The sequence below is a fragment of the Pristiophorus japonicus genome, unplaced genomic scaffold, assembly GCF_044704955.1.
Source record: "Pristiophorus japonicus isolate sPriJap1 unplaced genomic scaffold, sPriJap1.hap1 HAP1_SCAFFOLD_33, whole genome shotgun sequence".
Lineage (NCBI taxonomy): Eukaryota > Metazoa > Chordata > Chondrichthyes > Pristiophoridae > Pristiophorus > Pristiophorus japonicus.
The window spans coordinates 4,960,442-5,032,530 of NW_027253106.1; positions in this window are offsets into that span (position 1 = coordinate 4,960,442).

Below are 72,089 nucleotides of genomic sequence, written 5' to 3' on the forward strand. Positions count from 1 at the left end.
GGGAATGAGTTGTGGAATGAGATGTGAAATGATGTGTGGAATGATGTGTGGAATGAGTTGTGGAATGATGTGTGTAATGAGGTCTGGAATGATGTGTCCAATGTTGTGTGGAATGATGTGTGGAATGATGTGTGGAATAATGTGTGGTATCTTGTGTCAATGATGTGTGGAATGATGTGTGGATGATATGTGAAATGATGTGTGGAATGATATGTGGAATGAGCTGTGGACTAATGATTGGAATAATGCGTGGAATGTGTGTGGAATGAAGTGTGGAATGATGTGTGGAATGATGTGTGGAGTGATTTATGGAATTATTTGTGGAATGAGGTGAGGAATGAGGTGTTTAAATGAGGTTTGGAATGTTTTGTGCAATGATGTGTGGAATGATGTTTGGAATGATGTGTGCAATGATGTGTGGAATGATGTGTGGAATGAGCTGAGGAATGATGTTTGGAATGAGGTGTGAATTGATGTGTGGAATGATGTGTGTAATGCTATGTGGAATGATGTGTGGAATGATGTGTGGAATGATGTGTGGAATGAAGTGTGGAATGATGTATGGAATAATGCGTGGAATGACGTGCGAAATGAGGTGTGGAATGATATTTGGAATGAGGTTTGAATTGATGTGTGGAATGATGTGTGAATTGATGTGTGGAATTACGTGTGGAATGATGAGTGGAATGAGGTGTGGAATGATGTGTGGAATGATGTGTGGAATGACGTGTGGAATTATGTGTGGAATCATATGAGTAATGACGTGTGGAATGAATTTAGGAATAATGTGTGGAATGAGTTGTAGAATGAGATGTGGAATGATGTGTGGAATGATGTGTGAAATGAGGTGTGGAATGATGTGTGGAATGAAGTGTGGAATGATATGTGGAATGATGTTGTGAATTATGCGTGGAATGATGTTTGGAATTATTTGTGAAATGCGGTGTGGAATGATGTGTGGAATGAGGTCTGGAATGATGTGTGGAATGTTGTGTGGAATGACGTGTGGAATGATGTGTGGAATAATGTATGGAATGACGCGTGGAATGCTGTGTGGAATGAAGTGTGGAATGATGTGTGGAATGATGTTTGGAATGATGTGTGCAATGATGTGTGGAATGATGTTTGAAATGAGGTGTGGAATGCTGTTTGGAATGAGGTTTGAATTGATGTGTGGAATGATGTGTGAATTGATGTGTGGAATTACGAGTGGAATGATGAGTGGAAAGATGATTGGAATAATGTGTGGAATGATGTGTGGAAAGATGTGTGGAATAATGCGTGGTAAAATATGTGGAATGAGGTGTGGAATGATGATTGGAATAATGTGTGGAATGTGTGTGGAATGATGTGTGGAATGATGTGTGGAATGCTGTGTGGAGTGATGTGTGGAATGATGTGTGGAATGAGGTGTGGAATGATGTTTGGAATGAGGTGTGAATTGATGTGTGGAATGATGTGTGTAATGCTGTGTGGAATGATGTGTGGAATGATGTGTGGAAAGATGTGTGGAATGATGTGTGGAATGATGAATGGAATGAGGTTTGAATTGATGTGTGGAATGATGTGTGGAATGATGTGTGGAATGATGTGTGGAATGATGTGTGGAGTGATGTGTGGAATGATGTGTGAAATGAGGTGTGGAATGATGTTTGGAATGAAGTGTGAATTGATGTGTGGAATGATGTGTGTAATGCTGTGTGGAATGATGTGTGTAATGATGTGTGGAATGATGTGTGGAATGATGTATGGAATGACGCGTGGAATGCTGTCTGGAATGAATTGTGGTATGATGTGTGAAATGATGTTTCGAATGATATGTGGAATGAGGTGTGGAATGATGTGTGGAATGAGGTCTGGAATGATATGTGGAACGTTGTGTGTAATGATGTGTGGAATGATGTGTGGTATGTTGTGTGAAATGATGTGTAGAATGATGTGTGGAATGATATGTGGAATGATGTGTGGAATGATGTGTGGAATAATGCGTGGTATAATATGTGGAATGAGGTGTGGAATGATGATTGGAATAATGTGTGGAATGTGTGTGGAATGATGTGTGGAATGATGTGTGGAATGAGGTGTGGAATTATCTTTGGAATGAGGTGTGAATTGATGTGTGGAATGATGTCTGTAATGCTGTGTGGAATGAAGTGTGGAATGATGTGTGGAATGATGTGTGGAATGATGTATGGAATGACGCGTTGAATGCTGTCTGGAATGAAGTGTGGAATGTTGTGTGGAATGATGTTTGTAATGATGTGTGCAATGATGTGTGGAATGACGTTTGAAATGAGGTTTGGAATGATGTTTGGAATGAGGTTTGAATTGATGTGTGAAATGATGTGTGAATTGATGTGTGGAATGAGGTGTGGAATGACGTTGGAATAATGTGTGGAATGTGTGTGGAATGATGTGTGGAATGATGTTTAGAATGAAGTGTGGAATGATGTGTGGAATGATGTGTGGAATGAGGTGTGGAATGATGTTAGGAATGAGGTTTGAATTGATGTGTGGAATGATGTGTGTAATGCCGTGTGGAATGATGTGTGGAATGATGTGTGGAATGACGTGTGGAATGATGTGTGGAATGATGTATGGAATGACGCGTGGAATGCTGTGTGGAATGAAATGTGGAATGATGTGTGGAATGATGTTTGGAATGATTTATGCAATGATGTGTGGAATGATGTTTCGAATGATGTGTGGAATGATGTGTGGAATGATGTGTGGAATGATGTGTGGAATAATGTATGGAATGACGCGGGGAATGCTGTGTGGAATGAAGTGTGGAATGATGTGTGGAATGATGTTTGGAATGATGTGTGCAATGATGTGTGGAATGATGTTTGAAATGAGGTGTGGAATGCTGTTTGGAATGAGGTTTGAATTGATGTGTGGAATGATGTGTGAATTGATGTGTGGAATTACGTGTGGAATGATGAGTGGAATGATGATTGGAATAATGTGTGGAATGTGTGTGGAATGATGTGTGGAATGATGTGTGGAATGATGTGTGGAGTGATGTGTGGAATGATGTATGGAATGACGCGTGGAATGCTGTGTGGAATGACGTGTGGAGTGATGTGTGGAATGATGTTTGGAATGATGTGTGGAATGATGTTTGGAATGATGTGTGCACTGATATGTGGAATGATGTGTGGAATGAGGTGTGGAATTATGTTTGGAATGAGGTGTGAATTGATGTGTGGAATGATGTGTGTAATGCTGTGTGAAATGATGTGTGGAATGATGTGTGGAATGATGTGTGGAATGATGTATGGAATGACGCGTGGAATGCTGTGTGGAATGACGTGTGGAATGATGTGTGGAATGATGTTTGGAATGATGTGTGCAATGATGAGTGGAATGATGTGTGAAATGAGCTGTGGAATGATGTTTGGAATGAGGTTTGAATTGATGTGTGGAATAATGTGTGAATTGATGTGTGGATATACGTGTGGAATGATGTGTGGAATGGGGTGTGGAATGATGTGTGGAATGATGTGTTGAATGACGTATGGAATGATGTATGGAATGAGGTGTGGAATGATGTTTGGAATGATATGTGGAATGAATGTGGAAAGATGCGTGGAATGATATGTGGAATGATCAGTGGATGATATTTGGAATGTTGTGTGGAATGATGTGTGGAATGAGCTGTGGAATCAGGTGTGAAATGATATGTGGAATGATGTATTGAATGCTGTGTGGAATGATGAGTGGAATGCGGTGAGGAATGATGTGTGGAATGAAGTGTGGAATGATGTGTGGAATGATGTGTGGAATGATGAGCGGAATGATGTTTGGAATGAGGTGTGGAATGAGGTGTGGAATGATGTGCGGAATGATATTTGGAATAAGGTATTGAATGAGGTGTTGAATGATGTGTCCAATGATGTGTGGAATGATGTGTGCAATGAGGTTTGGAATGAGGTGTGGAATGATGTGTGCAATGATGTGTGGAATGATGTGTGGAATGATATGTGGAATTATGTATTGAATGATGTGTGGAATGATGAGTGGAATGAGGTGAGGAATGTTGTGTGGTATGAAGTGTGGAATGATGTGTGGAATGATGTGTCGAATGAATTCTGGAATGATGTGTGGAATGATGTGCGTAATGATGTTTGGAATGATGTGTGGAATGTTGTGTGGAATGATGTGTGCAATGATGTGTGGAATGACTTGTGGAATGAGGTGTGGAATGAGATAAGGACTGATGTGTGGAATGATGTGTGGATTGATGTGTGGAATGAAGTGTGGAATGTTGTGGAATGATGTGTGGTTTGAGGTGTGGAATGACGTGTAGAATAATGTGTGGAAAGATGTGGGCAATGATGTGTGGAATGGTGCGTGGAATTTTATGTTGAATGAGCAGTGGAATGATGTTTAGAATGATGTGTTGAATGTTGTGTGGAATGATGTGTGGAAAGATGTGTGGAATGATGTGTGGAATGAGGTATGGAATGAGGTATGGACTGATGTGTGGAATGATGTGTGGAATGATGTGTGGATTGATGTGTGGAATGTTGTGGATTGAAGTGTGGAATGATGTGTGGAATAAGGAGTGGAATGATGTCTGGTATGAGATGTGGAATGAGGTGTGGAATGATATTTGGAATGCTTGGGAATGATGTGTGGTATGATGTGTTGAATGAGGTGTGGATTTATGTGTGGAAGGATGAATGCAATGATGTGTTGCATTTTGTGTGGAATGATGCGTGGAATGATGTGAGGAATGATGTTTGGAATGATGTGTGCAATGATGTGTGGAATGATGTTTGAAATGAGGTGTGGAATGCTGTTTGGAATGAGGTTTGAATTGATGTGTGGAATGATGTGTGAATTGATGTGTGGAATTACGAGTGGAATGATGAGTGGAAAGATGATTGGAATAATGTGTGGAATGATGTGTGGAAAGATGTGTGGAATAATGCGTGGTAAAATATGTGGAATGAGGTGTGGAATGATGATTGGAATAATGTGTGGAATGTGTGTGGAATGATGTGTGGAATGATGTGTGGAATGCTGTGTGGAGTGATGTGTGGAATGATGTGTGGAATGAGGTGTGGAATGATGTTTGGAATGAGGTGTGAATTGATGTGTGGAATGATGTGTGTAATGCTGTGTGGAATGATGTGTGGAATGATGTGTGGAAAGATGTGTGGAATGATGTGTGGAATGATGAATGGAATGAGGTTTGAATTGATGTGTGGAATGATGTGTGGAATGATGTGTGGAATGATGTGTGGAATGATGTGTGGAGTGATGTGTGGAATGATGTGTGAAATGAGGTGTGGAATGATGTTTGGAATGAAGTGTGAATTGATGTGTGGAATGATGTGTGTAATGCTGTGTGGAATGATGTGTGTAATGATGTGTGGAATGATGTGTGGAATGATGTATGGAATGACGCGTGGAATGCTGTCTGGAATGAATTGTGGTATGATGTGTGAAATGATGTTTCGAATGATATGTGGAATGAGGTGTGGAATGATGTGTGGAATGAGGTCTGGAATGATATGTGGAACGTTGTGTGTAATGATGTGTGGAATGATGTGTGGTATGTTGTGTGAAATGATGTGTAGAATGATGTGTGGAATGATATGTGGAATGATGTGTGGAATGATGTGTGGAATAATGCGTGGTATAATATGTGGAATGAGGTGTGGAATGATGATTGGAATAATGTGTGGAATGTGTGTGGAATGATGTGTGGAATGATGTGTGGAATGAGGTGTGGAATTATCTTTGGAATGAGGTGTGAATTGATGTGTGGAATGATGTCTGTAATGCTGTGTGGAATGAAGTATGGAATGATGTGTGGAATGATGTGTGGAATGATGTATGGAATGACGCGTTGAATGCTGTCTGGAATGAAGTGTGGAATGTTGTGTGGAATGATGTTTGTAATGATGTGTGCAATGATGTGTGGAATGACGTTTGAAATGAGGTTTGGAATGATGTTTGGAATGAGGTTTGAATTGATGTGTGAAATGATGTGTGAATTGATGTGTGGAATGAGGTGTGGAATGACGTTGGAATAATGTGTGGAATGTGTGTGGAATGATGTGTGGAATGATGTTTAGAATGAAGTGTGGAATGATGTGTGGAATGATGTGTGGAATGAGGTGTGGAATGATGTTAGGAATGAGGTTTGAATTGATGTGTGGAATGATGTGTGTAATGCCGTGTGGAATGATGTGTGGAATGATGTGTGGAATGACGTGTGGAATGATGTGTGGAATGATGTATGGAATGACGCGTGGAATGCTGTGTGGAATGAAATGTGGAATGATGTGTGGAATGATGTTTGGAATGATTTATGCAATGATGTGTGGAATGATGTTTCGAATGATGTGTGGAATGATGTGTGGAATGATGTGTGGAATGATGTGTGGAATAATGTATGGAATGACGCGGGGAATGCTGTGTGGAATGAAGTGTGGAATGATGTGTGGAATGATGTTTGGAATGATGTGTGCAATGATGTGTGGAATGATGTTTGAAATGAGGTGTGGAATGCTGTTTGGAATGAGGTTTGAATTGATGTGTGGAATGATGTGTGAATTGATGTGTGGAATTACGTGTGGAATGATGAGTGGAATGATGATTGGAATAATGTGTGGAATGTGTGTGGAATGATGTGTGGAATGATGTGTGGAATGATGTGTGGAGTGATGTGTGGAATGATGTATGGAATGACGCGTGGAATGCTGTGTGGAATGACGTGTGGAGTGATGTGTGGAATGATGTTTGGAATGATGTGTGGAATGATGTTTGGAATGATGTGTGCACTGATATGTGGAATGATGTGTGGAATGAGGTGTGGAATTATGTTTGGAATGAGGTGTGAATTGATGTGTGGAATGATGTGTGTAATGCTGTGTGAAATGATGTGTGGAATGATGTGTGGAATGATGTGTGGAATGATGTATGGAATGACGCGTGGAATGCTGTGTGGAATGACGTGTGGAATGATGTGTGGAATGATGTTTGGAATGATGTGTGCAATGATGAGTGGAATGATGTGTGAAATGAGCTGTGGAATGATGTTTGGAATGAGGTTTGAATTGATGTGTGGAATAATGTGTGAATTGATGTGTGGATATACGTGTGGAATGATGTGTGGAATGGGGTGTGGAATGATGTGTGGAATGATGTGTTGAATGACGTATGGAATGATGTATGGAATGAGGTGTGGAATGATGTTTGGAATGATATGTGGAATGAATGTGGAAAGATGCGTGGAATGATATGTGGAATGATCAGTGGATGATATTTGGAATGTTGTGTGGAATGATGTGTGGAATGAGCTGTGGAATCAGGTGTGAAATGATATGTGGAATGATGTATTGAATGCTGTGTGGAATGATGAGTGGAATGCGGTGAGGAATGATGTGTGGAATGAAGTGTGGAATGATGTGTGGAATGATGTGTGGAATGATGAGCGGAATGATGTTTGGAATGAGGTGTGGAATGAGGTGTGGAATGATGTGCGGAATGATATTTGGAATAAGGTATTGAATGAGGTGTTGAATGATGTGTCCAATGATGTGTGGAATGATGTGTGCAATGAGGTTTGGAATGAGGTGTGGAATGATGTGTGCAATGATGTGTGGAATGATGTGTGGAATGATATGTGGAATTATGTATTGAATGATGTGTGGAATGATGAGTGGAATGAGGTGAGGAATGTTGTGTGGTATGAAGTGTGGAATGATGTGTGGAATGATGTGTCGAATGAATTCTGGAATGATGTGTGGAATGATGTGCGTAATGATGTTTGGAATGATGTGTGGAATGTTGTGTGGAATGATGTGTGCAATGATGTGTGGAATGACTTGTGGAATGAGGTGTGGAATGAGATAAGGACTGATGTGTGGAATGATGTGTGGATTGATGTGTGGAATGAAGTGTGGAATGTTGTGGAATGATGTGTGGTTTGAGGTGTGGAATGACGTGTAGAATAATGTGTGGAAAGATGTGGGCAATGATGTGTGGAATGGTGCGTGGAATTTTATGTTGAATGAGCAGTGGAATGATGTTTAGAATGATGTGTTGAATGTTGTGTGGAATGATGTGTGGAAAGATGTGTGGAATGATGTGTGGAATGAGGTATGGAATGAGGTATGGACTGATGTGTGGAATGATGTGTGGAATGATGTGTGGATTGATGTGTGGAATGTTGTGGATTGAAGTGTGGAATGATGTGTGGAATAAGGAGTGGAATGATGTCTGGTATGAGATGTGGAATGAGGTGTGGAATGATATTTGGAATGCTTGGGAATGATGTGTGGTATGATGTGTTGAATGAGGTGTGGATTTATGTGTGGAAGGATGAATGCAATGATGTGTTGCATTTTGTGTGGAATGATGCGTGGAATGATGTGAGGAATGATTTGTGGATTTATATTTGGAATGATGTCTTGAATGATGTGTGCAATGATGTGTGGAATGAGGTGAGGAATGGTGTTTGGAATGATGTGTTGTATGATGTGTGGAATCATATTGGGAATGATGTGTGGATTGATGTGTGGAATGATGTGTGAATGAGTTGTGGAATGAGGTGTGGAATGATGTGTGGAATGAGGTGTGGAATGATGTTTGGAATGATGTTTGGAATGATGTGTAGAATGAAGTGTGGAATGATGTGTTGAATGATGTTTGGAATGTTGTGTGGAATGAGTTGTGGAATGAGGTGCGGAATGTGGAGCAGAATGATGGTGGAATGATGAATGGAATGATGTGTGCAATGATTTGTGGAATGATGTGTGGAATGATATGTGGAATGAGGTGTGGAATGAGATGTGGAATGAGGTATGGAATGATGTGTGGAATTATGTGTGGAATGGTGTGTGGAATAAAGTGTGGAATGATGTGTGGATTGATGTGTGGAATGATGTATGGAATGAAGTGTGCGAAGATGTGTGGAATGATGCGTGGAATGATGTGTGGAATGATGGCTGGAATGTTGTGTGGAAAGATGTGTGAATGATGTGTGGAATGATATGAGGAATGATGTATTGAATGAAGGGTGGAATGATGTGTGGAATGAGGTGAGGAATGATGTGTGGAATGAAGTGTGGATATGATGTGTGGAATGATGTGTGGAATGTTATGTGGTCTGAGCTGTGGAATGATGTTTGGAATGATGAGTGGAATGATGTGTGGAATGATATGTGGAATGAGGTGTCGAACGAGGTATGGACTGATGTGTGGAATGATGTGTGGAATGAAGTGTGGAATGTTGTGGAATGATATGTGGAATGATGTGTGGAATGATGTGTCCAATGATGTGTCGAATGATATGTGGAATGATGTGTGGAATGATGTGAGGAATGAGGTGTGGAATGAGGACTGGAATGGTGTGTGGTATGAGATGTGGAATGAGGTGTGGAATGATATTTGGAATACTGTGTGGAATGATGAGTGGTATGATGTGTTGAATGAGGTGTGGAATGATGTATGCAATGATGAGTTGTATGCTGTTTGGAATGGTGCATGGAATGATGTGTGGAATAATGAGTGGAATGGTGTGTGGTATGAGATGTGGAATGAGGTGTGGAATGATATTTGGAATGCTGTGTGGAATAATGAGTGGTATGATATATTGAATGAGATGTGGAATGATGTATGCAATGATGTGTTGCATGCCGTTTGGATTGATGCGTGGAATGATGTGTGGAATGATTTGTGGATTTATATTTGGAATGATGTATTGAATGATGTGTGGAATGATGTGTGGAATGAGGTGAGGAATGATGTGTGGAATGATGTGTGGAATGAGGTGTGGAATGAAGTTTGGAATGATGTGTAGAATGAAGTGTGGAATGATGTGTTGAATGATGTTTGGAATGTTGTGTGGAATGAGTTGTGGAATGAGGTGCGGAATGTTTTCTAGAATGATGTGTGGAATGATGTGTGGAATGATGTGTCAATGATTTGTGGAATGAGGTGTGGAATGATGTGTGGAATGATGTGTGGAATGAGGTGTGGAATGAAGTTTGGAATGATGTGTAGAATGAAGTGTGGAATGATGTGTTGAATGATGTTTGGAATGTTGTGTGGAATGAGTTGTGGAATGAGGTGCGGAATGTTTTCTAGAATGATGTGTGGAATGATGTGTGTAATGATGTGTGGAATGTTATGGAATGATGTGTGGAATGAGGTTTGGAATGAGATGTGGATTGATGTGTGGAATGTTGTGTGGAATAATGTGTGGAATGATATGTGGAATGATGTATTGAATGATGTTTGCAATGATTTGTGGAATGATGGATGGAATGATATGTGGAATGAGTTATGGAAGGCGATGTGAAATGAGCTGTGGAATGAAGTGTGGAATGATGTGTGGAATGGTGGCTGGAATGTTGTCTGGCAAGATGTGTGGAATGATGTGTGGAACGACGTGTGGAATGAGGTGTGGAATGATATGTGGAATGATGTGTGGAATGAGTGGTGGAATGATGCGTGGAATGATGTGTGGAATGATATGAGGAATGATGTCTTCAATGATGTGTGGAATGATGTGTGGAATGAGGTGAGGACTGATGTGTGGAATGAAGTGTGGTAAGATGTGTGGAAAGATGTGTGGAATGATGTGTGGAAGGATATGTGGAATGAGGATAGGATGATATTTGGAAAGTTGTTTGGAATGATGTGTGGATTGATGTGTGTAATGATGTGTGGAATGTTATGTGGAATGATGTATTGTTTGATGTTTGGAATTTTGTGTGGAATGAGGTGAGGAACGATGTGTGGAATGAAGTGTGGAATGATGTGTGGAATGCTGTGTGGAATGATGTGTAAAATGATGTGTGGAATGATGTGTGGAATGATATGTAGAATGATGTTTTGAATGATGTGTGGAATGAAGTGTGGAATGATGAGTGGAATGCTGTGTGGAATGATGTGTGGAATGATGTGTGGAATGATGTGTGGAAAGTTATGTGGAATGATGTATTGAATGATGTGTGGAATGATGTGTGGAATGAGGTGAGGAATGATGTGTGGAATGATGTGTGGAATGTTATGTGGAATGTGATGTGGAATGATGTTTGGAATGATGTGTAGAATGATGTGTCGAATGATATCTGGATAGATGTTTGGAATGATGTGTGGAATGACGTGTGGAATGATGTGTGGATTGAGATGTGGAATGCGGTATGGACTGGTGTGTGGAATGATGTGTGGAATGATGTGTGGAATGTTGTGGAATGATGTGTGGAATGATGCGTGGAATGATGTGATGAATGTTGTTTGGAATGATGTTTGGAATGATGTTTGGAATGAGTTGTGGAATGATGTGTGGAATAATTTGTAGAATGACGTGTGGAATGATGTGTGGAATGAGGTGTAAAATGATGTGTGGAATGATGTGTGGAATGATATATAGAATGATGTTTTGAATGATGTGTGGAATGATGTGTGGATTGATGTGTGGAATGATGTATGGAATGAAGTGTGCGAAGATGTGTGGAATGATGCGTGGAATGATGTGTGGAATGATGGCTGGAATGTTGTGTGGAAAGATGTGTGAATGATGTGTGGAATGATATGAGGAATGATGTATTGAATGAAGGGTGGAATGATGTGTGGAATGAGGTGAGGAATGATGTGTGGAATGAAGTGTGGATATGATGTGTGGAATGATGTGTGGAATGTTATGTGGTCTGAGCTGTGGAATGATGTTTGGAATGATGAGTGGAATGATGTGTGGAATGATATGTGGAATGAGGTGTCGAACGAGGTATGGACTGATGTGTGGAATGATGTGTGGAATGAAGTGTGGAATGTTGTGGAATGATATGTGGAATGATGTGTGGAATGATGTGTCCAATGATGTGTCGAATGATATGTGGAATGATGTGTGGAATGATGTGAGGAATGAGGTGTGGAATGAGGACTGGAATGGTGTGTGGTATGAGATGTGGAATGAGGTGTGGAATGATATTTGGAATACTGTGTGGAATGATGAGTGGTATGATGTGTTGAATGAGGTGTGGAATGATGTATGCAATGATGAGTTGTATGCTGTTTGGAATGGTGCATGGAATGATGTGTGGAATAATGAGTGGAATGGTGTGTGGTATGAGATGTGGAATGAGGTGTGGAATGATATTTGGAATGCTGTGTGGAATAATGAGTGGTATGATATATTGAATGAGATGTGGAATGATGTATGCAATGATGTGTTGCATGCCGTTTGGATTGATGCGTGGAATGATGTGTGGAATGATTTGTGGATTTATATTTGGAATGATGTATTGAATGATGTGTGGAATGATGTGTGGAATGAGGTGAGGAATGATGTGTGGAATGATGTGTGGAATGAGGTGTGGAATGAAGTTTGGAATGATGTGTAGAATGAAGTGTGGAATGATGTGTTGAATGATGTTTGGAATGTTGTGTGGAATGAGTTGTGGAATGAGGTGCGGAATGTTTTCTAGAATGATGTGTGGAATGATGTGTGGAATGATGTGTCAATGATTTGTGGAATGAGGTGTGGAATGATGTGTGGAATGATGTGTGGAATGAGGTGTGGAATGAAGTTTGGAATGATGTGTAGAATGAAGTGTGGAATGATGTGTTGAATGATGTTTGGAATGTTGTGTGGAATGAGTTGTGGAATGAGGTGCGGAATGTTTTCTAGAATGATGTGTGGAATGATGTGTGTAATGATGTGTGGAATGTTATGGAATGATGTGTGGAATGAGGTTTGGAATGAGATGTGGAATGATGTGTGGAATGTTGTGTGGAATAATGTGTGGAATGATATGTGGAATGATGTATTGAATGATGTTTGCAATGATTTGTGGAATGATGGATGGAATGATATGTGGAATGAGTTATGGAAGGCGATGTGAAATGAGCTGTGGAATGAAGTGTGGAATGATGTGTGGAATGGTGGCTGGAATGTTGTCTGGCAAGATGTGTGGAATGATGTGTGGAACGACGTGTGGAATGAGGTGTGGAATGATATGTGGAATGATGTGTGGAATGAGTGGTGGAATGATGCGTGGAATGATGTGTGGAATGATATGAGGAATGATGTCTTCAATGATGTGTGGAATGATGTGTGGAATGAGGTGAGGACTGATGTGTGGAATGAAGTGTGGTAAGATGTGTGGAAAGATGTGTGGAATGATGTGTGGAAGGATATGTGGAATGAGGATAGGATGATATTTGGAAAGTTGTTTGGAATGATGTGTGGATTGATGTGTGTAATGATGTGTGGAATGTTATGTGGAATGATGTATTGTTTGATGTTTGGAATTTTGTGTGGAATGAGGTGAGGAACGATGTGTGGAATGAAGTGTGGAATGATGTGTGGAATGCTGTGTGGAATGATGTGTAAAATGATGTGTGGAATGATGTGTGGAATGATATGTAGAATGATGTTTTGAATGATGTGTGGAATGATGTGTGGAATGAGGTGAGGAACGATGTGTGGAATGAAGTGTGGAATGATGAGTGGAATGCTGTGTGGAATGATGTGTGGAATGATGTGTGGAATGATGTGTGGAAAGTTATGTGGAATGATGTATTGAATGATGTGTGGAATGATGTGTGGAATGAGGTGAGGAATGATGTGTGGAATGATGTGTGGAATGTTATGTGGAATGTGATGTGGAATGATGTTTGGAATGATGTGTAGAATGATGTGTCGAATGATATCTGGATAGATGTTTGGAATGATGTGTGGAATGACGTGTGGAATGATGTGTGGATTGAGATGTGGAATGCGGTATGGACTGGTGTGTGGAATGATGTGTGGAATGATGTGTGGAATGTTGTGGAATGATGTGTGGAATGATGCGTGGAATGATGTGATGAATGTTGTTTGGAATGATGTTTGGAATGATGTTTGGAATGAGTTGTGGAATGATGTGTGGAATAATTTGTAGAATGACGTGTGGAATGATGTGTGGAATGAGGTGTAAAATGATGTGTGGAATGATGTGTGGAATGATATATAGAATGATGTTTTGAATGATGTGTGGAATGATGTGTGGAATGATATATAGAATGATGTTTTGAATGATGTGAGGAATGATGTGTGGAATGAGGTGAGGAACGATGTGTGGAATGAAGTGTGGAATGATGAGTGGAATGCTGTGTGGAATGATGTGTGGAATGATGTGTGGAATGATGCGTTGAAAGTTATGTGGAATGATATATTGAATGATGTGTGGAATGATGTGTGGAATGAGGTGAGGAATGATGTGTGGAATGATGTGTGGAATGTTATGTGGAATGTGATGTGGAATGATGTTTGGAATGATGTGTAGAATAATGTGTCGAATGATATCTGGATAGATATTTGGAATGATGTGTGGAAAGACGTGTGGAATGATGTGTGGAATAAGATGTGGAATGCGGTATGGACTGGTGTGTGGAATGATGTGTGGAATGATGTGTGGAATGTTGTGAAATGATGTGTGGAATGATGCGTGGAATGATGTGTTGAATGTTGTTTGGAATGATGTTTGGAATGATGTTTGGAATGAGTTGTGGAATGATGTGTGGAATGAGGTGAGGAACGATGTGTGGAATGAAGTGTGGAATGATGAGTGGAATGTTGTGTGGAATGATGTGTGGAATGATGTGTGGAATGGTGTGTGGAAAGTTATGTGGAATGATGTATTGAATGATGTGTGGAATGATGTGTGGAATGAGGTGAGGAATGATGTGTGGAATGATGTGTGGAATGTTATGTGGAATGTGATGTGGAATGATGTTTGGAATGATGTGTAGAATGATGTGTCGAATGATATCTGGATAGATGTTTGGAATGATGTGTGGAATGACGTGTGGAATGATGTGTGGAATGAGATGTGGAATGCAGTATGGACTGGTGTGTGGAATGATGTGTGGAATGATGTGTGGAATGTTGTGGAATGATGTGTGTAATGATGCGTGGAATGATGTGTTGAATGTTGTTTGGAATGATGTTTGGAATGATGTTTGGAATGAGTTGTGGAATGATGTGTGGAATAATTTGTAGAATGACGTGTGGAATGATGTCTGGAATGAGGTGTAAAATGATGTGTGGAATGATGTGTGGAATGATATATAGAATGATGTTTTGAATGATGTGTGGAATGATGTGTGGAATGAGGTGAGGAACGATGTGTGGAATGAAGTGTGGAATGATGAGTGGAATGCTGTGTGGAATGATGTGTGGAATGATGTGTGGAATGATGCGTTGAAAGTTATGTGGAATGATTTATTGAATGATGTGTTGAATGATGTGTGGAATGAGGTGAGGAATGATGTGTGGAATGATGTGTGGAATGTTATGTGGAATGTGATGTGGAATGATGTTTGGAATGATGTGTAGAATGATGTGTCGAATGATATCTGGATAGATATTTGGAATGATGTGTGGAAAGACGTGTGGAATGATGTGTGGAATAAGATGTGGAATGCGGTATGGACTGGTGTGTGGAATGATGTGTGGAATGATGTGTGGAATGTTGTGAAATGATGTGTGGAATGATGCGTGGAATGATGTGTTGAATGTTGTTTGGAATGATGTTTGGAATGATGTTTGGAATGAGTTGTGGAATGATGTGTGGAATAATTTGTAGAATGACGTGTGGAATGATGTGTGGAATGAGATGTGGAATGACATGTGGAATGACGTGTAGAATGACGTGTGGAATGATGTGTGGAATGATGTGTGGAATGAGGTTTGGAATGATCTGTGGAATGATGTGTGGAATGATGTATGCAATGATGTTTTGAATTATGTGTGGAATAAGGTGTGGAATGTGGTGTGGAATGATGTGTGGAATGATGTGTGGAATGCTGTGTGGAATGCTGTGTGGAATGCTGTGTGGAATGCTGTGTGGAATGATGTGTCGAATGATGTATGGAATGAAGCGGTAAATGAAATGTGGAATGGCGTGTGGAATGATGTGTCGAATGATGTGTGGAATGTTGTGTGGAAAGATCTGTTTAATGATGTGTGGAACGAGGTGTGAAATGAGTTGTGGAATGATGTGTGGAACGATGTGTGGAATGAGATGTGGAATGAGGTGTGGAATGATGTGTGGAATGCTATGTAGAATGATGTGTGGAATGAGGTGTGGAATGAGTTGTTGAATGATCTGTGGTATGAGATATGGAATGAGGTGTGGAATGATATTTGGAATGCTTTGTGGAATGATGTGTGGTAAGATGTGTTGAATGAGGTGTGGCTTGATGTGTGGAATGATGTATGCAATACTGTGTTGCATGCTGTGTGGAATGATGCATTGAATGACGTGTGGAATGATGTGTAGAATTAAGTGTGGAATGATGTGTGGTATCATACGAGGAATAATGTGTGGATTGATGTGTGGAATGATGTGCGAATGAGTTGTGGAATGAGGTGTGGAATGATGTGTGAAATGATGTGCGGAATGATGTGTAGAATGAAGTGTGGAATGATGTGTTGAATGATGTTTGGAATGTTGTGTGGAATTAGTTGTGGAATGAGGTGCGTAATGTGGTGAAGAATGATGTGTGGAATGATGTCTGGAATGATGTTTGCAATGATTTGTGGAATGATGTGTGGAATGATATGTGGAATGAGGTGTGGAAGGCGATGTGGAATGAGGTGTGGAATGATGTGTGGAATGATGTGTGGAATGTTGTGGAATGATGTGTGGAATGATGCGTTTTATGATGTGTTGAATGTTGTTTGGAATGATGTTTGGAATGATGTTTGGAATGAGTTATGGAATGATGTGTGGAATAATTTGTAGAATGACGTGTGGAATGATGTGTGGAATGAGGTGTGGAATGACATGTGGAATGACGTGTAGAATGACGTGTGGAATGATGTGTGGAATGACGTGTGGAATGAGGTTTGGAATAATGTGTAGAATGATGTGTGGAATGATGTGTGGAATGATGTGTGGAATGATGTATGCAATGATGTTTTGAATTCTGTGTGGAATGAGGTGTAGAATGTGGTGTGGAATGATGCGTGGAATGATGTGTGGAATGATCTGTGGAATGATGTGTGGAATGTTGTGTGGAATGTCTTGTGGAATGATATATGGAATGATGTGTGAAATGTTATGTGGAATGATGTGTGGAATGATGTGTGGAATGATGCGTGGAATGATATGTTGAATGAGGTGTGGATTGATGTTTGGAATGATGCGTAGAATGATGTGTGGAATGAGGTGTGAAATGACGTGTGGAATGATGTGTCGAATGATGTGTGGAATGAGACGTGCAATGATGCGTGGAATGATATGTAGAATGAGGAGTGGATGATATTTGGAATGTTGTTTGGAATGTCGTTTGGAATGATGTGTGGAATGATGTGTGGAATTATTTGCGGAATGAGGTGTGAAATGACGTGTGCAATGATGCGTGGAATGTTATGTGGAATGAGGTGTGGAATGATGTTTGGAATGATGTGTGGAATGATGTGTGGAATGATGTGTGGATTGATGTGTGGAATGATGTGTGAATGAGTTGTGGAATGAGGTGTGGAATGATGTGTGGAATGATGTTTGGAATGAGGTGTGGAATGATGTTTGGAATGATGTGTTGAATGAAGTGTGGAATGTTTTGTGGAATGATGAGTGCAATGAGTTGTGGAATGAGGTGTGGAATGTTATGTGGAATGAGGTTTGGAATGATCTTTGGAATGATAGTGGAATGATGTGTGGAATGATGCGTGGAATCATATGTGGAATGAGATGTGGAATGACCTTTGGAATGATGTGTGGAATGATGTGTGGAATGCTGTGTGGAATGCTGTGTGGAATGCTGTGTGGAATGATGTGTGGAATGATGTGTCGAATGATGTATGGAATGAAGCGGTAAATGAAATGTGGAATGATGTGTGGAATGATGTGTCGAATGATGTGTGGAATGTTGTGTGGAAAGATCGGATTAATGATGTGTGGAACGAGGTGTGAAATGAGTTGTGGAATGATGTGTGGAACGATGTGTGGAATGAGATGTGGAATGAGGTGTGGAATGATGTGTGGAATGCTATGTAGAATGATGTGTGGAACGATGTGTGGAATGAGTTATTGAATGATGTGTGGTATGAGATATGGAATGAGGTGTGGAATGATATTTGCCATGCTTTGTGAAATGATGTGTCGTATGATGTGTTGAATGAGGTGTGGCTTGATGTGTGGAATGATGTATGCAATGATGTGTTGCATGCTGTGTGGAATGATGCGTGGAATGATGTGCGGAATGCGTTGTGGATTTATATTTGGATTGATGCATTGAATGACGTGTGGAATGATGTGTAGAATTAAGTGTGGAAAGATGTGTGGAATCATACGAGGAATGATGTGTGGATTGATGTGTGGAATGATGTGCGAATGAGTTGTGGAATGAGGTGCGGAATGATGTGTAGAATGAAGTGTGGAATGATGTGTTGAATGATGTTTGGAATGTTGTGTGGAATTAGTTGTGGAATGAGGTGCGTAATGTGGTGTAGAATGATGTGTGGAATGATGTGTGGAATGATGTTTGCAATGATTTGTGGAATGTTGTGTGGAATGATATGTGGAATGAGGTGTGGAAGGCGATGTGGAATGAGGTGTTGAATGAAGTGTGGAAAGATGTGTGGAATGATCGCTGGAATGTTGTATAGCAAGATGTGTGGAATGATGTGTGGAATGAGGTGTGGAATGATATGTGGAATGATGTGTGCAATGAGTGGTGGAATGATGCGTGGAATGATGTGTGGAATGATATGAGGAATGATGTCTTCAGTGATGTGTGAATGAGTTGTGGAATGAGGTGTGGAATGATGTGTGGAATGATGTGTGGAATGAGGTGTGGAATGATGTTTGGAATGATGTGTAGAATGAAGTGTGGAATGATGTGTTGAATGATGTTTGGAATGTTGTGTGGAATGAGTTGTGGAATGAGGTGCGGAATGTGGTGCAGAATGATGTGTGGAATGATGAGTGGAATGATATGTGCAATGATTTGTGGAATGATGTGTGGAATGATATGTGGAATGAGGTGTGGAATGATATGTGGAATGAGGTGTGGAATGAAATGTGGAATGGTGTATGTAATGCTGTGTGGAATGATGTGTGGAATGAAGTGTGGGAAGATGTGTGGAATGAGGTGAGGAATGATGTGTGGAATAAAGTGTGAAATGATGTGTGGAATGATGTGTGGAATGTTATGTGGTATGAGGTTTGGAATGATGTTTGGAATGATGTGTGGAATGATGTGTGGAATGATGTGTGGAATGATGTGTGGAATGAGGTGTCGAATGAGATATCGACTGATTTGTGGAATGATGTGTGGAATGAAGTGTGGAATGTTGTGGAATGAGTTGTGGAATGATCTGTCGAATTATGTGTCGAATGATATCTGGAATGATGTATGGAATGATCTGACGAATGATATCTGGAATGATGTGTGGAATGATGTGTGGAGTGCTGTGTGGAATGTTATGTGGTATGAGGTGTGGAATGATGTGTGGAATGATGTGTGGAATGAGTTGTGGAATGATGCGTGGAATTATATGTGGAATGAGGAGTGGATGATATTTGGAATGTTGTGTGGAATGATATGTGGAATGATGTATTGAATGCTGTGTGGAATGATGAGTGGAATGAGGTGAAGAATGATGTGTGGAATGATGTGTGCAATGGTGTGTGGAAAGCTGTGTGGAATGATATGTGGAATGATGTATTGAATGCTATGTGGAATGATGAGTGGAATGAGGTGAGGAATGATGTGTGGAATGAAGTGTGGAATGATGTGTGGAATGATGTGTGGAATGTTATGTGGAATTATCTATTGAATGATGTGTGGAATGATGAGTGGAATTCGGTGAGGAATGTTGCGTGGAATGAAGTGTTGAATGATGTGCGGAATGATGTTTGGAATGATGTGTGGAATGATGTGTGGAATGCTGTATGGAATGATGTGTGGAATGAGGTGTGCAATGAGGTGTGGAATGAGATATGGACTCATGTGTGGAATGATGTGTGGATTGATGTTGGAATGGTGTGTGCAAAGATGTGTGGAATGATGTGTGGAATGAGGTGTGGAATGAGGTGTGGAATGAGGCTTGGAATGATGTTTGGAATGATGTGTGCAATTTAGGTGTGGAATGATGTGTTATTGAGTTGTGGAATGGATGTGGAATGATGCATGGAATGATGCGTGGAATGAGGTGTGGAATGATGTGTGGAATGATGTGCGGTAATGACGTGTGGAATGTTGTGTTGAATGATGTATGCAATAATCTTTGGAATGATGTGTGGAATGTTGCGTGAAATTTTATGAGGAATGAGGGGTGGAATGAGGTATGGACTGATGAGTGGAATGATGTGCGGAATGATGTGTAGAATTAAGTGTGGAATGATGTGTTGAATGATGTTTGGAATGTTGTGTGGAATTAGTTTTGGAATGAGGTGCGTAATGTGGTTTAGAATGATGTGTGGAATGATGTTTGCAATGATTTGTGGAATGATTTGTGGAATGATATGTGGAATGAGTTGTGGAAGTCGATGTGGAATGAGCTGTGGAATGAAGTGTGGAATGATGTGTGGAATGATGGCTGGAATGTTGTCTGGCAAGATGTGTGGAATGAAGTTTGGAACGAGGTGTGGAATGAGGTGTGGAATGATATGTGGAATGATGTGTGGAATGAGTGGTGGAATGATGCGTGGAATGATGTGTGAAATGATGTGAGGAATGATGTCTTCAATGATGTGTGGATTGATGAGTGGAATGAGGTGAGGACTGATGTGTGGAATGAAGTGTGGTAAGATGTGTGGAAATATGTGTGGAATGATGTGTGGAATGATATGTGGAATGAGGAGTGGATAATATTAGGAATGTTGTTTGAATGATGTGTGGATTGATGTGTGTAATGATGTGTGGAATGTTATGTGGAATGATGTATTGAATGATGTTTGGAATGATGTGTGGAATGAGGTGAGGAACGATGTTTGGAATGAAGTGTGGAATGATTTGTGGAATGCTGTGTGGAAAGCTGTGTGGAATGATGTGTGAAATGATGTGTGGAATGATGTGTGGAATGATATGTAGAATGATGTATTGAATGATGTGTGGAATGATGTGTGGAATGAGCTGACGAACGATGTGTGGAATGAAGTGTGGAATGATGTGTGGAATGCTGTGTGGAATGATGTGTGAAATAATGTGTGGAATGATGTGTGGAAAGATATGTGGAATGATATATTAAATGATGTGTGGAATGGTGTGTGGAATGAGGTGAGGAATGATGTGTGGAATGATGTATGGAATGTAATGTGGAATGAGATGTGGAATGATGTTTGGAATGATGTGTGGAATGATGTGTCGAATGATATCTGGATAGATGTTTGGAATGATGTGTGGAATGACGTTTGGAATGATGTGTGGAATGATGTGTGGAATGAGATGTGGAATGCGGTATGGACTGGTGTGTGGAATGATGTGTGGAATGATGTGTGGAATGATGTGTGGAATGAGGTTTGGAATGATGTGTGGAATGATGTGTGGAATGTTGTATGGAAAGATGTTTTGAATTATGTGTGGAATGAGGTGTGGAATGTGGTGTGGAATGATGCGTGGAATGATGTGTGGAATGATCTGTGGAATGTTGTGTGGAATGTCTTGTGGAATGATGTATGGAATGATGTGTGGAATGATATGTTGAATTAGGTGTGGAATGATGTTTGGAATGATGCGTAGAATGATATGTGGAATGAGGTGTGGAATGATGTGTGGAGACAGGTGTTGAATGATGTGTGGAATGACGTGTGAAATGCTATATGGAATGATGTGTGGAATGAGGTGTGAAATGACGTGTGGAATGATGTGTCGAATGATGTGTGGAATGAGACGTGCAATGATGCGTGGAATGATATGTAGAATGAGGAGTGGATGATATTTGGAATGTTGTTTGGAATGACGTTTGGAATGATGTGTGGAATGATGTGTGGAATGATGTGTGGATTGATGTGTGGAATGATGCGTGAATGCGTTGTGGAATGAGGTTTGGAATGATGTGTGGAATGATGTTTGGAATGAGGTGTGGAATGATGGTGGAATGATGTGTTGAATGAAATGTGGAATGTTTTGTGGAATGATGTGTGCAATGAGTTGTGGAATGAGGTGTGGAATGTTATGTGGAATGAGGTGTGGAATGATCTTTGGAATGATAGTGGAATGATGTGTGGAATGATGCTTGGAATCATATGTGGAATGAGATGTGGAATGAGCTTTGGAATGATGTGTGGAATGATGTGCGGAATGCTGTGTGGAATGCTGTGTGGAATGCTGTGTGGAATGATGTGTGGAATGATGTGTCGAATGATGTGTGGAATGACGCGGTAAATGAAATGTGGAATGGTGTGTGGAATGATGTGCCGAATGATGTGTGGAATGTTGTGTGGAAAGATCTGTTTAATGATGTGTGGAACGAGGTGTGAAATGAGTTGTGGAATGATGTGTGGAATGATGTGTGGAATGAGATGTGGAATGATGCGTGAAATGATGTGTGGAATGATATGTGGAATGTTGTATTGAAGGATTTGTGGAATGATGTGTGGATTGATGTGTAGAATGATGTGTGGAATGTTGTTGAATGATGTGTGGAATGAGGTGTGGAATGATTTGTGGAATGCTATGTAGAATGATGTGTGGAATGATGTGTGGAATGAGTTGTTGAATGATGTGTGGTATGAGATATGGAATGAGGTGTGGAATGATATTTGGAATGCTTTGTGGAATGATGTGTGGTATGATGTGTTGAATGAGGTGTGGATTGATGTGTGGAATGATGTGTGGAATGAGTTGTGGATTTATATTTGGAATGATGCATTGAATTAAGTGTGGAATGATGTGTTGAATGATGTTTGGAATGTTGTGTGGAATTAGTTGTGGAATGAGGTGCGTAATGTGGTGTAGAATGATGTGTGGAATGATGTGTGGAATGATGTTTGCAATGATTTGTGGAATGATGTGTGGAATGATATGTGGAATGGGGTGTGGAAGGCGATGTGGAATGAGGTGTGGAATGAAGTGTGGAAAGATGTGTGGAATGTTCGCTGGAATGTTGTATGGCAAGATGTGTGGAATGATGTGTGGAACGAGGTGTGGAATGAGGTGAGGAATGATATGTGGAATCAGGTGTGGAATGAGTGGTGGAATGATGCGTGGAATGATGTGTGGAATGATATGAGAAATGATGTCTTCAATGATGTGTGAATGAGTTGTGGAATGAGGTGTGGAATGATGTGTGGAATGATGTGTGGAATGATGTGTGGAATGAGGTGTGGAATGATGTTTGGAATGATGTGTAGAATGAAGTGTGGAATGAAGTATGGAATGATGTGTTGAATGATGTATGTAATGTTGTGTGGAATGAGTTGTGGAATGAGGTGCGGAATGTGGTGCAGAATGATGTGTGGAATGATGAGTGGAAGGATGCGTGCAATGATTTATGGAATGATGTGTGGAATGAGGTGTGGAATGAGATGTGGAATGAGGTGTGGAATGATGTGTGGAATGATGTGTGGAATGGTGTGTGGAATAAAGTGTGGAATGATGAGTGGATTGATGTGTGGAATGAAGTATGGAATGACGCGTGGAATGAAATGTGGAATGGTGTATGTAATGCTGTGTGGAATGATGTGTGGAATGAAGTGTGGGAAGATGTGTGGAATGAGATGAGGAACGATGTGTGGAATAAAGTTTGGAATGAAGTGTGGAATGATGTGTGGAATGTTATGTGGTATGAGGTGTGGAATGATGTTTGGAATGATGTGTGGAATGAGGTGTCGAATGAGGTATGGAGTGATTTGTGGAATGATGTGTGGAATGAAGTGTGGAATGTTGTGGAATAATGTGTGGAATGATCTGTCGAATTTTGTGTCGAATGATATCTGGAATGATGTATGGAATGATCTGACGAAATATATCTGGAATGATGTGTGGAATGATGTGTGGAGTGATGTCTGGAATGATGTGTGAAATGACGAGTGGAATGATGCGTGGAATGAGGTTTGTAATGATGTGTGGAATGTTGTCTGGAATGAGGTGTGGAATATCGTGTAGAATGAGTTGTGCAATGATGGTGGAATGAGGTTTGGAATGATCTGTGGAATGAGGTGTGGAATGAGGTGTGGAATGATGTGTGGAATGATTTGTGGAATGATGTGAGGAATGATCAGTGGAATGATGTGTGGAGTGATATGTGGAATGAGGTGTGGAATGATGTGTGGATTGATGTGTGGAATGATATGTGGAATGATGTGTGGAATGAGGTGTGCAATGATGTGTGGAAGGATGTGTGGAATGAGGTTTGTGATGACATGTTGAATGAAGTTTGGGATGATGTGTGGAATGAGGTTTGGAATGATGTGTGGAATTATGTGTGGAATGATGTGTGGAATGATGTGGAGAAATGTTATGTGGAATGAAGTTTGTAATGGGGTTTGGAATGATGTGTGGAATGATGTGTGGAATGATGTGTGGAATGAGGTGAGGACTGAGGTGTGGAATGAAGTGTGGTAAGATGTGTGGAAATATGTGTGGAATGATGTGTGGAATGAAATGTGGAAAAAGGAGAGGATAATATTAGGAATGTTGTTTGGAATGATGTGTGGATTGATGTGTGTAATGATGTGTGGAATGTTATGTGGAATGATGTATTGAATGATGTGTGGAATGATGTGTGGAATGATTTGTGGAATGCTGTGTGGAATGCTGTGTGGAATGTTATGTGGAATGTGATGTGGAATGATGTTTGGAATGATGTGAAATGATGTGTCGAATGATATCTGGATAGATGTTTGGAATGATGTGTGGAATGACGTTTGGAATGATGTGTGGAATGATGTATGGAATGAGATGTGGAATGCGGTATGGACTGGTGTGTGGAATGATGTGTGGAATGATGTGTTGAACGTTGTTTGGAATGATGTGTGGAATGATGTATGGAATGAGTTGTGGAATCAAGTGTGGAATGATTTGTAGAATGACGTGTGGAATGATGTGTGGAATGAGGTGTGGAATGACATGTGGAATGACGTGTAGAATGACGTGTGGAATGATGTGTGGAATGATGTGTGGAATGAGGTTTGCAATGATGTGTGGAATGATGTGTGGAATGATGTATGGAAAGATGTTTTGAATTATGTGTGGAATGAGGTGTGGAATGTGGTGTGGAATGATGCGTGGAATGATGTGTGGAATGATCTGTGGAATGTTGTGTGGAATGTCTTGAGGAATGATGTATGGAATGATGTGTGGAATGATATGTTGAATGAGGTGTGGAATGATGTTTGGAATGATGCGTAGAATGACATGTGGAATGAGGTGTAGAATGATGTGTGGAGAGAGGTGTTGAATGATGTGTGGAATGATGTGTGAAATGCTATATGGAATGATGTGTGGAATGAGGTGTGAAATGACGGGTGGAATGATGTGTCGAATGATGTGTGGAATGAGATGTGCAATGATGCGTGGAATGATATGTAGAATGAGGAGTGGATGATTTTTGGAATGTTGTTTGGAATGACGTTTGGAATGATGTGTGGAATGATGTGTGGAATGATGTGTGGATTGATGTGTGGAATGATGTGTGAATGCGTTGTGGAATGAGGTTTGGAAAGATGTGTGGAATGATGTTTGGAATGAGGTGTGGAATGATGGTGGAATGATGTGTGGAATAATGCTTGGAATCATATGTGGAATGAGATGTGGAATGATCTTTGGAATGATGTGTGGAATGATGTGTGGAAAGCTGTGTGGAATGCTGTGTGGAATGCTGTGTGGAATGATGTGTGGAATGATGTGTCGAATGATGTGTGGAATGACGCGGTAAATGAAATGTGGAATGGTGTGTGGAATGATGTGTCGAATGATGTGTGGAATGTTGTGTGGAAAGATCTGTTTAATGATGTGTGGAACGAGGTGTGAAATGAGTTGTGGAATGATGTGTGGAATGATGTGTGGAATGATGTGTGGAATGTTGTGTGGAAAGATCTGTTTAATGATGTGTGGAACGAGGTGTGAAATGAGTTGTGGAATGATGTGTGGAATGATGTGTGGAATGAGATGTGGAATGATGCGTGGAATGATGTGTGGAATGATACGTGGAATGTTGTATTGAAGGATTTGTGGAATGATGTGTGGAAAGATGTGTGGAATGATGTGTGGAATGTTGTTGAATGATGTGTGGAATGAGGTGTGGAATGATTTGTGGAATGATATTTGGAATGCTTTGTGGAATGATGTGTGGTATGATGTGTTGAATAAGGTGTGAATTGATGTGTGGAATGATGTATGCAACGATGTGTTGCATGCTGTGTGGAAAGATGTGTGGAATGATGTGTGGAATGAGTTGTGGATATATATTTGGAATGATGCATTGAATTAAGTGTGGAATGATGTGTTGAATGATGTTTGGAATGTTGTGTGGAATTAGTTGTGGAATGAGGTGCGTAATGTGGTGTAGAATGATGTGTGGAATGATGTGTGGAATGATGTTTGCAATGATTTGTGGAATGATTTGTGGAATGATATGTGGAATGGGGTGTGGAAGGCGATGTGGAATGAGGTGTGGAATGAAGTGTGGAAAGATGTGTGGAATGTTCGCTGGAATGTTGTATGGCAAGATGTGTGGAATGATGTGTGGAACGAGGTGTGGAATGAGGTGAGGAATGATATGTGGAAACATGTGTGGAATGAGTGGTGGAATGATGCGTGGAATGATGTGTGGAATGATATGAGAAATGATGTCTTCAATGATGTGTGAATGAGTTGTGGAATGAGGTGTGGAATGATGTGTGGAATGATGTGTGGAATGAGGTGTGGAATGATGTTTGGAATGATGTGTAGAATGAAGTGTGGAATGAAGTGTGGAATGATGTGTTGAATGATGTATGTAATGTTGTGTGGAATGAGTTGTGGAATGAGGTGCGGAATGTGGTGCAGAATGATGTGTGGAATGATGAGTGGATTGATGTGTGGAATGAAGTATGGAATGACGCGTGGAATGAAATGTGGAATGGTGTATGTAATGCTGTGTGGAATGATGTGTGGAATGAAGTGTGGGAAGATGTGTGGAATGAGATGAGGAACGATGTGTGGAATAAAGTTTGGAATGAAGTGTGGAATGATGTGTGGAATGTTATGTGGTATGAGGTGTGGAATGATGTTTGGAATGATGTGTGGAATGAGGTGTCGAATGAGGTATGGAGTGATTTGTGGAATGATGTGTGGAATGAAGTGTGGAATGTTGTGGAATAATGTGTGGAATGATCATTCGAATTTTGTGTCGAATGATATCTGGAATGATGTATGGAATGATCTGACGAAATATATCTGGAATGATGTGTGGAATGATGTGTGGAGTGATGTCTGGAATGATGTGTGAAATGACGAGTGGAATGATGCGTGGAATGAGGTTTGTAATGATGTGTGGAATGTTGTCTGGAATGAGGTGTGGAATATCGTGTAGAAGAGTTGTGCAATGATGGTGGAATTAGGTTTGGAATGATCTGTGGAATGAGGTGTGGAATGAGGTGTGGAATGATGTGTGGAATGATTTGTGGAATGATGTGAGGAATGATCAGTGGAATGATGTGTGGAGTGATATGTGGAATGAGGTGTGGAATGATGTGTGGATTGATGTGTGGAATGATATGTGGAATGATGTGTGGAATGAGGTGTGCAATGATGTGTGGAAGGATGTGTGGAATGAGGTTTGTGATGACATGTTGAATGACGTTTGGGATGATGTGTGGAATGAGGTTTGGAATGATGTGTGGAATTATGTGTGGAATGATGTGTGGAATGATGTGGAGAAATGTTATGTGGAATGAAGTTTGTAATGGGGTTTGGAATGATGTGTGGAATGATGTGTGGAATGATGTGTGGAATGAGGTGAGGACTGAGGTGTGGAATGAAGTGTGGTAAGATGTGTGGAAATATGTGTGGAATGATGTGTGGAATGATATGTGGAAAAAGGAGAGGATAATATTAGGAATGTTGTTTGGAATGATGTGTGGATTGATGTGTGTAATGATGTGTGGAATGTTATGTGGAATGATGTATTGAATGATGTGTGGAATGATGTGTGGAATGATTTGTGGAATGCTGTGTGGAATGCTGTGTGGAATGTTATGTGGAATGTGATGTGGAATGATGTTTGGAATGATGTGAAATGATGTGTCGAATGATATCTGGATAGATGTTTGGAATGATGTGTGGAATGACGTTTGGAATGATGTGTGGAATGATGTATGGAATGAGATGTGGAATGCGGTATGGACTGGTGTGTGGAATGATGTGTGGAATGATGTGTTGAACGTTGTTTGGAATGATGTGTGGAATGATGTATGGAATGAGTTGTGGAATCAAGTGTGGAATGATTTGTAGAATGACGTGTGGAATGATGTGTGGAATGAGGTGTGGAATGACATGTGGAATGACGTGTAGAATGACGTGTGGAATGATGTGTGGAATGATGTGTGGAATGAGGTTTGCAATGATGTGTGGAATGATGTGTGGAATGATGTATGGAAAGATGTTTTGAATTATGTGTGGAATGAGGTGTGGAATGTGGTGTGGAATGATGCGTGGAATGATGTGTGGAATGATCTGTGGAATGTTGTGTGGAATGTCTTGAGGAATGATGTATGGAATGATGTGTGGAATGATATGTTGAATGAGGTGTGGAATGATGTTTGGAATGATGCGTAGAATGACATGTGGAATGAGGTGTAGAATGATGTGTGGAGAGAGGTGTTGAATGATGTGTGGAATGATGTGTGAAATGCTATATGGAATGATGTGTGGAATGAGGTGTGAAATGACGGGTGGAATGATGTGTCGAATGATGTGTGGAATTAGACGTGCAATGATGCGTGGAATGATATGTAGAATGAGGAGTGGATGATTTTTGGAATGTTGTTTGGAATGACGTTTGGAATGATGTGTGGAATGATGTGTGGAATGATGTGTGGATTGATGTGTGGAATGATGTGTGAATGCGTTGTGGAATGATGTTTGGAATGAGGTGTGGAATGATGGTGGAATGATGTGTGGAATAATGCTTGGAATCATATGTGGAATGAGATGTGGAATGAGCTTTGGAATGATGTGTGGAATGATGTGTGGAAAGCTGTGTGGAATGCTGTGTGGAATGCTGTGTGGAATGATGTGTGGAATGATGTGTCGAATGATGTGTGGAATGACGCGGTAAATGAAATGTGGAATGGTGTGTGGAATGATGTGTCGAATGATGTGTGGAATGTTGTGTGGAAAGATCTGTTTAATGATGTGTGGAACGAGGTGTGAAATGAGTTGTGGAATGATGTGTGGAATGATGTGTGGAATGATGTGTGGAATGTTGTGTGGAAAGATCTGTTTAATGATGTGTGGAACGAGGTGTGAAATGAGTTGTGGAATGATGTGTGGAATGATGTGTGGAATGAGATGTGGAATGATGCGTGGAATGATGTGTGGAATGATACGTGGAATGTTGTATTGAAGGATTTGTGGAATGATGTGTGGAAAGATGTGTGGAATGATGTGTGGAATGTTGTTGAATGATGTGTGGAATGAGGTGTGGAATGATTTGTGGAATGATATTTGGAATGCTTTGTGGAATGATGTGTGGTATGATGTGTTGAATAAGGTGTGAATTGATGTGTGGAATGATGTATGCAACGATGTGTTGCATGCTGTGTGGAAAGATGTGTGGAATGATGTGTGGAATGAGTTGTGGATATATATTTGGAATGATGCATTGAATTAAGTGTGGAATGATGTGTTGAATGATGTTTGGAATGTTGTGTGGAATTAGTTGTGGAATGAGGTGCGTAATGTGGTGTAGAATGATGTGTGGAATGATGTGTGGAATGATGTTTGCAATGATTTGTGGAATGATTTGTGGAATGATATGTGGAATGGGGTGTGGAAGGCGATGTGGAATGAGGTGTGGAATGAAGTGTGGAAAGATGTGTGGAATGTTCGCTGGAATGTTGTATGGCAAGATGTGTGGAATGATGTGTGGAACGAGGTGTGGAATGAGGTGAGGAATGATATGTGGAAACATGTGTGGAATGAGTGGTGGAATGATGCGTGGAATGATGTGTGGAATGATATGAGAAATGATGTCTTCAATGATGTGTGAATGAGTTGTGGAATGAGGTGTGGAATGATGTGTGGAATGATGTGTGGAATGAGGTGTGGAATGATGTTTGGAATGATGTGTAGAATGAAGTGTGGAATGAAGTGTGGAATGATGTGTTGAATGATGTATGTAATGTTGTGTGGAATGAGTTGTGGAATGAGGTGCGGAATGTGGTGCAGAATGATGTGTGGAATGATGAGTGGAAGGATGCGTGCAATGATTTGTGGAATGATGTGTGGAATGAGGTGTGGAATGAGATGTGGAATGAGGTGTGGAATGATGTGTGGAATGATGTGTGGAATGGTGTGTGGAATAAAGTGTGGAATGATGAGTGGATTGATGTGTGGAATGAAGTATGGAATGACGCGTGGAATGAAATGTGGAATGGTGTATGTAATGCTGTGTGGAATGATGTGTGGAATGAAGTGTGGGAAGATGTGTGGAATGAGGTGAGAAATGATGTGTGGAATGTTATGTGGTATGAGGTGTGGAATGATGTGTGGAATGATGTGTGGAATGATGTGTAGAATGAGGTGTAGAATGAGGTATGGACTGATTTGTGAAATGATGTGTGGAATGAAGTGTGGAATGTTGTGGAATGATGTGTGGAATGATCTGTCGAATTATGTGTCGAATGATATCTGGAATGATGTATGGAATGATCTGACGAATGATATCTGGAATGATGTGTGGAATGATGTGTGGAGTGATGTGTGGAATGTTATGTGGAATGAGGTGTGGAATGATGTTTGGAATGATGTGTGGAATGAGATGTGGAATGATGCGTGGAATTATATGTGGAATGAGGAGTGGATGATATTTGGAATGTTGTGTGGAATGATATGTGGAATGATGTATTGAATGCTGTGTGGAATGATGAGTGGAATGAGGTGAAGAATGATGTGTGGAATGATGTGTGCAATGGTGTGTGTAAAGCTGCGTGGAATGATATGTGGAATGATGTATTGAATGCTATGTGGAATGATGAGTGGAATGAGGTGAGGAATGATGTGTAGAATGAAGTGTGGAATGATGTGTGGATTGATGTGTGGAATGTTATGTGGAATTATGTATTGAATGATGTGTGGAATGATGAGTGGAATTCGGTGAGGAATGTTGCGTGGAATGAAGTGTGGAATGATGTGTGGAATGATGTGCCGAATGATATCTGGAATGAAGTATGGAATGATGTGCGGACTGATGTTTGGAATGATGTGTGGAATGATGTGTGGAATGCTGTATGGAATGATGTGTGGAATGAGGTGTGCAATGAGGTGTGGAATGAGCTATGGACTGATGTGTGGAATGATGTGTGGAATGATGCGTGAAATTTTATGAGGAATGCGGAGTGGAATGAAGTATGGACTGATAAGTGGAATGATGTGTGGAATGATATCTGGAATGATGTGTGGAATGATGTGTGGAATGTTTTGGAATGATGTGTGGAATGAGGTGTCGAATGTTATGTGGATGATGTGTGGAATGATGTGAGGAATGAGGTGTGGAATGCGGACTGGAATGGTGTGTGGTATGAGATGTGGAATGAGGTGTGGAATGATATTTGGAATACTGTGTGGAATGATGAGTGGTATGATGTGTTGAATGAGGTGTGGAATGATGTATGCAATGATGTGTTGCATGCTGTTTGGAATGATGCGTGGAATGATGTGTGGAATGAGGAGTGGAATGGTGTGTGGTATGAGATGTGGAATGAGGTGTGGAATGATATTTGGAATGCTGTGTGGAATAATGAGTGGTATGATATGTTGAATGAAGTGTGGAATGATGTATGCAATGATGTGTTGCATGCTGTTTGGAATGATGCGTGGAATGATGTGTGGAATGATATGTGGAATGAGTTGTGGAAGGCGATGTGGAATGAGCTGTGGAATGAAGTGTGGAATGATGTGTGGAATGATGGCTGGAATGTTGTCTGGCAAGATGTGTGGAATGATGTGTGGAACGGGGTGTGGAATGAGGTGTGGAATGATATGTGGAATGATGTGTGGAATGAGTGGTGGAATGATGCGTGGAATGATGTGTGGAATGATGTGAGGAACGATGTCTTCAATGATGTGTGGAATGATGTGTGGAATGAGGTGAGGACTGATGTGTGGAATGAATTGTGGTAAAATGTGTGGAAAGATGTGTGGAGTGATGTGTGGAATGATATGTGGAATGAGGAGTGGATGATATTTGGAATGTTGTTTGCAATGATGTGTGGATTGATGTGTGTAATGATGTGTGGAATGTTATGTGGAATGATGTATTGAATGATGTTTGGAATGATGTGTGGAATGAGGTGAGGAACGATATGTGGAATGAAGTGTGGAATGATGTGTGGAATGCTGTGTGGAATTATGTGTGAAATGATGTGTGGAATGATGTGTGGAATGATATGTAGAATGATGTATTGAATGATGTGTGGAATGATGTGTGGAATGAGGTGAGGAGGAACGATGTGTGGAATGAAGTGTGGAATGATGTGTGGAATTCTGTGTGGAATGATGTGTGAAATGATGTGTGGAATGATGTGTGGAAAGATATGTGGAATGATATATTGAATGATGTGTGGAATGATGTGTGGAATGAGGTGAGGAATGATGTGTGGAATGATGTGTGGAATTTTATGTGGAATGTGATGTGGAATGATGTTTGGAATGATGTGTGGAATGATGTGTCGAATGATATCTGGATAGATGTTTGGAATGATGTGTGGAATGACGTGTGGAATGATGTGTGGAATGATGTGTGGAATGAGATGTGGAATGCGGTATGGACTGGTGTGTGGACTGATGTGTGGAATGAAGTGTGGAATGTAGTAGAATGATGTGTGGAATGATGCGTGGAATGATGTGTTGAATGTTGTTTGGAATGATGTGTGGAATGATGTGTGGAATGTGTTGTGGAATCATGTGTGGAATGATTTGTAGAATGACGTTTGGAATGATGTGTGGAATGATGTGTGGAATGAGGTTTGGAATGATGTGTGGAATGATGTATGGAATGATGTATGCAAAGATGATTTGAATTATGTGTGGAATGCGGTGTGGAATGTGGTGTGGAATGATGCGTGGAATGATGTGTGGAATGATGTGAGGAATGATGTCTTCAACGATGTGTGGAATGATGTGTGGAATGAGGTGATGACTGATGTGTGGAATGAAGTGTGGTAAGATGTGTGGAAAGAGGTGTGGAATGATGTGTGGAATGATGTGTGGAATGAGGTGAGGAATGATGTGAGGAATGATGTGTGAAATGTTATGTGGAATGTGATGTGGAATGATGTTTGGAATGATGTGTGGAATGATGTGCGGACTGATGTTTGGAATGATGTGTGGAATGATGTGTGGAATGCTGTATGGAATGATGTGTGGAATGAGGTGTGCAATGAGGTGTGGAATGAGCTATGGACTGATGTGTGGAATGATGTGTGGATTGATGTGTGGAATGGTGTGTGCAATGATGTGTGGAATGATGTGTGGAATGAGGTGTGGAATGAGGTGTGGAATGAGGCTTGGAATGATGTTTGGAATGACGTGTGCAATTTAGGTGTGGAATGATGTGTTATTGAGTTGTGGAATGGATATGGAATGATGCATGGAATGATGCGTGGAATGAGGTGTGGAATGATGTGTGGAATGAGGTGTGGGATGATATGTGGAATGAATTGCGGTATTGACGTCTGGAATGTTGTGCTGAATGTTGTATGTAATGATGCTTGGAATGATGTGTGGAATGATGCGTGAAATTTTATGAGGAATGCGGAGTGGAATGAAGTATGGACTGATAAGTGGAATGATGTGTGGAATGATATCTGGAATGATGTGTGGAATGATGTGTGAAATGTTTTGGAATGATGTGTGGAATGAGGTGTCGAATGTTATATGGATGATGTGTGGAATGATGTGAGGAATCAGGTGTGGAATGCGGACTGGAATGGTGTGTGGTATGAGATGTGGAATGAGGTGTGGAATGATATTTGGAATACTGTGTGGAATGATGAGTGGTATGATGTGTTGAATGAGGTGTGGAATGATGTATGCAATGATGTGTTGCATGCTGTTTGGAATGATGCGTGGAATGATGTGTGGAATGAGGAGTGGAATGGTGTGTGGTATGAGATGTGGAATGAGGTGTGGAATGATATTTGGAATGCTGTGTGGAATAATGAGTGGTATGATATGTTGAATGAGGTGTGGAATGATGTATGCAATGATGTGTTGCATGCTGTTTGGAATGAAGCGTGGAATGATGTGTGGAATGATTTGTGGATTTATATTTGGAATGATGTATTGAATGATGTGTGGAATGATGTTGGAAATGAGGTGAGGAATGATGTGTGGAATGATACGTGGAATGATATGTGGAATGAGTTGTGGAAGGCGATGTGGAATGAGCTGTGGAATGAAGTGTGGAATGATGTGTGGAATGATGGATGGAATGTTGTCTGGCAAGATGTGTGGAATGATGTGTGGAACGAGGTGTGGAATGAGGTGTGGAATGATATGTGGAATGATGTGCAGAATGTGTGGTGCTTTGAAGCGTGGAATGATGTGTGGAATGATGTGAGGAACGATGTCTTCAATGATTTGTGGAATGATGTGTGGAATGAGATGAGTACTGATGTGTGGAATGAATTGTGGTAAGGTGTGTGGAAAGATGTGTGGAGTGATGTGTGGCATAATATGTGGAATGAGGAGTGGATGATATTTGGAATGTTGTTTGCAATGATGTGTGGATTGATGTGTGTAATGATGTGTGGAATGTTATGTGGAATGATGTATTGAATGATGTTTGGAATGATGTGTGGAATGAGGTGAGGAACGATATGTGGAATGAAGTTTGGAATGATGTGTGTAATGCTGTGTGGAATTATGTGTGAAATGATGTGTGGAATGATGTGTGGAATGATATGTAGAATGATGTATTGAATGATGTGTGGAATGATGTGTGGAATGAGGTGAGGAACGATGTGTGGAATGAAGTGTGGAATGATGTGTGGAATGCTGTGTGGAATGATGTGTGAAATGATGTGTGGAATGATGTGTGGAAAGATATGTGGAATGATATATTGAATGATGTGTGGAATGATGTGTGGAATGAGTTGAGGAATGATGTGTGGAATGATGTGTGGAATGATATCTGGATAGATGTTTGGAATGATGTGTGGAATGACGTGTGAAATGATGTGTGGAATGATGTGTGGAATGAGATGTGGAATGTGGTATGGACTGGTGTGTGGACTGATGTGTGGAATGATGTGTGGAATGTAGTAGAATGATGTGTGGAATGATGCGTGGAATGATGTGTTGAATGTTGTTTGGAATTATGTTTGGAATGATGTCTGGAATGAGTTGTGGAATCATGTGTGGAATGATTTGTAGAATGACGTGTGGAATGATGTGTGGAATGAGGTGTGGAATGACATGTGGAATGATGTGTAGAATGACGTGTGGAATGATGTGTGGAATGATGTGTGGAATGAGGTTTGAAATGATGTGTGGAATGATGTATGGAATGATGTATGCAAAGATGTTTTGAATTATGTGTGGAATGCGGTGTGGAATGTGGTGTGGAATGATGCGTGGAATGATGTGTGGAATGATGTGAGGAATGATGTCTTCAACGATGTGTGGAATGATGTGTGGAATGAGGTGAGGACTGATGTGTGGAATGAAGTGTGGTAAGATGTGTGGAATGATGTGTGGAATGATGTGTGGAATGAGGTGAGGAATGATGTGAGGAATGATGTGTGGAATGTTATGTGGAATGTGATGTGGAATGATGTTTGGAATGATGTAAGGAATGATGTGCGGACTGATGTTTGGAATGATGTGTGGAATGATGTGTGGAATGCTGTATGGAATGATGTGTGGAATGAGGTGTGCAATGATGTGTGGAATGAGCTATGGACTGATGTGTGGAATGATGTGTGGATTGATGTGTGGAATGGTGTGTACAATGATGTGTGGAATGATGTGTGGAATGAGGTGAGGAACGATGTGTGGAATGAAGTGTGGAATGATGTGTGGAATGCTGTGTGGAATGATGTGTGGAATGATGTGTGGAATGAGGTGAGGAATGATGTGTGGAATGATGTGTGGAATGTTATGTGGAATATGATGTGGAATGATGTTTGGAATGATGTGTGGAATGATATGTGGAATGAGGTGTGGAATGACATGTGGAATGAAGTGTAGAATTATGTGTGGAATGATGTGTGGAATGATGTGTGGAATGAGGTTTGGAATGAAGTGTGGAATGATGTGTGAAATGATGTATGCAATGATGTTTTGAATTATGTGTGGAATGAGGTGTGGAATGTGGTGTGGAATGATGCGTGGAAGGTTGTGTGGAATGATCTGTGGAATGATGTGTGTAATGATTTGTGGAATGAGGTGAGGAATGATGTATGGAATGATGTGTGGAATGAGGTGTGGAACGATGTGTGGAATTTTGTGTGGAATGTCTTGTGGAATGATGTATGGAATGATGTGTGAAATGTTATGTGGAATGATGTGTAGAATGATGTGTGGAATGATATGTGGAATGATGTGTGGAATGATGTGTGGAATGATGCGTGGAATGATATGTTGAATGAGGTGTGGAATGATGTTTGGAATGATGTGTAGAATGATGTGTGGAATGAGGTGTTGAATGATGTGTGGAATGATGTGTGAAATGCTATGTGGAATGATGTGTGGAATGTGGTGTGAAATGACGTGTGGAATGAGGTGTCGAATGATGTGTGGAATGAGATGTGCAATGATGCGTGGAATGATATGTGGAATGAGGAGTGGATGATATTTGGAATGTTGTGTGGAATGACGTTTGGAATGATGTGTGGAATGATGTGTGGAATGATGTGCGGAATGAGGTGTGAAATGATGTGTGTAATGATGCGTGAATGAGTTGTGGAATGAGGTGTGGCATGATGTGTGGAATGATGTTTGGAATGAGGTGTGGAATGATGTTTGGAATGATGTGTTGAATGAAGTGTGGAATGTTTTGTGGAATGATGTGTGGAATGAGTTGTGGAATGAGGTGTGGAATGTTAAGTGGAATGTGGTGTGGAATGATCTTTGGAATGAGAGTGGAATGATGCGTGGAATCATATGTGGAATGAGATGTGGAATGAGCTTTGGAATGATGTGTGGAATGATGTGTGGAATGCTGTGTGGAATGCTGTGTGGAATGCTGTGTGGAATGATGTGTGGAATGATGTGTGGAATGATGTATGGAATGACGCGGTAAATTAAATGTGGAATGGTGTGTGGAATGATGTGTGGTATGATGTGTGGAATGTTGTGTGGAAAGATCTGTTTAATGATGTGTGGCATGATGTGTGAAATGCTATGTGGAATGATGTGTGGAATGAGGTGTGAAATGACGTGTGGAATGAGGTGTCGAATGATGTGTGGAATGAGATGTGCAATGATGCGTGGAATGATATGTGGAATGAGGAGTGGATGATATTTGGAATGTTGTGTGGAATGACGTTTGGAATGATGTGTGGAATGATGTGTGGTATGATGTGCGGAATAAGGTGTGAAATGATGTGTGTAATGATGCGTGAATGTGTTGTGGAATGAGCTGTGAAATGATGTGTGGAATGATGTTTGGAATGATGTGTTGAATGAAGTGTGGAATGTTTTGTGGAATGATGTGTGGAATGAGTTGTGGAATGAGGTGCGGAATGTTATGTTGAATGTGGTGTGGAATGATCTTTGGAATGAGAGTGGAATGATGTGTGGAATGATGCGTGGAATGATGTGTGGAATGATGTGTGGAATGCTGTGTGGAATGCTGTGTGGAATGATGTGTGGAATGATGTGTGGAATGATGTATGGAATGACGCGGTAAATGAAATGTGGAATGGTGTGTGGAATGATGTGTCGAATGATGTGTGGAATGATGTGTGGATTGATGTGTGGAATGTTGTGTGGAAAGATCTCTTTAATGATGTGTGGAACGAGGTGTGAAATGAGTTGAGGAATGATGTGTGGAATGATGTGTGGAATGAGATGTGGAATGATGCGTGGAATGATGTGTGGAATGATATGTGGAATGTTGTATTGAATGATGTGTGGAATGATGTGTGGAAAGATGTGTGGAATGATATGTGGAACGAGGTGTGGAATGAGATGTGGAATGATGCGTGGAATGATATGTGAAATGAGGTGTGAATGATATATGGAATGTTGTTTGGAATGATGTGTGGATTGATGTGTGTAATGATCTGTAGAATGTTATGGAATGTTGTGTGGAATGAGGAGTGGAACGATGTTTGGAATGATGTGTGGAATGATGTGTGGAATGATGTATGTAATGATGTTTTGAATTATGTATGGAATGAGGTGCTGAATGTGGTGTGGATTGATGTGTGCAAAGATGTGTGCAATGATGTGAGGAATGTTTTGTGGAATGATGTGTGCAATGATCTTTGGAATGAGGTTTGGAATGATTTGTGGAATGATGTGTGGAATGATGCGTGGAATCATATGTGGAATGAGGTGTGGAATGAGATGTGAAATGAGGTTTGGAATGATGTGTGGAATGAAGTGTGGAATGTTGTGTAAATGATGTGTGGAATGATGTGAGGAATGATGTGTGGAATAATGTATGCAATGACACGGTAAATGAAATGTGGAATGGTGTGTGGAATGATGTGTGGAATGATGTGTGGAATGAGGTGAGGAATGATGTGTGGAATGAAGTGTGGAAAGATGTGTGGAATGATATTTGGAACGAGGTGTGGAATGAGATGAGGAATGATGCGTGGAATGATATGTGGAATGAGGTGTGAATGATGTGTGGAATGTTGTTTGGAATGATGTGTGGAATGATGTATGTAATGATGTTTTGAAATATGTGTGGAATGAGGTGCTGATTGTGGTGTGGAATGATGTGTGCAAAGATGTGTGCAATGACGTGTGGAATGTTTTGTGGAATGATGTGTGGAATGATATTTGGAATGAGGTTGGAATGATTTGTGGAATGTTGAGTGGAATGATGCGTGGAATCATATGTGGAATGACGTGTGGAATGATGTGTGGAATGATGTGTGAAATGATGTGTGGAATGATGTATGGAATGACACAGTAAATGAAATGTGGAAAGGTGTGTGGAATGATGTGTGGAATGATGTGTGGAATGAAGTGTGGAAAGATGTGTGAAATTTGCTGTGGAATGATGTATGAAATGATGTGTGGAATGAGATGTGGAATGATGCGTGGAATTTTGTGTGGAATGATGTGTGGAATGATGTGTGGAATTTTGTGTGGAAAGATGTGTTTAATGATGTGTGGAACGAGGTGTGAAATGAGTTGTGGAATGTTGTGTGGAATGATTTGTGGAATGAGATGTGGAATGATGCGTGGAATGATGTGTGAAATGATATGTGGAATGTTGTATTGATTGATGTGTGGAATGAAGTTTGGAAAGATGTGTGGAATGATATGTGGAACGAGGTGTGGAATAAGATGTGGAATGCTGCGTGGAATGTTATGTGGAATGAGGAGTGGATAATATTTGGAATCCTGTTTGGAATGATGTGTGGATTGACGTGTGTAATGATGTGAGGAATGTTATGCCATGATGTGTGGAATGAGGTGTGGAATGATGTGTGGCATGATGTGAGGAACGATATGTGGAATGATGTATTGAATGATGTGTGGAATGATGTGAGGAATGATGTTTGGAATGATGTGTGGAATGATGTGTAGAATGATGTATTAAATGATGTGTGGAATGATGTACCGAATGATATCTGGAATGATGTGTGGAATGATGTATGGAATGATGTTTGGAATGATATGTGGAATGATGTGTGGAATGATGTGTGGATTGATGTGTGTAATGTTGTGTGGAATGTTATGGAATGATGTGTGGATAGAGTTATGGAATGATCTGTCAATGATGTGTGGAAAGATGTGTGGAATGATGTGTGTAATAATGTGTGGAATGATGTATGGAATGATGTTTGGAATGATGTGTGGAATGATGTGTGGAATGATGTGTGGATTGATGTGTGTAATGATGCGTGAATGGGTTGTGGAATGAGGTGTGGAATGATGTGTGGAATGATGTTTGGAATGAGCTGTGAAATGATGTTTGGAATGATGTGTAGAATGAAGTGTGGAATGATGTGTGGAATGTTGTGTAGAATGATCTTTGGAATGAGGTTTGGAATGATAGTGGAATGATGTGTGGAATGCTGCGTGGAATCATATGTGGAAGGAGGTGTGGAATGAGATGTGGAATGCTGTGTGGAATGCTGTGTGGAATGATGTGTGGAATGATGTGTGGAATGATGTATGCAATGACGCGGTAAATGAAATGTGGAATGGTGTGTGGAATGATGTGTGGAATGTTGTGCAGAATGATGTGTGGAATGAGATGTGGAATGATGCGTGGAATGATGTGTGAAATGATATGTGGAATGTTGTATTGATTGATGTGTGGAATGATGTGTGGAATGAGGTAAGGAATGATGTGTGGAATGAAGTGTGGAAAGATGTGTGGAATGATGTGTGGAATGATGTGTGGAATGATGTATGTAATGATGTTTTGAATTATGTGTGGAATGAGGTGCTGATTGTGGTGTGGAATGATGTGTGCAAGGATGTGTGCAATGATGTGTGGAATGTTTTGTGGAATGATGTGTGGAATAATATTTGGAATGAGGTGTGGAATGATTTGTGCAATGTTGACTGGAATGATGCGTGGAATCATATGTGGAATAAGGTGAGGAATGAGTTGTGGAATGAGGTTTGGAATGATGTGTGGAATGATGTGTGGAATGAAGTGTGTTAAGATGTGTGAAATGTGGTGTGGAATGATGTGTGAAATGATGTGTGGAATGAGATGTGCAATGATGCGTGGAATGATGTGTGGAATGATATGTGGAATGATGTGTTGAATGATGAGTGGAATAATGTTGGAATGAGCTGAGGAATGAAGTGTGGAAAGTTGTGTTCAATGATGTGTAGGAATGTTTTGTGGAATGATGTGTGCAATGAGTTGTGGAATGAGGTGTGGAATGTTATGTGGAATGAGATGTGGAATGAGCTTTGGAATGAGGTTTGGAATGATGTGTGGAATGATGTGTGGAATGATGCGTGGAATGAAGTGTGGAATGAAGTGTGGAAAAATGTGTGGAATGATGTGTGGAATGATGGCTTGAATGATGTGTGGAATGTTGTTTGGAATGATGCGTTTAATGATGTGTGGAACGAGGTGTGAAATGAGGTGTAGAAAGCTGTGTGGAATGATGTGTGGAATGAGATGTGGAATGATGTGTGAAATGATGAGTGAATGATGTGTGGAATGAGATGTGGAATGAGGTATGGACTGATGTGTGGTATGAGATGTGGAATGATGTGTTGAAAGATGAGTGGAATGATGTGTGGAATGAGTTGGGAATGAGGTTTGGAATGATGTGTTGGATGAGGTGTTTAATAATGTGTGGAATGATGTGTGGAATGATGTTTGCAATAATGTATGTAATGATGTTTGGAATTATGAGTGGAATGAGGTACTGAATGTGGTTTGAAATGATGTGTGCAAAGATGTGTGCAATGATGTGTGGAATGTTTTGTGGAATGATGTGTGCAATGAGTTGTGGAATGCGGTGTGGAATGTTATGTGGAATGAGGTGTGGAATGATCTTTGGAATGAGGTTTGGAATGATAGTGGAATGATGTGTGGAATGCTGCATGGAATCATATGTGGAAGGAGGTGTGGAATGAGATGTGGAATGAGCTTTGGAATGATGTGTGGAATGATGTGTGGAATGCTGTGTGGAATGCTGTGTGGAATGATGTGTGGAATGATGTGCGGAATGATGTATGGAATGACGCGGTAAATGAAATGTGGAATGATGTGTGGAATGATTTGTGGATTGATGTGTGGAATGATATGTGGAATGATGTGTGGAATGATTTGTGGAATGATGTGTGGAATGATATGTGGAATGATGTGTGGAATGTGATGTGGAATGATATGTGGAATGATGTGTTGAATGATGTGTGGAATAATGTGTGGAATGAGGTGAGGAATGAAGTGTGGAAAGATGTGTTCAATGATGTGTAGGAATGTTTTGTGGAATGATGTGTGCAATCAGTTGTGGAATGAGGTGTGGAATGTTATGTGGAATGAGGTGTGGAATGAGCTTTGGAATGAGGTTTGGTATGATGTGTGGAATGCTGTGTGGAATGATGCGTGGAATGATGTGTGGAATGATGTGTGGAATATTGAATGGAATGATGCGGTAAATGAAAGTTGGAATGGTGCGTTGAATGATGTGTAGAATGATGTGTGGAATGAAGTGTGGAACGAAGTGTGGAAAGATGTGTGGAATGATGTGTGGAATGATGTGTGGAATGATGTGTGGAATGTTGTGTGGAAAGATGTGTTTAATGATGTGTGGAACGAGGTGTGAAATGAGGTGTGGAATGCTGTGTGGAATTTAGTGTGGAATGAGATGTGGAATGATGCGTGGAATGATGTGTGGAATGATATGTGGAATGATGTTTTGAATGATGTGTGGAATGATGTTTGGAATGAATTGAGGAATGATGTGTGGCATGAAGTGTGGAAAGATGCGTGGAATGATGTGTGGAACGAGGTGTGGAATGAGATGTGGAATGATGTGTGGAATGATGTGTGGAATGAGATGTGGAATGATGCGTGGAATGATGTGCGAAATGATATGTGGAATGTTGTATTGATTGATGTGTGGAATGATGTGTGGAATGAGGTGAGGAATGATGTGTGGAATGAAGTGTGGAAAGATGTGTGGAATGATATGTGGAACGAGGTGTGGAATAAGATGTGGAATGCTGCGTGGAATGATATGTGGAATCAGGAGTGGATAATATTTGGAATCTTGTTTGGAATGATGTGTGGATTGACGTGTGTAATGATGTGAGGAATGTTATGCCATGATGTGTGGAATGAGATGTGGAATGATGTGTGGCATGATGTGAGGAACGATATGTGGAATGACGTATTGAATGATGTGTGGAATGATGTGAGAAATGATGTTTGGAATGATGTGTGGAATGATGTGTAGAATGATGTACAGAATGATATCTGGAATGATGTGTGAAATGATGTGTGGAATGATGTTTGGAATGATATATGGAATGATGTGTGGAATGATGTGTGGATTGATGTGTGTAATGATGTGTGGAATGTTATGGAATGATGTGTGGAATGAGGTATGGAATGATCTTTTAATGATGTGTGGAAAGATGTGTGGAATGATGTGTGTAATAATGTGTGGAATGATGTATGAAATGATGTTTGGAATGATGTGTGGAATGCTGTATGGAATGATGTGTGGATTGATGTGTGTAATGATGCGTGAATGGGTTGTGGAATGAGGTGTGGAATGATGTGTGGAATGATGTTTGGGATGAGCTGTGGAATGATGTTTGGAAAGATGTGTAGAATGAAGTGTGGAATGATGCGTGGAATGATGTATGGAATGATCTTGGGAATGAGGTTTGGAATGATTTGTGGAATGATGCGTGGAATCATATGTGGAATGAGGTGTGGAATGAGATGTGGAATGAGGTTTGGAATGATGTGTGGAAGGATGTGTGGAATGCTGTGTGGAATGATGTGTGGAATGATGTGTGGAATGATGCATGGAATGACACGGTAAATGAAATGTGGAATGATGCGTGGAATGATGTGTGGAATGATGTGTGGAATGATGTGTGGAATGATGTAGTAATGATGGTTTGAATTATGTGTGGAATGAGGTGCTGATTGTGGTGTGGAATGATATGTGCAAAGATGTGTGCAATGATGTGTGGAATGATTTGTGGAATGTTGAGTGGAATGATGCGTGGAATCTTATGTGGAATGAGGTGTGAAATGAGATGTGGAATGAGGTTTGGAATGATGTGTGGAATGATGTGTGAAATTATGTGTGGAATGATGTGTGGAATGACGTGTGGAATGATGTGTGGAATGATGTATGGAATGACACAGTAAATGAAATGTGGAAAGGTGTGTGGAATGATGTGTGGAATGATGTGTGGAATGAAGTGTCGAAAGATGTGTGAAATGTGGTGTGGAATGATGTGTGAAATGATGTGTGGAATGAGATGTGGAATGATGCGTGGAATGTTGTGTGGAGTGATGTGTGGAATGATTTGTGGAATTTTGTGTGGAAAGATGTGTTTAATGATGTGTGGAACGAGGTGTGAAATGAGTTGTGGAATGATGTGTGGAATGATGTGTGGAATGAGATGTGGAATGATGCGTGGAATGATGTGTGAAATGATATGTGGAATGTTGTATTGATTGATGTGTGGAATGATGTGTGGAATGAAGTGTGGAAAGATGTGTGGAATGATATGTGGAACGAGGTGTGGAATAAGATGTGGAATGCTGCGTGGAATGATATGTGGAATGATGAGTGGATAATATTTGGAATCTTGTTTGGAATGATGTGTGGATTGACGTGTGTAATGATGTGAGGAATGTTATGCCATGATGTGTGGAATGAGGTGTGGAATGATGTGTGGCATGATGTGAGGAACGATATGTGGAATGATGTATTGAATGATGTGTGGATTGATGTGAGGAATGATGTTTGGAATGATGTGTGGAATGATGTGTAGAATGATGTATTAAATGATGTGTGGAATGATGTACCGAATGATATCTGGAATGATGTGTGGAATGATGTGTGAAATGATGTTTGGAATGATATGTGGAATGATGTGTGGAATGATGTGTGGATTGATGTGTGTAATGATGTGTGGAATGTTACGGAATGATGTGTGGAATGAGGTATGGAATGATCTCTCAATGCTTTGTGGAAAGATGTGTGGAATGATGTGTGTAATAATGTGTGGAATGATGTATGGAATGATGTTTGGAATGATGTGTGGAATGATGTGTGGAATGATGTGTGGATTGATGTGTGTAATGATGCGTGAATGGGTTGTGGAATGAGGTGTGGAATGATGTGTGGAATGATGTTTGGAATGAGATGTGGAATGATGTTTGGAATGATGTGTAGAATGAAGTGTGGAATGATGTGTGGAATGATTTATGGAATGATCTTGAGAATGAGGTTTGGAATGATTTGTGGAATGATGAGTGGAATGATGCGTGGAATCATATGTGGAATGAGGTGTGGAATGAGATGTGGAATGATGTTTGGAATGATGTGTGGAATGATTCGTGGAATGCTGTGTTGAATGATGTGTGGTATGATGTGTGGAATGATGTATGGAATGATGCATGGAATGACACGGAAAATGAAATGTGCAATGATGTGTGGAATGACGTGTGGAATGATGTGTGGAATGATGTGTGGAATGATATATGTAATGATGTTTTGAATTTTGTGTGGAATGAGGTGCTGATTGTGGTGTGGAATGATGTGTGCAAAGATGTGTGCAATGATGTGTGGAATGTTTTGTGGAATGATGTGTGGAATGATATTTGGAATGAGGTGTGGAATGATTTGTGGAATGTTGAGTGGAATGATGCGTGGAATCTTATGTGGAATGAGGTGTGGAATGAGATGTGGAATGAGGTTTGGAATGATGTGTGGAATGATGTGTGAAATTATGTGTGGAATGATGTGTGGAATGACGTGTGGAATGATGTGTGGAATGATGTATGGAATGACACAGTAAATGAAATGTGGAAAGGTGTGTGGAATGATGTGTGGAATGAAGTGTGGAATGAAGTGTCGAAAGATGTGTGAAATGTGGTGTGGAATGATGTGTGAAATGATGTGTGGAATGAGATGTGGAATGATGCGTGGAATGTTGTGTGGAATGATGTGTGGAATGATGTGTGGAATTTTGTGTGGAAAGATGTGTGGAATGAGATGTGGAATGATGCGTGGAATGATGTGTGAAATGATATGTGGAATGTTGTATTGGTTGTTGTGTGGAATGATATGTGGAATGAAGTGTGGAAAGATGTGTGGAATGATATGTGGAACGAGGTGTGGAATAAGATGTGGAATGCTGCGTGGAATGATATGTGGAATGAGGAGTGGATAATATTTGGAATCTTGTTTGGAATGATGTGTGGATTGACGTGTGTAATGATGTGAGGAATGTTATGCCATGATGTGTGGAATGAGGTGTGGAATGATGTGTGGCATGATGTGAGGAACGATATGTGGAATGATGTATTGAATGATGTGTGGAATGATGTGAGGAATGATGTTTGGAATGATGTGTGGAATGATGTGTAGAATGATGTATTAAATGATGTGTGGAATGATGTACCGAATGATATCTGGAATGATGTGTGGTATGATGTGTGGAATGATGTTTGGAATGATATGTGGAATGATGTGTGGAATGATGTGTGGATTGATGTGTGTAATGATGTGCGGAATGTTATGGAATGATGTGTGGAATGAGGTATGGAATGATCTCTCAATGATGTGTGGAAAGATGTGTGGAATGATGTGTGTAATAATGTGTGGAATGATGTATGGAATGATGTTTGGAATGATGTCTGGAATGATGTGTGGAATGATGTGTGGATTGATGTGTGTAATGATGCGTGAATGGATTGTGGAATGAGGTGTGGAATGATGTGTGGAATGATGTTTGGAATGAGCTGTGGAAAGATGTTTGGAATGATGTGTAGAATGAATTGTGGAATGATGTGTGGAATGATGTATGGAATGATCTTGAGAATGAGGTTTGGAATGATTTGTGGAATGATGTGTGGAATGATGCGTGGAATCATATGTGGAATGAGGTGTGGAATGAGATGTGGAATGAGGTTTGGAATGATGTGTGCAATGATGTGTGGAATGCTGTGTGGAATGATGTGTGGAATCATGTGTGGAATGATGTGTGGAATGATGCATGGAATGACACGGAAAATGAAATGTGGAATGATGTGTGGAATGACGTGTGGAATGATGTGTGGAATGATGTGTGGAATGATGTATGTAATGATGTTTTGAATTTTGTGTGGAATGAGGTGCTGATTGTGGTGTGGAATGATGTGTGCAAAGATGCGTGCAATGATGTGTGGAATGTTTTGAGGAATGATGTGTGGAATGATATTTGGAATGAGGTGTGGAATGATTTGTGGAATGTTGACTGGAATGATGCGTGGAATCATATGCGGAATACGGTGAAGAATGAGATGTGGAATGAGGTTTGGAATGATTTGTGGAATGATGTGTGAAATGATGTGTGGAATGATGTGTGGAATGACGTGTGGAATGATGTGTGGAATGATGTATGGAATGACACGGTAAATGAAATGTGGAAAGGTGTGTGGAATGATGTGGGGAATAATGTGCGGAATGAAGTATGGAAAGATGTGTGATATGTGGTGTGGAATGATGTGTGAAATGATGTTTGGAATGAGATGTGGAATGATGCGTGGAATGATGTGAGGAATGATATGTGGAATGATGTGTTGAATGATGAGTGGAATAATGTTGGAATGAGCTGAGGAAGGAAGTGTGGAAAGATGTGTTCAATGATGTGTAGGAATGTTTTTGGAATGATGTGTGCAATGAGTTGTGGAATGAGGTGTGGAATGTTATGTGGAATGAGATGTGGAATGAGCTTTGGAATGAGGTTTGGAATGATGTGTGGAATGATGTGTGGAATGATGCGTGGAATGATGTGTGGAATGATGTGTTGAATGATGAATGGAATGACGCTGTAAATAAAATGTGTAATGTTGCGTGGAATGATGTGTGGAATGATGTGTGGAATAAAGTGTGGAATGAAGTGTTGAAAAATGTGTGGAATGATGTGTGGAATAATGTGTGGAATAAAGTGTGGAATGAAGTGTGGAAAAATGTGTGGAATGCTGCGTGGAATCATATGTGGAAGGAGGTGTGGAATGAGATGTGGAATGAGCTTTGGAATGATGTGTGGAATGATGTGTGGAATGCTGTGTGGAATGCTGTGTGGAATGATGTGTGGAATGACGCGGTAAATGAAATGTGGAATGATGTGTGGAATGATTTGTGTAATGATGTGTGGAATGATATGTGGAATTATGTGTGGAATGTGGTGTGGAATGATGTGTGAAATGATGTGTGGAATGAGATGTGGAATGATGCGTGGAATGATGTGTGGAATGATATGTGGAATGATGTGTTGAACGATGTGTGGAATAACGTGTGGAATGAGGTGAGGAATGAAGTGTGGAAAGATGTGTTCAATGATGTGTAGGAATATATTGGGGAATGATGTGTGCAATGAGTTGTGGAATGAGGTGTGGAATGAGCTTTGGAATGAGATTTGGAATGATGTGTGGAATGATGTGTGGAATGATGCGTGGAATGACATGTGGAATGATGTGTGGAATGATGAATGGAATGATGCGGTAAATGAAATGTGGAATGGTGCGTGGAATGATGTGTAGAATGATGTGTGGAATGAAGTGTGGAACGAAGTGAGGAATGATGTGTGGCATGAAGTGTGGAAAGATGCGTGGAATGATGAGTGGAACGAGGTGTGGAATGAGATTTGGAATGATGCGAGGAATGATATGTCGAATGAGGAGTGGATGATATTTGGACACTTTTTTGGAATGATGTGTGGATTGATGTGTGTAATGACTGTGGAATGTTATGGAATGATGTTTGGAATGAGGTGTGGAATGATGTTTGGAATGATGTGTGGAATGATGTGTGGCATGATGTGTGGATTGACGTGTGTAATGATGTGTGGAATGTTATGGAATGATGTGTGGAATGAGATGTGCAATGATGTGTGGCATGATGTGTGGAATGATATGTGGAATGATGTATTGAATGATGTGTGGAATGAAGTGTGGAATAATGTTTGGAACGATGTGTGGATGATGTGTGGAATGATGTATTGAATGATTTGCGGAATGATGTGTCAAATGGTATCTGGAATGATGTGTGGAATGAAGTATGGAATGATGTATGGAATGATGTGGGGAATGATTTTTGGATTGATGTTTGGAATGATGTCTGGAATGATTTGTGGAATGATGTGTGGATTGATGTGTGTAATGATGTGTGGAATGTTATGGAATGTTATGTGGAATGAGATATGGAATGATGTGTCAATAATGTGTGGTAAGATGCGTGGAATGATGTGTGTAATAATGTGTGTAATGATGTGCGAAATGATGTTTGGAATGACGTGTGGAATGATTTGTGGAATGATCTGTGTGGATTGATGTGTGTAATGATGTGTTGAATGTTTTGGAATGATGTGTGGAATGAGGTGTAGAATGATGTGTCAATGACGTGTGGAATGATGTGTGGAATGACGTGTGGAATGATGTGTCGAATGTGTTTTGGATTGAGGTGTGGAATGATGTGTGGAATGATGTGTAGAATGAGGTATGGAATGATGTGTGGAATGATGTGTAGAATGATCTGTGGAATGATGTGTTGAATGATTTGTGGAAAGATGTGTGGAATGATGTGTGGAATGAGATGTGGAATGATGTGTGGAATGAGGTGTGGAATGTTGTATGGAATGTTGTGTGCAAAGATGTGTGGAATGCTGTGTGGAATTATGTGTGGAATGAGGTTTGGAATGATGTTTGGAATGATGTGTGGAATGAAGTGTGGAATTATATTTGGAATGCTGTGTGGAATGATGTGTTGAATGATATGTTTAATGAGGTGTGGATTGATGTTAGGAATGATGTGTGCAATGATGTGTGGAATGCTCTATGTAATGAGGTGTGGAATGTTGAGTGGAACGATGTGTGGAATGATATGTGGAATGATGTATTGAATGATGTGCGGAATGAGGTGAGGAATGATGTGTGGAATGTTATTGAATGTTATGTGGAATGAGATGTGGAATGATGTGTCCATGATGTGTGATAAGATGTGAGGAATGATGTGTGTAATAATGTGTGTAATGATGTGTGGAATGATGTTTGGAATGATGAGTGGTATGATTTGTGGAATAATTCGTGGAATGATGTGAGTAATGATGTGTGGAATGTTTTGGAATGATTTATGGAATGAGGTGTTGAATGATGTGTCAATGACGTGTGGAATGATGTGTGGAATGATGTGTCGAATGTGTGTTGGATTGAGGTGTGGAATGATGTGTGGAATGATGTGTAGAATGAGGTGTGGAATGATGTGTGGAACGATGTGTAGAATGATCTGTGGAATGATGTGTGGAATGAGGTGTGGAATGAGGTGTGGAATGATGTGTGGAATGATGTGTGCAAAGATGTGTGGAATGCTGTGTGGAATTATGCGTGGAATGAGGTTTGGAATGATGTTTGGAATGATGCGTGGAATGAAGTTTGGAATGATGTGTGCAATGATGTTTCGAATGATATCTGGAATGATTAGCGGAATAATGTATGGAATGATGTTTGGAATGATGTGTGGAATGATGCGTGGAATGTTCTGTGGAATGAGGTATGGATTGATGTTTGGAATGATGTGTGGAATGATGTGTGGAATGATGTGTGGAATGATGTGTGTAATGAGGGATTGAATGAGGTTTGTACTGATGTGTGGAATGATGTGTGGATTGTTGTGTGGAATGATGTGATGAATGTTTTGGAATGATGTGTTGAATGAGGTGTGTAATGATGTGTGGAATGCTGTGTGGAATGATGTGTCGAATTATGTGTAGAATGAGGTGTGGCATGAGGAGTGGAATGATGTTGTGGAATGATGTTTGGAATGACGTGTGGGATTATGTGTGGAAACTTATGAGGAATGATGTGTGGATTGATGTGTGGAATGATGCATGAAGGAGTTGTGGAATGATGCGTGGAATGTTCTGTGGAATGATGTTTGGAATGAGGTGTGGAATGATGTTTGGAATGATGTGTAGAATGAAATGTGGAATGATGCTTTGAAAGATGAGTGGAATGATGTGTGGAATGAGTTGTGGAATGATGTGTGGATTGATGTGTGCAATGAGGTGTGGAATGATGTGTGGAATGATGTATGTAAAGATGTTTGGAATTATGTGTGGAATGATGTGTGGAATGATGTGTGAAATAATGTGTGCAATGATGTGTGGAATGTTTTGTGGAATGATGTGTGGTATGAGTTGTGGAATGAGGTGTGGAATGTTATGTGGAATGAGGTGTGGAATGATCTTTGGAATGAGGTTTGGAATGATGTGTGTAATGATGTGTCGAATGCTTTGTGGAATGATGTGTGGAATGATGTGTGGAATGATGTGTGGAATGTTGTGTGGAAAGATGTGTTTAATGATTTGTGGAACGAGGTGGGAATTTAGGTGTGGAATGATGTGTGGAATGATGTGTGGAATGATATGTGGAATGATGCGTGGAATGATGTGTGGAATGATATGTGGAATGATGTCTTGAATAAGGTGTGGAATGATGTGTGGAATGAGGTGTGGAACGAGGTGAGGAATGATGTTTGGAATGAAGTGTGGAAAGATGTGTGGAATGATGTGTGAACGAGTTGTGGATTAAGATGTGGAATGATGCGTGGAATGACATGTGGAATGATGATTGGATGATATTTGGAATGTTGTTTGGAACGATGTGTGGATTGATGTGTGTAATGATGTGTGGAATGTTATGGAATGATGTGTGGAATGAGGTGTGGAATGATGTTTGGAATGATGTGTGGAATGATGTGCGGCATGATGTGTGGATTGACGTGCGTAATGATGTTTGGAATGCTATGGAATGATGTGTGGAATGAGGTGAGGAATGATGTGTGGCATGATGTGTGGAAAGATGTGTGGAATGATGTGTGGAACGAGGTGTGGAATGAGATGTGGAATGATGCGTGGAATGATATGTCGAATGAGATGTGGAATGAGGTTTGGAATGATGTGTGGACTGCTGTGTGGAATGATGTGTGGAATGATGTGTGGAATGATGTGTTGAATGATGTATGAAATGACGCAGTAAATAAAATGTGGAATGGTGTGTGGAATGATGTGTTGAATAATATGTGGAATGAAGTTTGGAATGAGGTGTGGAATGATATGTAGAATGATGTATTGAATGATGTGTGGAATGATGTCTGGAATGAGGTGAGGAATGATGTGTGGAATGAAGTGTGGAAATATGTGTGGATTGATGTGTGGAATGAGGTGTGGAATGAGGTGTGGAATGATGTGTGGAATGATGTATGGAATGAAGTTTGGAATGAGGTTTGGAATGATTTGTGGAATGATGTGTGGAATGATGCGTGGAATCATAGGTGTAATGAGGTGTGGAATGAGATGTGGAATGAGGTTTGGAATGATGTGTGGAAGGATGTGTGGAATGCTGTGTGGAATGATGTGTGGAATGATATGTGGAATGATGTGTGGAATGATGTATGAAATGACGCGGTAAATGAAATGTGGAATGATGTGTGGAATGACGTGTGTTATGATGTGTGGAATGAAGTGTGGAAAGATGTGTGGAATGATGTGTGGAATGATGTGTGGAATGATGTGTGGAATGTTGTGTGGTAAGATGTGTTTAATTATGTGTGGAACGAGGTGTGAATTGAGGTTTGGAATGATGTGTGGAATGATGTGTGGAATGATGCGTGGAATGATGTGTGGAATGATATGGGGAATGATGTATTGAATGATGTGTGGAATATTGTGTGAAATTAGGTGAGGAATGATGTTTGGAATGTGGTTTGAATTGATCTGTGAAATGATGTATGAATTGATGTGTGGAATTACGTGTGGAATGATGTGTGTAATGAGATAGAAACATAGAAACATAGAAAATAGGTGCAGGAGCAGGCCATTCAGCCCTTCTAGCCTGCACCGCCATTCAATGAGTTCATGGCTGAACATGAAACTTCAGTACCCCCTTCCTGCTTTCTCGCCATAACCCTTGATCCCCCGAGTAGTAAGGACTTCATCTAACTCCCTTTTGAATATATTTAGTGAATTGGCCTCAACTACTTTCTGTGGTAGAGAATTCCACAGGTTCACCACTCTCTGGGTGAAGAAGTTTCTCCTCATCTCGGTCCTAAATGGCTTACCCCTTATCCTCAGACTGTGACCCCTGGTTCTGGACTTCCCCAACATTGGGAACATTCTTTCTGCATCTAACCTGTCTAAACCCGTCAGAATTTTAAACGTTTCTATGAGGTCCCCTCTCATTCTTCTGAACTCCAGTGAATGCAATCCCAATTGATCCAATCTTTCTTGATAGGTCAGTCCCGCCATCCCGGGAATCAGTCTGGTGAACCTTCGCTGCACTCCCTCAATAGCAAGAATGTCCTTCCTCAAGTTAGGAGACCAAACTGTACACAATACTCCAGGTGTGGCCTCACCAAGGCCCTGTACAACTGTAGCAACACTTCCCTGCCCCTGTATTCAAATCCCCTCGCTATGAAGGCCAACATGCCATTTGCTTTCTTGACCGCCTGCTGTACCTGCATGCCAACCTTCAATGACTGATGTACCATGACACCCAGGTCTCGTTGCACCTTCCCTTTTCCTAATCTGTCACCATTCAGATAATAGTCTGTCTCTCTGTTTTTACCACCAAAGTGGATAACCTCACATTTATCCACATTATACTTCATCTGCCATGCATTTGCCCACTCACCTAACCTATCCAAGTCACTCTGCAGCCTAATAGCATCCTCCTCGCAGCTCACACTGCCACCCAACTTAGTATCATCCGCAAATTTGGAGATACTGCATTTAATCCCCTCGTCTAAATCATTAATGTACAATGTAAACAGCTGGGGCCCCAGCACAGAACCTTGCGGCACTCCACTAGTCACTGCCTGCCATTCTGAAAAGTACCCGTTTACTCCTACTCTTTGCTTCCTGTCTGACAACCAGTTCTCAATCCACGTCAGCACACTACCCCCAATCCCATGTGCTTTAACTTTGCACATTAATCTCTTGTGTGGGACCTTGTCGAAAGCCTTCTGAAAGTCCAAATATACCACATCAACTGGTTCTCCCTTGTCCACTTTACTGGAAACATCCTCAAAAAATTCCAGAAGATTTGTCAAGCATGATTTCCCTTTCACAAATCCATGCTGACTTGGACCTATCATGTCACCATTTTCCAGATGCACTGCTATGACATCCTTAATAATTGATTCCATCACTTTACCCACTACTGAGATCAGGCTGACCGGTCTATAATTCCCTGTTTTCTCTCTCCCTCCTTTTTTAAAAAGTGGGGTTACATTGGCTACCCTCCACTCCATAGGAACTGATCCAGAATCAATGGAATGTTGGAAAATGACTGTCAATGCATCCGCTTTTTCCAAGGCCACCTCCTTAAGTACTCTAGGATGCAGTCCATCAGGCCCTGGGGATTTATCGGCCTTCAATCCCATCAATTTCCCCAACACAATTTCCCGACTAATAAAGATTTCCCTCAGTTCCTCTTCCTTACTAGACCCTCTGACCCCTTTTATATCCGGAAGGTTGTTTGTATCCTCCTTAGTGAATACCGAACCAAAGTACTTGTTCAATTGATCCGCCATTTCTTTGTTCCCCGTTATGACTTCCCCTGATTCTGACTGCAGGGCACCTACGTTTGTCTTCACCAACCTTTTTCTCTTTACATATCTATAGAAACTTTTGCAATCCGCCTTAATGTTCCCTGCAAGCTTCTTCTCGTACTCCATTTTCCCTGTCCTAATCAAACCCTTTGTCCTCCTCTGCTGAGTTCTAAATTTCTCCCAGTCCCCAGGTTCGCTGCTATTTCTGGCCAATTTGTATGCCACTTCCTTGGCTTTAATACTATCCCTGATTTCCCTAGATAGCCACGGTTGAGCCACCTTCCCCTTTTTATTTTTACGCCAGACAGGAATGTACAATTGTTGTACTTCATCCATGCGGTCTCTAAATGTCTGCCATTGCCCATCCACAGTCAACCCCTTAAGTATCATTCGCCAATCTATCCTAGCCAATTCACGCCTCATACCTTCAAAGTTACCCTTCTTTAAGTTCTGGACCATGGTCTCTGAAATTACTGTTTCATTCTCCATCCTAATGCAGAATTCCACCATATTATGGTCACTCTTCCCCAAGGGGCCTCGCACAATGAGATTGCTAATTAATCCTCTCTCATTACACAACACCCAGTCTAAGATGGCCTCCCCCCTAGTTGGTTCCTCAACATATTGGTCTAGAAAACCATCCCTTATGCACTCCAGGAAATCCTCCTCCACCGTATTGCTTCCAGTTTGGTTAGCCCAATCTATGTGCATATTAAAGTCACCCATTATAACTGCTGCACCTTTATTGCATGCACCCCTAATTTCCTGTTTGATGCCCTCCCCAACATCCCTATTACTGTTTGGAGGTCTGTACACAACTCCTACTAACGTTTTTTGCCCTTTGGTGTTCTGCAGCTCTACCCATATAGATTCCACATCATCCAAGCTAATGTCTTTCCTAACTATTGCATTAATCTCCTCTTTAACCAGCAATGCTACCCCACCTCCTTTTCCTTTTATTCTATCCTTCCTGAATGTTGAATACCCCTGAATGTTGAGTTCCCAGCCCTGATCATCCTGGAGCCACGTCTCCGTAATCCCAATCACATCATATTTGTTAACATCTATTTGCACAATTAATTCATCCACCTTATTGCGGATACTCCTTGCATTAAGACACAAAGCCTTCAGGCTTGTTTTATTAACACCCTTTGTCCTTTTAGAATTTTGCTGTACAGTGGCCCTTTTTGTTCTTTGCCTTGGGTTTCTCTGCCCTCCACTTTTCCTCATCTCCTTTCTGTCTTTTGCTTTTGGCTCCTTTTTGTTTCCCTCTGTCTCCCTGCATTGGTTCCCATCCCCCTGCCATATTAGTTTAAATCCTGCCCAACAGCACTAGCAAACACTCCCCCTAGGACATTGGTTCCAGTCCTGCCCAGGTGCAGACCGTCCGGTTTGTACTGGTCCCACCTCCCACAGAACCGGTCCCAATGCCCCAGGAATTTGAATCCCTCCCTGCTGCACCACTGCTCAAGCCACGTATTCATCTGCGCTATCCTGCGATTCCTACTCTGACTATCACGTGGCACTGGTAGCAATCCCGAGATTACTACTTTTGAGGTCCTACTTTTTAATTTAGCTCCTAGCTCTTTAAATTCGTTTCGTCGGACCTCATCCCTTTTTTTGCCTATGTCGTTGGTACCAATGTGCACCACGACAACTGGCTGTTCTCCCTCCCATTTCAGAATGTCCTGCACCCGCTCCGAGACATCCTTGACCCTTGCACCAGGGAGGCAACATACCATCCTGGAGTCTCGGTTGCGGCCACAGAAACGCCTATCTATTCCCCTCACAATTGAATCCCCTATCACGATCGCTCTCCCACTCTTTTTCTTGCCCTCCTGTGCAGCAGAGCCAGCCACGGTGCCATGAACTTGGCTGCTGCTGCCCTCCCCTGATGAGTCATTCCCCTCAACAGTACCCAAAGCGGTGTATCTGTTTTGCAGGGGGATGACCGCAGGGGACCCCTGCACTACCTTCCTTGCTCTACTCTTCCTGCTGGTCTTCCATTCCCTATCTGGCTGTGGACCCTTTCCCTGCGGTAAGACCAACTCACTACACGTGATACTCACGTCATTCTCAGCATCGTGGATGCTCCAGAGTAAATCCACCCTCAGCTCCAATTCCGTAACGCGGGCCGTCAGGAGCTGGAGGCGGATACACTTCCCGCACACGTAGTCGTCAGGGACACCGGAAGTGTCCCTGAGTTCCCACATGGTACAGGAGGAGCATAACACCCGACCGAGCTCTCCTGCCATGTCTTAACATTTAGATACACTTAACCTGGTAATAACAATGTTAAAAGTTACTGACCAATATAAGAAGAAAAAGAAAAACTACTCACCAATCACCAGCCAATCACTTACCCCCTAGGCTGTGACGTCACCTTTGTATCTTTGCCTTCTCCCTGTCGCTGCACCGGTACGCCTCTCGCCGACCCCGGACTCGCGCTGCTCCGAGCTCCCGCCTCCTCGACTGACTGCTCGAACTGCCCGACTCCCGCTGGCCTTTATAGGCCTCTCGCCGACCCCGGACTCACGCTGCTCCGAGCTCCCGCTTCCTCGACTGACTGACTGTGGAATGACGTGTGGAATGATGTGTGGAATGATGTGTGGAATGATGTGTGGTATAACGTGTGGAATGATGTGTGGAATGATGTGTGGTATAACGTGTGGAATGATGTGTGGAATGATGTGTGGTATAACGTGTGGAATGATGTGTGGAATGATGTGTGGTATAACGTGTGGAATGATGTGTGGAATGATGTGTGGAATGATGTAGTGTGCAATGATGTGTGGAATGATGTGTCGAATGTTATACGGAATGATGTGTGGAATGATGTGCGGAATTATGTTTGGAATGATGTGTGGAATGATGTGTGGAATGATGTGTGGAATGATGTGTTTAATTATGTGTGGAATGATATTTGGAATTATGTGTGGAATGAGGTGTGGAATGATATGTGGAATGATGTGTGGAATGATGTGTGGAATGATGTGTGGAATGATGTGTGGAATGATGTGTGGAATGATGTGTGGTATATTGTGTGGAATGATGTGTGGAATGATGTGTGGAATTATATGTGGAATGATGTGTGGAATGATGTGTGGAATGATGTGTGGTATATTGTGTGGAATGATGTGTGGAATGATGTGTGGAATTATATGTGGAATGATGTGTGGATTGATGTGTGGAATGATGCGTGGAATGATATGTGGAATGAGGTGTGGAATGATGTTTGGAATAATGTGTGGAATTATGTGTGGAATGATGTGTGGAATGATGTGTGGAATGATGTGTGGAATTAGTTGTGGAATGCTGTGTGGAATGATGTGTGGAATGATGTGTGGAATGATGTGTGGTATATTGTGTGGAATGATGTGTGGAAAGATGTGTGGAATTATATGTGGAATGATGTGTGGAATGATGTGTGGAATTAATTGTGGAATGACGTTAGGAATGCGGTGTTTAAATGAGGTGTGAAATGTTTTGTGGAATGATGTGTGGAATGATATTTGGAATGATGTGTGCAATGATGTTGAAATAATCTGTGTAATGAGGTGTGGAACGATTTTTGGAATGAGGTGTGAATTGATATGTGGAATGATGTGTGTAATGCTTTGTGAAATGACGTGTGGAATGATGTGTGGAATGATGTGTGGGTTGATGTGTGGAATGATATATGTAATGACGCGTGGAATGCTGTGTGGAATGACGTGTGGTATGATGTATGGAATGATGTTTGGAATGATGTGTGCAATGATGTGTGGAATTATGTGTGGAATGAGGTGTGGAATAATGTGTGGAATGATGTATTGAATGCTGTGTGGAATGATGAGTGGAATGATGTGTAGGATGATGCTTGGAATGAGATGTGGAATGAGGTGTGGAATGATGTTTGGAATGATGTGTGGAATGAGGTGTGGAATGATGTGTTGAATGATGTGCGGGATGATGTGTGGAATCATATGAGGAATGACGTGTAGAATGATGTTAGGAATAACGTGGGAATGAGTTGTGAAATGAGGTGTGGAATGATGTGTGGAATGATGTGTGGAATGAACTGTGGAATGATATGTGGAATGATGTGTTGAATTATGTGTGGAATGATGTTCGGAATTATGTGTGGAATGAGGTGTGGAATGAGGTGTGCAATGAGGTCTGGAATGATGTGTGGAACGTTGTGTGGAATGACGTGTGGAATGATGTGTGGAATGATGTGTGGTATCTTGTGTGGAATGATGTATGGAATGAAGTGTGGAATGATATGTGGAATGATATGTGGAATGAGGTGTGGAATGATAATTGGAATAACGTGTGGAATGTGTGTGGAATGACGTGTGGAATGATGTGTGGAATGATGTGTGGGGAGTTGTGTGGAATTAGTTGTGGAATGAGGTGAGGAATGAGGTGCTTAAATGAGGTGTGGAATGCTTTGTGGAATGATGTGTGGAATGATGTTTGGAATGATGTGTGCAATGACGTTTGGAATGATGTGTGGAATGAGGTGTGGAATGATGTTTGGAATGAGTTATGAATTGATGTGTTGAAGGATGTGTGTAATGCTGTATGGAATGATGTGTGGAATGTCGCGTGGAATGCTGTGTGGAATGATGTGTGGAATGATGTGTGGAATGATGTGTGGAATGATGTGTGAAATGAGGTGTGGAATGATGTTTGGAATGATGTTTGAATTGATGTGTGGAATGATGTGTTAATTGATGTGTGGAATTACGTGTGGAATGCTGTGTGGAATGTGGTATGGAATGATGTGTGAAATGATGTGTCGAAAGACGTTTGGAATGATGTGTGGAATGACGTGTGGAATGAGGTGTGGAATGGTGTGTGGAATGATGTGTTGAATGAGATGTGGAATGATGCGTGGAATGATGTGTGCAATGATGTGTGGTATGCTGTGTGGAATTATATGTTGCATGTTGTATTGAATGCTGTGTAGAATGATGAGTGGAATGCGGTGAGGAATGATGTGTGGAATGAGGTCTGGAATGATGTGTGGAATGTTGTGTGGAATAATGTGTGGAATGATGTGTGGTATCTTGTGTGGAATGATGTGTGGAATGATGTGTGGAATGAAGTGTGTAAAGTTTTTTGGAATGATGTGTGGAATGATTTGTGGAGTGATGTGTGGAATTAGTTGTGGAATGAGGTGAGGAATGAGGTGTTTAATTGAGGTGTGGAATGTTTTTTGGAATGATGTGTGGAATGATCTTTGGAATGATTTGTGCAATGGTGTGTGGAATGATGTGTGGAATGAGGTGTGGAATGATGTTTGGAATGAGGTGTGAATTGGTGTGTGGGAGGATGTGTGCAATGCTGTGTGGAATGATGTGTGGAATGATGTGTGGAATGATGTATGGAATGACGCGTGGAATGCTGTAATGAATGACGTGTGGAATGATGTTTGGAATGATGTGTAAATGATGTGTGGAATGATGTGTGAAATGAGGTGCGGAATGATGTTTGGAATGAGGTTTGAATTGATGTGTGGAATGATGTGTGAATTGTTGTGTGGAATTACGTGTGGAATGATGTGTGGAATGTAGTGTGGAATGATGTGTGGAATGATGTTTGGAATGACGTGAGGAATGATGTGTGGAATGACGTGTGGAATGAGGTGTGGAATGAGGTGTGGAATGATGTGTGGAATGATGTGTTGAATGAGATGTGGAATGTTGCGTGGAATGATGTGTGCAATGATGTGTGGTATGCTGTGTGGAATGATATGTGGAATGATGTATTGAATGCTGTGTGGAATGATGAGTGGAATGAGGTGACGAATGATGTTTGGAATGAGGGCTGGAAAGATGTGTGGAATGTTGTGTGGAATAATGTGTGGAATGATGTGTGGTATCTTGTGTGGAATGATGTGTGGAATGATGTGTGGAATGATACGTGGAATGATGTGTGGAATGAGGTCTGGAATGATGTGTGGAATGTTGTGTGGAATGATGTGTGGAATGATGTGTGGAATGATGTGTGGTATCTTGTGTGGATTGAAGTGTGGAATGATATGTGGAATGATGTGTGGAATGATGTTTTGAATAATGTGTGGAATGATGTGTGGAATGATGTGTGGAATGATGTGTGGAATGATGTGTGAACTGATGTTTGGAATTATTTGTGGAATGAGGTGAGGAATGAGGTGTTGAAATGAGGTGTGGAATGTTTTGTGGAATGATGCGAAGAATGTTGTTTGGAATGATGTGTGCAATGATGTGTGGTATGATGTGTGGAATGAGGTGCGAAATGATGTTTCGAATGAGGTGTGAATTGATGTGTGGAATGAAGTGTGTAATGCTGTGTGGGATGATTTGTGGAATGATGTATGGAATGATGTGTGGAATGATGTGTGGAATGATGTATGGAATGGCACTTGGAATGCTGTGTTGAATGACTTGTGGAATGATGTGTGGAATGTAGTTTGGAATGATGTGTGCAATGATGTGTGGAATGATGTGTGAAATGAGTTGTGGAATGATGTTTGGAATGAGGTTTGAATTGAAGTATGGAATGATGTGTGAATTGATGTGTGGAATTACGTGTGGAATGATGTGTGGCATGAGGTGTGGAATGATGTGTGGCATGATATGTGGAATGACGTGTGAAATGTTGTGTTGAATGACGTGTGGAATGAGGTGTGGAATGAGGTTTGGAATGACGTGTGGAATGATGTGTGGAATGATGTTTGGAATTAAATGTGGAATAAGGTGTGGAATGCTGTGTGGAATGAGGTCTGGAATGATGTGTGGAATGATGTGTGGAATGATATGTGGAATGATGTGTGGAATGATGTGTGGAATGATACGTGGAATGATGTGTGGAATGAGTTGTGAAATGAGGTGTGGAATGAAGTATGGAATGATGTGTTGAATTTGTGTGGAATGATGTTTGGAATTACATGTGGAATAAGGTGTGGAATGATGTGTGGAATGAGGTCTGGATTGATGTGTGGAATGATGTGTGGAATGATATGTGGAATGATGTATGGAATGATGTATGGAATGAGGTGTGGAATGATGATTGGAATAATGTGTCGAATGTGTGTGGAATGATATGTGGAATGATGTGTGGAATGAAGTGTGGAGTGATGTGTGGAATTAGTTGTGAATGAGGGTGAGGAATGAGGTGTTTAAATGAGGTGTGGAATGTTTTGTGGAATGATGTGTGGAATGATGTTTGGAACGATGTGTGCAATGATGTTTGGAATGATGTGTGAAATGAGGTGTGGAATGATGTTTGGAATGAGGTTTGAATTGATGTGTGGAATGATGTGTGAATTGATGTGTGGAATTACGTGTGGAATCATGGAAGGAATGACATGTGGAATGAAGTTAGGAATAATGTGGGAATAAGTTGTGTAATGAGGTGTGGAATGATGTTTGGAATGAGGTATGAATTGATGTGTGGAATGATGTGTGAATTGATGTGTGGAATTACGTGTGGAATGATGTGTGGAATGAGGTGTGGAATGATGTGTGGAGTGATGTGTGGAATGATGTTTGGAATAAGGTTTGGAATGATTTGTGGAATGAGGTGTGGAATGATGTGTGGAAAGAGGTCTGGAATGATGTATGGAATGTTGTGTGGAATGATGTGTGGAATGATGTGTGGAATGATGTGTGGTATCTTGTGTGGAATGATGTGTGGAATGATGTATGGAACGATGTGCGGAATGCTATGTGGAATTACGTTTGGAATGATGTGTGGAATGATATGTGAAAATATTTATTGAATGATGTGTGGAATGATGAGTGGAATTAAGTGAGGAATGTTGAGTGGAATGATATGTGGAATGATGTGTGGAAGGATGTGTGGAATGAGGTGTTGAATGATATGTCGAATGATGTGTGGGATGATGTGTGGAATCATATGAGGAATAACGTGTGGAATGATTTTAGGAATAATGTGGGAATGAGTTTTGGAATGAGGTGTGGAATGTTGTGTGGAATGATGTGTGGATTGAGGTATGGAATGATGTGTGGAATGAAGTGTGGAATGATATGTGGAATGATGTGTTGAATTATGTGTGGAATGATGTTTGTAATTAAGTTTGGAATGCGGTGTGGAATGATGTGTGGAATGAAGTGTGGAATGAGGTGTGGAATGATGTTTGGAATGAGGTGTGAATTGATGTGTGGAATGATGTGTGTATTGCTGTGTGGAATGACGTGTGGAATGATGTGTGGATCGATGTTTGGAATGATGTGTGCAATGATGTCTGGAATGATGTGTGAAATGAGGTGTGGAATGATGTTTGGAATGAGGTTTGAATTGATGTGTGGAATGATGTGTGGAATGATGTGTGGAATTTTGTGTGGAATGAGATGTGGAATGATGCGTGGAATTTTATATGGAATGAGGGGTTGATGATATTTGGAATGTTGTGTTGAATGATGTGTGTAATTATGAGTGGAATGAGGTGTGGAATGATGTGTGGAATGATGTGTGGAATGATGTGTGGAATGATGTGGGGAATTAGTTGTGGAATGAGGTGAGGAATGAGGTGTTTAAATGAGGTGTGGAATGTTATGTGGAATGATGTGTGCAATGATGTGTGGAATGATCTGTGGAATGAGGTGTGGAATGATGTGTGGAATGATGAGTGGAATGTGGTGTGGAATGATGTGTGGAATCATGTGTGGAATGAAGTGCGGAATGATGTTTGTAATGATGTGTGGAATGATGTGTGGAATGATGTGTGAAATGAGGTGTGGGATGAGATGTGGAATGATGTCTGGAATAATGTGTGGAGTGAGATGTGAAATGATGCGTGTAATGTTATGTGGAATGAGGAGTGGATGATATTTGTAATGTTGTGTGGAATGATGTGTGGAATGATGTATGAAATGATGTTTGGAATGAGGTGTGGAATGTTATGTGGAATGATGTGTGCAATGATGTGTGGAATGATCTGTGGAATGAGGTGTGGAATGATTTTTGGAATGAGGTGTGAATTGATGTGTGGAATGATGTGTGTAATGCTGTGTGGACTGATGTGTGGAATGATGTGTGGAATGATGTGTGGGATGATGAGTGGAATGATGTATGGAATGACACGTGGAATGCTGTGTGGAATGACGTGTGGAATGATGTGTGGAATGATGTTTGAAATGATGTGTACAATGATGTGTGGAATGATGTGTGAATGAGGTGTGGAATGATGTTTGTAAAGAGGTTTGAATTGATGTGTGGAATGATGAAGTGTGAATTGATGTGTGGAATTACGTGTGGAATGAGGTGTGGGATGAGATTTGGAATGACGTGTGGAATGATGTGTGGAATGAGATGTGAAATGATGCGTGGAATGATATGTGGAATGAGGAGTGGATGATGTTTGGAATGTTGTGTGGAATGATGTGTGGAATGATGTGTGGAATGATGTTTTGAATGAGGTATGGTATGATGTTTGCAATGATGTGTGGAATGATATGTGGAATTATGTATTGAATGAAGTGTGGAATGATGAGTGGAATGAGTTGAGGAATGATGTGTGGAATGAAGTGTGGAATTATGTGTGGAATGATGTGTGGAATGATATGTGGAATTATGTATTGAATGATGTGTGGAATGATGAGTGGAATGAGTTAAGGAATGTTGCGTGGAATGAAGTGTGGAAAAATGTGTCGAATGATGTGTCGAATGATATCTGGAATGAATTAAGGAATGTTGCGTGGAATGAAGTGTCCAATGATGTGTGGAATGATGTGTCGAATGATATCTGGTATGATGTGTGGAAAGATGTGTGGAATGATGTGTGGAATGAGGTGTCGAATGATGTGTGGGATGATGTGTGGAAGCATATGAGGAATGACGTATGGAATGATTTTAAGAATAATGTGGTAATGAGTTGTGGAATGAGGTGTGAAATGATGTGTGGAATGATGAGTGGAATGTGGTGTGGAATGATGTGTGGAATCATGTGTGGAATGAAGTGCGGAATGATGTTTGTAATGATGTGTGGAATGATGTGTGGAATGATGTGTGAAATGAGGTGTGGGATGAGATGTGGAATGATGTCTGGAATAATGTGTGGAGTGAGATGTGAAATGATGCGTGGAATGTTATGTGGAATGAGGAGTGGATGATATTTGTAATGTTGTGTGGAATGATGTGTGGAATGATGTATGAAATGATGTTTGGAATGAGGTGTGGAATGATGTGTGCAATGATGTATGGAATTATGTGTGGAATGATGAGTGGAATGAGGTGAGGAATGATGTGTGGAATGAAGTGTGGAACGATGTGTGGATTGATGTGTGGAATGATATGTGGAATTATGCATTGAATGATGAGTGGAATGATGAGTGGAATGTGTTGAGGAATGTTGCGTGGAATGAAGTGTGGAATGATGTGTGGAATGATGTGTGTAATGATGTGTGGAATGATGTGTGGAATGATTGTTGGAATGATGTGTGGAATGATGTGTGGAATGAGGTGTGGAATGATGTGTCGAATGATGTGTGTGATGATGTGTGTAATCATATGAGGAATGACGTGTGGAATGATGTTAGGAATAATTTGGGTATGAGTTGTGGAATGAGCTGTGGAATGATGTGTGGAATGATGTGTGGAATGAGGTGTGGAATGATGTGTGGAATGAGGTGCGGAATGATATGTGGTGTGATGCGTTGAATTATGTGTGGAATGATGTTTGGAATTATGTTGTGGAATGAGGTGTGGAATGATGTGTCGAATGATGTGTGGGAAATGTGTGGAATCATATGAGGAATGACGTGTGGAATGAAGTTAGGAATAATGTGGGAATGAGTAGTGGAATGAGGTGTGAAATGATGTGTTGAATGATGGGTGGAATGAGGTGTGAAATGATGTGTGTAATGAGGTCTGAAATGATGTTTGGAATGAAGTGTGCAATTTAGGTGTGGAATGATGTGTTATTGAGTTGTGGAATGGATGTGGAATGATGCATGGAATGATGCGTGGAATGAGGTGTGGAATGATGTGTGGAATCATGTGTGGTAATGACGTGTGGAATGTTGTGTTGAATGATGTATGTAATGATGCTTGGAATGATGTGTGGAATGTTGCGTGAAATTTTATGAGGAATGAGGAATGGGATGAGGTATGGACTGATGAGTGGAATGATGTGTGGAATGATATCTGGAATGATGTGTGGAATGATGTGTGGAATGTTTTGGAATGATGTGTGGAATGAGGTGTCGAATGTTATGTGGATGATGTGTGGAATGATGTGAGGAATGAGGTGTGGAATGCGGACTGGAATGGTGTGTGATATGAGATGTGGAATGAGGTGTGGAATGATATTTGGAATACTGTGTGGAATGATGAGTGGTATGATGTGTTGAATGAGGTGTGGAATGATGTATGCAATGATGTGTTGCATGCTGTTTGGAATGATGCGTGGAATGATGTGTGGAATGAGGAGTGGAATGGTGTGTGGTATGAGATGTGGAATGAGGTGTGGAATGATATTTGGAATTCTGTGTGGAATAATGAGTGGTATGATATGTTGAATGAGGTGTGGAATGATGTATGCAATGATGTGTTGCATGCTGTTTGGAATGATGCGTGGAATGATGTGTGGAATGATTTGTGGTTTTATATTTGGAATGCTGTATTGAATGATGTGTGGAATGATGTGTGGAATGAGGTGAGCAATGATGTGTGGAATGATGTGTGGGATGATGTGTGGAATCATATGAGGAATGATGTGTGGATTTATATGTGGAATGATGTGTGAATGATTTGTGGAATGAGGTGTGGAATGATGTGTGGAATGACATCTGGAATGAGGTGTGGAATGTAGTTTGGAATGATGTGTTGAATGCAGTGTGGAATGGTGTGTTGAAGGAGGTTTGGAATGTTGTGTGGAATGAGTTGTGGAATGAGGTGCGGAAAGTTTTCTGGAATGATGTGTGGAATGAGGTGTAATGATGTGTGGAATGTTATGGAATGATGTGTGGAATGAGGTTTGGAATGAGATGTGGAATGGTGTGTGGAATGTTGTGTGGAATGATGTGTGGAATGATATGTGGAGTGATGTATTGAATGATGTGTGGAATGATGTGTGGAATGAGGCGAGGAATGATATGTGGAATGATGTGTGGAATGATGTGTGGAATAATATATGGAATGATGTGTGGAATGTTATGTGGAATGACGTGTGGAATGATATTTGGAATGATGTGTGGAATCATATGAGGAATGATGTGTGGATTGATATGTGGAATGATGTGTGAATGATTTGTGGAATGAGGTGTGGAATGATGTGTGGAATGACATCTGGAATGAGGTGTGGAATGTTGTTTGGAATGATGTGTTGAATGCAGTGTGGAATGGTGTGTTGAATGAGGTTTGGAATGTTGTGTGGAATGAGTTGTGGAATGAGGTGCGGAAAGTTTTCTAGAATGATGTGTGGAATGAGGTGTAATGATGTGTGGAATGTTATGGAATGATTTGTGGAATGAGGTTTGGAATGAGATGTGGAATGGTGTGTGGAATGTTGTGTGGAATGATGTGTGGAATGATATGTGGAATGATGTGTGGAATGTTATGTGGAATGACGTGTGGAATGATATTTGGAATGATGTGTGGAATGATGTGTGGAATGATGTGTGGAATGATGTGGAATGATATGTGGAATGATGTGTGGAATGATATGTCGAATAATGTGTCGAATGATATCTGGAATGATGTGTGAAATGATTTGTGGAATGATGTGTGTAATGTTATGTGGAATAAGGTGTGGAATGCTGTTTGGAATGATGTGTATAATGATGTGTGGAATGAGGTGTGGAATAAGGTATGGACTGATATGTGGAATGAAGTGTGGAATGATGTGTGGAATGTTGTTGAATGATGCATTGAATGATGTGTGGAATGAGGTGAGTAATGATGTATGGAATGATGTGTGGGATGATGTGTGGAATCATATGAGGAATGATGTGTGGATTGATGTGTGGAATGATGTGTGAATGAGTTGTGGAATGAGGTGTGGAATGATGTGTGGAATGATGTGCGGAATGATGTGTAGAATTAAGTGTGGAATGATGTGTTGAATGATGTTTGGAATGTTGTGTGGAATTAGTTTTGGAATGAGGTGCGTAATGTGGTTTAGAATGATGTGTGGAATGATGTTTGCAATGGTTTGTGGAATGATGTGTGGAATGATATGTGGAATGAGTTGTGGAAGGCGACGTGGAATGAGCTGTGGAATGAAGTGTGGAATGATGTGTGGAATGATGGCTGGAATGTTGTCTGGCAGGATGTGTGGAATGATGTGTGGAACGAGGTGTGGAATGAGGTGTGGAATGATATGTGGAATGATGTGTGGAATGAGTGGTGGAATGATGCGTGGAATGATGTGTGGAATGATGTGAGGAATGACGTCTTCAATGATGTGTGGAATTATGTGTCGAATGAGGTGAGGACTGATGTGTGGAATGAAGTGTGGTAAGATGTGTGGAAAGATGTGTGGAATGATGTGTGGAATGATATGTGGAATGAGGAGTGGATAATATTAGGAATGTTGTTTGGAATGATGTGTGGATTGATGTGTGTAATGATGTGTGGAATGTTATGTGGAATGATGTATTGAATGATGTTTGGAATGATGTGTGGAATGAGGTGAGGAACGATGTGTGGAATGAAGTGTGGAATGCTGTGTGGAATGCTGTGTGGAATGATGTGTGAAATGATGTGTGGAATGATGTGTGGAATGATATGTAGATTGATGTATTGAATGATGTGTGGAATGAGCTGAGGAACGATGTGTGGAATGAAGTGTGGAATGATGTGTGGAATGCTGTGTGGAATGATGTGTGAAATGATGTGTGGAATGATGTGTGGAAAGATATGTGGAATGATATATTGAATGATGTGTGGAATGATGTGTGGAATGAGGTGAGGAATGATGTGTGGAATGATGTGTGGAATGTTATGTGGAATGTGATGTGGAATGATGTTTGGAATGATGTGTGGAATGATGTGTCGAATGATATCTGGATAGATGTTTGGAATGATGTGTGGAATGACGTTTGGAATGATGTGTGGAATGATGTGTGGAATGAGATGTGGAATGCGGTATGGACTGGTGTGTGGAATGATGTGTGGAATGATGTGTGGAATGTTGTAGAATGATGTGTGGAATGATGCCTGGAATGATGTGTTGAATGTTGTTTGGAATGATGTGTGGAATGATGTGTGGAATGAGTTGTGGAATCATGTGTGGAATGATTTGTAGAATGACGTGTGGAATGATGTCTGGAATGATATGTGGAATGATGTGTGGAATGAGGTTTGGAATGATGTGTGGAATGATGTGTGGAATGATGTATGCAAAGATGTTTTGAATTATGTGTGGAATGAGGTGTGGAATGTGATGTGGAATGATGCGTGGAATGATGTGTGGAATGATGTGCGGAATGATGTCTTCAATGATGTGTGGAATGATGTGTGGAATGAGGTGAGGACTGATGTGTGGAATGAAGTGTGGTAAGATGTGTGGAAAGTTGTGTGAAATGATGTGTGGAATAATGTGTGGAATGAGGTGAGGAATGATGTGTGGAATGATGTGTGGAATGTTATGAAGAATGTGATGTGGAATGATGATTGGAATGATGTGTGGAATGAAGTGTCGAATGATATCTGGATAGATGTTTGGAATGATGTGTTGAATGACGTGTGGAATGATGTGTGGAGTGATGTGTGGAATGAGATGTGGAATGCGGTATGGACTGGTGTGTGGAATGATGTGTGGAATGATGTGTGGAATGTTGTAGAATGATGTGTGGAATGATGTGTGGAATGATGTTTCGAATAATGTGAGAATGATGTGTGGAATGATGTATTGAATGATGTGCGGAATGATGTGTCGAATGGTATCTGGAATGATGTGTGGAATGATGTATGGAATGATGTATGGAATGATGTGTGGATTGATTTGTGGAATGATGTTTGGAATGATGTGTGGAATGATTTGTGGAATGATGTGTGGATTGATGTGTGTAATGATGTGCGGAATGTTATGGAATGTTATGTGGAATGAGATATAGAATGATGTGTCAATGATCTGTGGTAAGATGTGTGGAATGATGTGTGTCATAATGTGTGGAATGATCTGTGGAATGATGTTTGGAATGATGTGTGGAATGATGTGTGGAATGTTTTGGAATGATGTGTGGAATGAGGTGTGGAATGATGTGTCAATGATGTGTGGAATGATGTGTGTAATAACGTGTATAATGATGTGTGAAATTATGTTTGGAATGATGTGTGGAATGACACGGTAAATGAAATGTGGAATGATGTGTGGAATGATGTGTGGAATGATGTGTGGAATGATGCGTGGACTGATGTATGTAATGATGTTTTGAATTATGTGTGGAATGGGGAGCTGATTGTGGTGTGGAATGATGTGTGCAAAGATGTGTGCAATGATGTGTGGAATGTTTTGTGGAATGATGTGTGGAATGATCTTTGAAATGAGGTGTGGAATGATTTGTGGAATGATGAGTGGAATAATGCGTGGAATCATATGTGGAATGAGGTGTGGAATGAGATGTGGAATGAGGTTTGGAATGATGTGTGGAATGATGTGTGAAATGCTGTGTGGAATGATGTGTGGAATGACGTGTGGAATGATGTGTGGAATGATGTGTGGAATGACACGGTAAATGAAATGTGGAAAAGTGTGTGGAATAATTTGTGGAATGATATGTGGAATGAAGTGTGGAAAGATGTGTGAAATGTGGTGTGGAATAATGTGTGAAATGATGTGTGGAATGAGATGTGGAATGATGCGTGGAATGATGTGTGCAAAGATATGTGGAATGATGTGTTGAATGATGTGTGGAATAATGTGTGGAATGAGGTGAGGAATGAAGTGTGGAAAGATGTGTTCAATGATGTGTAGGAATGTTTTGTGGAATGATGTGTGCAATGAGTTGTGGAATGAGGTGTGGAATGTTATGTGGAATGAGGTGTGGAATGAGCTTTGGAATGAGGTTTGGAATGATTTGTGGAATGATGTGTGAAATGCTGTGTGGAATGATGTATGGAATGACACGGTAAATGAAATGTAGAAAGGTGTGTGGAATGATGTGTGGAATGAGGTGTGGAACGAAGTGTGGAAAGATGTGTGAAATGTGGTGTGGAATGATGTGTCGAATGATGTGTGGGATGATGTGTGGAATCATTTCAGGAATGACGTGTGGAATGATGTTAGGAATAATGTGGGAATGAGTTGTGGAATGAGGTGTGGAATGATGTTTGGGATTATGTGTGGAATGAGGTGTGCAATGATGTGTGGAATGAGGTATGGAATGATGTGTGGAATTTTGTTTGGAATGATATGTGGAATGATGTCTGGAATGATGTGTGGTATCTTGTGTGGAATGGTGTGTGTAATGATGTGTGGAATGATATGTGGAATCATGTGTGGAATGATGTGTGGAATGATGTGTCGAATGATGCGTGGAATGATATGTGAAATGAGGTGTGGAATGATGTTTGGAATAATGTGTGGAATGTGTGTGGAATGATGTGTGGAATGATGTGTGGAATGATGTGTGGAGTGATGTGTGGAATTATTTGTGGAATGAGGTGAGGAATGAGATTTTTAAATGAGGTGTGGAATGTTTTGTGGAATGACGTGTGGAATGATGTTTGGTATGATGTGTGCAATGATGTGTGGAATGATGTGTGGAATGAGGTGTGGAATGCTGTTTGGAATGAGGTGTGAATTGATGTGTGGAATGAAGTGTGTAATGCTGTGTGGGATGATGTGTGGAATGATATGTGAAATGAGGTGTGGAATGATGTTTGGAATAATGTGTGGAATGTGTATGGAATGATGTGTGGAATGATGTGTGGAATGATGTGTGGAGTGATGTGTGGAATTATTTGTGGAATGAGGTGAGGAATGAGATATTTAAATGAGGTGTGGAATGATGTTTGGGATGATGTGTGGAATGAAGTTTGGAATGATGTGTGCAATGATGTTTCGAATGATATCTGGAATGATGTGCGGAATAATGTATGGAATGATGTTTGGAATGATGTGTGGAATGATGCGCGGAATGTTCTCTGGAATGAGTTATGGATTGTTGTTTGGAATGATGTGTGGAATGATGTGTGGAATGATGTGTGGAATGATGTGTGGAATGAGGGATGGAATGAGGTTTGTACTGATGTGTGGAATGATGTGTGGATTGTTGTGTGGAATGATGTGATGAATGTTTTGGAATGATGTTTTGAATGAGGTGTGGAATGATGCGTGAAGGAGTTGTGGAATGAGGTGTGGAATGATGTATTGAATGATGTTTGGAATAATGTGTAGAATGCAATGTGGAATGATGCGTTGAAAGATGAGTGGAATGATGTGTGGAATGAGTTGTGGAATGATGTAGGATTGATGTGTGGAATGATGTGTGGAATGATGTATGGAATGATATGTGGAACTATGTATTG